Consider the following 72089-nt stretch of genomic DNA (forward strand, 5'->3'; position numbering starts at 1 on the left):
AGTGTAATTAAGAAGGCTTATGTCATGCTGGTCTTCATTAGTTAGGGGAATGTGTTCAAGAACCATGGGATAATATTTTAGTTCTATAAAACTCTGGTGAAACCAGACTTGGAAATTTTGTTCGGTTTTAGTCACCTCATTACAGGAAGGAAGTGGTAGCTTTGGAGAGGGTGGAGAGGAAATTTACCAGGATGTTGCCTGGATGGAGAACGTGCTAACAGAGCTGGACATTTTCCCAGGGTGACAACAAATACCAGAAGACATTGGTATAAGGTGAGGGGAGGAAAATTTAGGGGAGAAATCAGGGGTGTTTTTTTTTACACAGAGTATAATGGGTGCCTGGAATACACTGCCAGGTGTGGTAGTGGAGGCTGGTACAACTGGGATATTTAAAAGACTCTTAGACAGGCATATGGGTACAAGAAAAATAGGAAATTATGGGAGTTGAGGTAGGAAAGGTTGTTTGTTGAGTCGGTTTATTTAGGTCAGGTCATTATGGGCTGAAGAGCCTGTACTGTGGTGTAATGTTCTGTTTTTTGCATCAAGAAGCCTCTTGTACACTGCAACTGTATCTCCTTCCAACACTACTGACATCCACCACTCTTTGTGCAAAATACTTGCCACACACTTTGCATTTAAACTTTGCCCTCACCTCTCTTTAAACACATATCTGACTGTCTTCTCTATCTATTGTAATTTTATAAACTATCCTCAGCTTCCATTCTTTGAAGATATGGGAACTATTCCTGAATTTTTTGTGACTTTATTTAGCAACATGGAGAGATTTGTGGGTGGAAATTGTGATAACCAAGCGAAACAACAGGTGACCTGAAGGGTTTCAGCTATTCTCCCACCCACATATGAAATGAGCTTCCTGCGAGGCTGAAACACCAAGCTGCAAACTTCCACCAAAATCAGGAAACCATGTAGTGGAGAGACCACGTTCTGCACCAGCCACATGAAAATCAAGATAAAGTAGATGAAAGAGACTAGGTATCATGGTCGGAAAACTGAAATAGACCCTTCAGCCCAACTTCCCTATGCCGACCAGATTGTCTGCCCAATCCAGTCCCATTTGCCTGCTTTAAACCTTTCCTCTCCATTTACCACACCAAATGCCATTTAAACAATATAATTGTACCTATCTCTACCAGTTCTTCCGGCACCTCTTTCCACACACATACCAACCTGCACTGGGTATACATCCTGGGCCGAATATCTTGCCTCCTGTCTTCCCAAAGCCTTTCTACCACCCACAAATCAGAAATGTCAAAAAATCTCTCCCCCTTCCTTCCCCCGCCAAAAAAATAGTCTTCCCTCCTGTCTCCTCTAGCTTTGCCTCTATTTCTTTCCTTTTCTCTCTGACTTCTTTCACAGAGCCGAAATCAATTCTCACCTTTCCTCTTATCATATCTTATTAACACCTTGTGCCTGTTGGCCTGTTCTTCTCTCTCCCCAATTCTTCTCCCTTTCTTTCCCCAGCCTTCAATTCAGATGCCTGTCTTTTTTCACTCATACCTTGAGAAGGGCTCAGGCCCACAACATCAGGAATATATGTTTATCTCCAGTGGATGCTATAGCCTTGTTGCTTCGCTTCATCCTGACCCACCTGGAAAACGACGCCTCATATGCTAGGCTGCAGTTCATCGACTTCAGCTTGGAGGTTAATATGATTCCTCAGAGGCTGGAGGAGAAGCTGTCCTCACTGGGATTCAACACCCCTTTCTATAACTGGATCCTGGTCTTCCTAATGGAAAGACCACAGTCTATCCGTGTTGGTAGAAGAATATCATGCACCATCACTGTGAGCACTGGCGCACCTCAGGGCTGTGTGCTTAGCCCGCTCCTGTTCACCTACTGACTCAACTACATGGCCAGATCCAGCTCCAACAGTGTCATAGAAACATAGAAACATAGAAGATAGGAGCAGGAGTAGGTCATTCGACCCTTCGAGCCTGCTCCGCCATTCAACGAGATCATGGCTGATCTTAAAGTTCAGTACCCCATCCCCGCCTTCTCTCCGTGACCTTTAATACCCTTATACTGAAGAAATATATCTAATTCCCTCTTAAATATATTTAATGAACCTGCCTCTACTGCCCTCTGTGGCAATGAATTCCACAGATTCACCACCCTCTGGGTAAAGAAATTCCTCCTCATCTCGGTCCTAAATGGTTTGCCTATTATCCTCAAACCATGGCCCCGGGTTCTGGATTTTCCCATCATTGGAAACATCCCATCTGCATTCATTCTGTCCAGTCCTGCCAGAATTTTATATGTCTCTATGAGATCCCCTCTCAATCTTCTAAACTCCAGGGAGTACAATCCCAATTTGCGCAATCTTTCCTCATAAGTCATTCCTGCAATTCCAGGTATCAGCCTGGTGAATCGCCTCTGCACTCCCTCCATTGCAAGAACATCCTTCCTTAGATAAGGTGACCAAAACTGCACACAATACTCCAGGTGTGGTCTCACCAAGGCCCTGTACAGCTGCAGTAAGGTATCCTTGTTCCTATACTCAAACCCTCTTGATATGAAGGCCAATATATCATTTGCCTTTTTAACCGCCTGCTGTACCTGCATGCTCGCCTTCAGAGAATGATGTACAAGTACCACTAAGTTTCTCTGCACTTCCCCATCTCTTAATCGATTGCCATTCAAATAGTAATCTGCTCTCCGGTTTGTATTACCAAAGTGGATAACCTCACATTTATCCACATTGTAGTGCATTTGCCATGTATCTGCCCAGTCTCTCAATTTATCCAAATCACACTGGAGCTTCCTAACCCCCTCTTCCGTGCACACAACCCCTCCTAGCTTAGTGTCATCTGCAAATTTGGAGATATTACATCCAATCCCCTCATCCAGATCATTAATGTAAATTGTGAACAGCTGGGGTCCCAGTACAGATCCCTGTGGTACCCCACTGGTCACCGCCTGCCACTCAGAAAACGAGCCATTTATCCCAACTCTCTGTCTTCTACCTGCCAGCCAGTTCTCGATCCACATCAATACTTTGCCCCCAATCCCATGAGCCTTGAGTTTGGAAGCCAGTTGTTTATGCGGGACCTTATCAAAAGCCTTTTGGAAGTCCAGGTACACCACATCCACTGGCTCTCCCCCATCTATTTTACCTGTCACCATCTCAAAGAATTCCAATAGATTTGTCAAGCACAATTTACCTTTTGTAAATCCATGTTCACTCTGTCCGATCCCTTCTCTGCTAGTCATATGCTCCGCTATTACATCCTTAATAATGGATTCCATCATTTTGCCCACTACTGATGTAAGGCTCACCGGCCGATAATTCCCCGCTTTTTCTCTACCCCCCTTTTTAAATAGTGGGGTAACATTAGCTACCCTCCAATCCATGGGTACTGATCCTGAGTCTATCAAGTTCTGGAAAATAATTCTTAAAGCATCTGCTATCTGAATGGCCACTTCCTTGAGTACCCTAGGATGTAGATTATCAGGCCCTTGGGATTTATCTGCCTTCAATCCCATCAATTTCCCCAAGACCATGTCCTTAGAGATACTGATTTCTTTCAGTTCCTCCCTTGCATTAGTCTCTATGTTTCCCAACATCCTTGGGAGGTTATTTGTATCCTCTCTTGTAAAAACAGAACTAATGTAAGAATTTAATTGGTCTGCCATTTCCTTATTCCCCATTATATATTCCCCTGATTCCGACTGCAAAGGACCTACTCTGGATTTCACCAATCTTTTCCTCTTGACATATTTATAAAAGCTTTTGCAGTCGGTTTTTATATTTGCCGCAAGCTTACTTTCGTAATTTATTTTTGCTCTCTTGATTAATCCCTTTGTCCTCCTTTGCTGCATCTTGAACTGCTCCCAGTCTTCGGTTGCGGTACTTTTTTTGGCCAATTGATATGCTCTCTCTTTGGACCCAATGCTGTCTCTAATTTCCCTTGTTATCCATGGTTGAGTCACCTTTTTTGGTTTATTTTTATGCCAAACTGGTATAAACGATTTTTTCAATTTCTCCATTAGATCTGTGAATGCTTTCCATTGTCTATCCACAGTCAACTCCCCCATAAACACCACCCAATCAATCTTACTCAACTCACGTCTCATACCATCATAATTCCCTTTATTTAAATTCAGGACCTTAGTCTCGGTTTTAATTTCTTCATTCTCCATGTCGAGTGAGAATTCGATCATATTGTGATCGCTCCTACCCAAAGGGCCTCGCACAACAAGATTGCTGATTAGCCCCTTATCATTGCATAATACCCAATCTAAAATGGCCTGCTCCCGAGTTGGTTCCTCGACATATTGGTCTAGATAACCGTCCCGTAAATATTCAAGGAATTCCTCCTCCTCTGTATTTTTACCAATTTGACTAGTCCAATCTATATGCAAATTAAAGTCTCCCATGATGACAGCTGTTCCCTTATTGCACGCTTTTCTAATTTCTCTTTTAATTCCATCAAGTTTGCAGATGACACAGCAGTAGTTGGGCCTCATCAGTTCACTAGGCTGATACCGGGGATGGAGGGACTCGCATATGAAGAAAGGTTGGATAGATTAGGCTTGTATTCTCTAGAATTTAAAAGATTGAGGGGGGATCTTATAGAAATTTATAAAATTCTTAAGGGTTTGGACAGACTAGATGCAGGAAAGTTGTTTCCAATACTGGGGAAAACCAGAACCAGGGGCCATAGTTTAAGGATAAGGGGGAAGTTTTTTAGGACTGAGATGAGGAAAAATTTCTTCTCTCAGAGAGTGGTAAATGTGTGGAATTCTTTGCCACAGGAAGTAGTTGAGGCCTGTTCCCTGTCAATATTTAAGTGTAGGTTAGATTTGGCCCTTGTGGCCAAGGGGGTTAGTGGGTATGGAGAGAAGGCAGGAACCGGGTACTGATCAGCCATGATCAAAATGAATGGCGGTGTAGGCTTGAAGGGCCAAATGGCCTACTCCTACACCTATTTTCTATGTTTCTATGCAACAACAATGAATCGCACAACAGAGAAGAGGTGGAAAATCTCATGAAATGGTGCAAGAGTAACAACCTGAGTCTCAACGTGGAGAAAACAAAAGAGATGATTGTGGACTTCAGGAGGTCCAGGAATGACCACCCTCCACTACACATCAACAACTCTGTAGCAGAGAGAGTGGAGAGCACCAAGTTTCTTGGAGTTCACATAATTATCGTGGACACTCAACATCTCCTCACTTTTCAGGAAGGCACAACAGTGACTGCACTTCCTGAGAATCATTGAGGACTCCTTCCACCCTACACCCAGCATCTTTCAGCTATTTCCACTGGGGAAGTGACACAGGAGTATCAGAGCTAACACCACCGGGCTGAGGAACAGTTTCTTCCCATGGGCAATGAGAATGCTGAATGATTAAAGGAACTGCTCACAGTAAACATGCGAGACTATAATTTGAACAAAACAATATTTATTTATTTTTATAGATATAATATTTGTCCAGCATATGTATTATTTATCTGTATGTATGTTATGTTTGGTTGTGTGTCTACATGTTTTGCACCGAGGACCGGAGAATGTTGTTTTGTTGGGATGTACTTGTACAATCAGATGACAATAAACTTAACTTGATGCTGCTTGACTGGTTGAGTTCCTCCAGCATTTCTGTGTTTTGAACACTCTCCACTTGCCAGGATGAGTGTGTTCCAACATCTCAATTAGCTCAACACCATCCAGGACTAAACAGCATGCTAGATTGACATCTCTTTAGTCATCTGAAACATTTGCTCATACCACCACTGATACACATCATCTGCAATGTGTACCATTCATAAAAAACATTGCAGTTACTCACTAATGTTCTTCCAAAGCATCCCCCAATCCAGTAACAACTACAATTCAAGAAAGGTAGCATACAGTAGAAACCACAACACCAAAACCGTTCCCATCCAAGTCACACATGATACATTACCAATCCCTTGTCATTGCTTTGTCCAAAACCTGCAACTCTCTTCCTAATTTTCACACCTTCTGATGAGGTATCATGAGAAGCTGGAAACCTGACTTCATTTTTACTCCAAGAACATTAAAGAATATCGACCTTCCACTGGGTGGAGCATCAATCTCTATGTATATCAACCCCATTCTTAATGCTTTCAGAGCAAACAAAAAGAGGACTCCTGCATATTTTATGTTCACGCATTCTATATTGACGTTTCAAAAATAAACTTGCTCTAGAGATGGTGGCGCAGTTTGTGTAGTAGTTAGGATATCGCTATTACAGCATCAGTGACCTGGCTTCGAATCTGGCACTGTCTTTTTAAGGACTTTGTACGCTCTTCCCGTGACCTGCATAGGTTTTCTCCAGGTGCTCCGGTTTCCGCTCACCCTTGAAAGAAATATACAGGATTGGTAGGTTCATTGGGTGTAATTGGGCAGCATGTGTTCCATGGGCCGAAAGGACATTTTTTTTTAAGACATACAGCAGGATAACTGGCCATTTTAGCCTCTGAGCCATGCCACCCAATTACATCCAATTAACCGAGAATCCCCGCTACGTTTTGAATGATGGGAGGAAACCAGAGCTCCTGGGGAAAATCCGCACAGACACAGTGAGAATGTATCAACTCCTTACAGACAGGATGGGATTCAAACTGCAGTCCCAATTGCTGGCGCTGTAAGAGTGTTGTGCTAACTGTTGTTTAAAAATTGTGAAAATAATGCGTTTTTGCCCAGAATTATTGTTGAGGAGACTACATTTTTCTTTCTTTGATTAATTAATCAGCACACATTTCTTAATGGAGAATTGCCCAGAAACATATGAGCGAAAGGAGTTATGGTTCTTGCGTTCTGTATCTGACCAAGAGGCTCAGACCTTATTGAAAGTTTTGATTCCTTCTCTTTCTGCCAGAACTGTCTGGGAAATTATGAAAGGACTAGATAGACTAGACATAAATAGACTCTTTCCCCTGAGGGCAGGGGAGGTTGGAACAAGAGGCCATGAGTTAAGGTTAAGGGGGCAACACTTTAGGAGAAATATTAGAGGTGGCTTTTTCATTCAGCGAGTGGTGGCAGAATGGAATGAACTTCCGAATGAAGAAGTTGCGTCAGGATCCCTTCCGTCATTTAAGAGAAGGTTGGATGGCAGTCTCTTCAATCTGAGGCGCCTGCAAGCTCACACCAAGACACAAGAGAAACTTGTCCGTGAACTACTCTTTGCAGACGATGCCGCTTTAGTTGCCCATTCAGAGCCAGCTCTTCAGCGTCCTGTTTTGCGGAAACTGTCAAAATGTTTGGCCTGGAAGTCAGCCTGAAGAAAACTGAGGTCCTCCATCAGCCAGCTCCCCACCATGACTACCAGCCCCCTCACATCTCCATCGGGCACACAAAACTCAAAACGGTCAACCAGTTTACCTATCTCGGCTGCACCATTTCATCAGATGCAAGGATCGACAATGAGATAGACAACAGACTCGCCAAGGCAAATAGCGCCTTTGGAAGACTACACAAAAGAGTCTGGAAAAACAACCAACTGAAAAACCTCACAAAGATAAGCGTATACAGAGCCGTTGTCATACCCACACTCCTGTTCGGCTCCGAATCATGGACCTCTACCGGCACCACCTACGGCTCCTAGAACGCTTCCACCAGCGTTGTCTCCGCTCCATCCTCAACATTCATTGGAGCGCTTTCATCCCTAACGTCGAAGTACTCGAGATGGCAGAGGTCGACAGCATCGAGTCCACGCTGCTGAAGATCCAGCTGCGCTGGGTGGGTCACGTCTCCAGAATGGAGGACCATCGCCTTCCCAAGATCATGTTATATGGTGAGCTCTCCACTGGCCACCGTGACAGAGGTGCACCAAAGAAGAGGTACAAGGACTGCCTAAAGAAATCTCTTGGTGCCTGCCACATTGACCACCGCCAGTGGGCTGATATCGCCTCAAACCGTGCATCTTGGCGCCTCACAGTTTGGCGGGCAGCAACCTCCTTTGAAGAAGACCGCAGAGCCCACCTCACTGACAAAATGCAAAGGAGGAAAAACCCAACACCCAACCCCAACCAACCAATTTTCCCCTGCAGCCGCTGCAACCATGTCTGCCTGTCCCGCATCGGACTTGTCAGCCACAAACGAGCCTGCAGCTGACGTGGACATTTACCCCCTCCATAAATCTTCGTCCGCGAAGCCAAGCCAAAGAATGGTTCATAAAACAATTAGAAGATCAAAGTGGGACTAGTGTGGGGATGACATTGTACATTAAACAGTGCATTGCCCATAACACTGAACTTGATTGGAACGTATTAGCTGTGTTACACAAGGAATGTCTGTATACTATTGAGGTTGGGCATAGACAAGTTGGGCTGAAGGGCCTGGTTCCTCACTCTAATGCTATGAGTTGATTTGATCAATTCAGTATCTGAAAGAAATAGGGAAGTAGCGGTACAATTCCTAAAAGATTCACGAGGCAGGCTTGATTTATAGGGAGAAGCTTGATAGGCTGGGATTTTTTTGTTACCCTGGAGTGGAGGAGGCTGAGGGGTGACATCAGAGTATATATTTTTTAAAAATCTTCTTGGGCATAGACAATAGGTTAGATGATAAAGGCAGAGATAGTCATTTCCCCAGAGTAAAGAGAGTTTAAAACTAGAGGACATAGATTCAAGGTGAGAGGAGGAAAATTTAAAAGGACACAGAGGACAGTAGGTTCAGACTGAACCGTTTAAAATAATAATAGGAATGAACAAAGTCAAGTCATACTCCACATCAATGCCAACTTTTTTGTCTATTTACATCAAACCCTTTTGTCTACATCAGAATAGTATTCCTTCAGGACTTGTCTTCCATTACCTCCTCTGGCAGAGAGTTTCAGATAAAAGCATCCTTTGTATAAAAATATAAACCTAACCTATCCCCATATCTAAGTCCTCTGATCCAGGCAGCATTCTGGTCAATCTCCTCTGCACTCTCTCTAGGGTAATCACACCTTCTTATAGCGTGGTGACAATTGCTGTGCTCAATGCTTCAAATGCAGTCAAACCAATGTGATGCAAGGTTAATAATAGTGCCATATACAATGTACAATGTATATATACACTGAAATTCTTACTTGCTGTAAAGAAAAAGCCCTACCTCAATAGTATACAGGCATACCTTGTATAACACGGTTAATACGTTCCAAACAAGTTCAGTGTTATGGGCAACGCACTGTTCAAAGCAGTATTACAAAGTATTTTAATGTAATACGTTCCAATCCTATAATTATTTATCCTTTTACCTAGAATTCTTACACAAACATATGGATAAAATATTTAAAAGGGATATATAAAATTGAAAAATGATGATCTTTATTGGCAATAAGTGAACATTGTTTATTTAAGAAAATATTTGTCTAATATACAGTCGTTTGCACTACTTTAGTTCCAGTTCCTCCTGCCTGTCTCCGGCAAACTCAGCCCGCAATACTCATTGTGCATGATTCGTCAGGTGAAGAGGGGTGGTGGTGAAGGCGGTCTCAGGGCTGCAGAGATGCAGACCCTGGTGATCGTTGGATGCCTGCCTTCAGCTTGGGACAGTGACTGTCCGCCGAGGATGGGGACTGACTGCCCAGGGCAGGGACTGCTTGCTCAGGATGGGGATCGAGCGTGTTGTATCAAAACCTGCACTATCCAAAACTGTGTAATACAGGGTATGCCTGTACATTAAAACAAATTCAAAGGAGACAATAAAAACAGGAGTTAAGTAGATAACATAAATTCCCAATGTTTATATTTTGAAGGCAAACATGTTATATACAGCACTGTTATATGTGGATTATGGAGAAACACGTGGTCTCCCTGCCTGTGTCGAATATTATGTATTATGGATGGTCACGTATCCTCCTTGCATGAAACTTATTTGGTAGCAACATCGCCTGTCAGTCAAGGCTCGACACCCATTAGTGTACACCTTGCTGTTGGCTAATTTAAATCACCTAGGGTCATTATTGGCTAAAAGCCCAGATCAGAATTGTAGAAAACATTGATGTATAGCACATTCTTCCTCTCTGCCCCAGACATTGCTCCATGCCAGGTTGTTACTGTGGACATCACTGGAAGTTTTGTGGGTAAGGTGTGCACTACACTGAAGCTGAATCGTAGTATTGTGAGGGATCAGTGCTTGCAGAGAGCTGCACCCCATTGGTACAGGGACCTGAGAATCTGTGTGTGTGAAAGTCCCTGTCTGTAGAATGTATAATCAAGTATGTGAGTGTGTAAAGTATAGGTGGCCACTGGTATTGGAGTCTAACCTAGGTCAGATGAGAATGTCCATATCATTATTTAAGTAATATAGTAACTGAGTACCATTTAACATTCTCCCCATTTGTCTCCTGTGTATTAATTAAAGTTACATGTGATTATAACACTTGTGTCCAGACAAGTGAACCCACCAAACCTGATACCCTTCCCAAAATGACAGTTAGCACTGCGAACAGGGTTCAAAAGGTTTCAGCCTGACACATGTGGAGTCTTAACCATGTAGGAGATCAAACTAACAAGTGTGTGTGTGGGCGTCCTGTCGGGTGCATGTGTAATTGTATACCTGCTCACCAAAGGCAAAGAGGAGGTGACCCAAAGATTGGAAAGGGACCCTAGGGTCTAAATATAAAATCCCCAGGTGGACTAACGACCATCAGGGGTCCATCCATGCCAGTTGACTGGATCAACAGGCTGGACCCCCACTGAGAGAAGATAGGGTACCACGTAGTCTCCCTCCTGGAGGAATTGGGCTCCTGAAGCTAGAGGGAGCCCTATGGTTACCGATATCCCTATTTAGGCGCCAGTGGAGTATCACATTCAATTTAAGTAATTGGAGTGCCCAAAAAGATGGGGAGATAGAAACCCTGGAGCATCACTGTTGTGCACTGCAGGAGTCCATGCACACTGCCCAAGTGCGAGTGATCAACCTGGAAATGAAAGTTATGGAGGCAGCTTTCAATCTGATTGAAATGCAGCAGCTGCAAGTAGCTCGCTGGTCTGGCTGGCAGCCTGACCCAGGTAAAGTTCAATGTCCAGCGGGGGGGACAATGTGTTTGGGTGGATGGATATGGTGACCATGAGCAAACTGAGTCCTCTGACATGTGTCCTTCCCCCTGTGTGCCTGAGCCTTTGCAAGCCCTAGAAATGATGACACGGTCACAGGTCTGCCATGAAGGCACACCTCCGACCCTCCAAAACAAGGAGGTAGCTGAAAATGGGGGGCCTTGGGTGGGCCCATATGTGGTCGCAGGACTACTTCATCAAGGATCTAACTGGGCAAGGGGACCAGCGGCTGGGTGAACACCTAGCCATGCTGCTGCCATGGCTGTGGGATGAGGGGACCCCCAATGTCCGCCTCTCTCAATGGAAAGAGAGCTTCCTGGGTGGTCTGCCTGATCAACAGATGATTGGCAATGCTTTTCAGATGCCCCCAGAAAGTGTCAATGATGGCACCACCCTATGGGAACAGGTGGAGACTATGGTCTGAAACAGATTCCCTGGCCTCCTAGTATGAAGCCTACACGGCTGGCCACAGTGGAACACCATTGGTGTGGGGGACATGGGTTGTTAGGGACTGAGCATTGATCATGGGTATCTATGGGGGGATCTGAAGGTGACTGGTACCTTGGTGGGTTATTTAGTCACCACTGCACACCTTGACTTTAGAGAGGTGGTCTTGCCTCTCATGAGATTGGTGACCAGGATAACAGTCCAGGAAATCATTACCCTCCTGGAGGGATTGGAGTACATGGAGCGGGGAGCACCCATTCAAGTTTTCAGGGCTGAGGTGAAGTTCAGCAACATCACCCTGCTGTTGACTCACAGAGACATTAAAATCCTCTGGAGAGAGGATTGCGGGAGGAAGCCCTTTGGGGGTTGAGCTTCTCGTGTGCCGCTCACTCCAACCTGGACCAGCCTCCCCTCTGGTCCTCCCCCTCCAGAGATGGCTCCTGACTAATCTATATTTTGACTTCTGCTAAACACCCCTCCAACTCTTCTCTTTCCCCCCAGCCCCCCAGGAGAAGGCTACCCTTCAAGCTGTCCCTCTCCTCAATGTGAGGGTCATCAATACTGACTGCTGTGGTCCACTTGCTGATTTAAGCCACCACATCAGCTCATTTAATCAGCAATGAGCGGTTGTCACTTATTATACACAGACTTTCAAGTAAGACTGACCAGAGCTGTTGCCATGGAAATGTCATAATTGGACACTTCCCTTGGCTAATAATGACCATACCTTTTATTATGCACATTCCGATTGCAGCTTTTGTAATGGACTTTTTGCTTTTTTTCTCTCTCTCTTTTTAATCACACCCTGAGCTATAATAATCTCTAAGCATATTCAGGGAATTGGAGGTACAGTTCACTGTTTCAAAGTTACAATTTATAAGTAAGAGTGTCACAGATCAAATAGCACCAAAGAAACAATATATACTTTGTTCCACTTCACAATGACAACATTCTCCATTCCTCACCCCACCCAGCCCTCCCATTAACAGAAATAAATACAACTCCGATTATCCGAAATGGTCAGGACCAGGCCCATGTCGGATAAACTTTTTTTAAAAACTGGTCATCTTTTTAAAAATAGCCCAGTAGGAACAGCAAATCACTTGTAACAGTGTTTATACAGGAACAAACAACAAGGTGAGGCTTTTTAAGCATTAAAATAAAGTTTAGTTCTCACCAAAAAAATCCTGGCCACCGCCGATCAAAGACCCTTCCCCACTGAGGCCCTGCTCACTGGCCTGTCAGTACCTGGACTTATTCCTGCTGCTCTTCTTAAATAGAGGAAAAATATCAACTGTTCTCCAGGTGTCTGTTTCCTTATCTGTGGTTAACAAAGATGCCAAAATCTCTGTCAGGGCTCCAGCCATAACCTGTAATTCACAAACATGCTGGAGAAACTCAATAGGTCATGCAGCATCCATAGAAAGTAAAGAGTAACTAATGTTTCCGGCCTATGCTCTTCCTACCCACCACATCTTTTTCCTTATTAAATATCATCGAGAGAATTAATTTTGGGACACCACCAACATTTCCTGGTTCCTCAGATTGTCCTTTGGGTCTCAAGGGGACCCATGCTTTCCCAGCCAACTTTTACTTCTGATCTACTTTCAGAATGACAGTTGTTTTACCTGTCAGAATATCTCATGATCTCTTTTTGCCCAACTAAATTCTTTAAATACTCTCCTCATAGAACAGGACAGGAACAGGCCTTTTGGTGTATGAATATGTTGCCAAATTAAGCCAGGTGACATACTGGTAAACTTCTTCTGTACCTTTTCCAAAGCTTCCACATCCTTCCTGTAATGGGGCAACCAGAATTGCACACAATATCCTGAGAGTGGCCAAACCAACGTTTTGTATAGGTGCAGCATAGCCTCCTTACTTTTGTACTCAATGCCCTACCTATTGAAGGCAAACATACCATGTGCCTCCTTTACCCTTTCTGCCTGTGTGGTCACTTTCAATGAGCTACGGATCATCCCTCTGCGCATCATGCCATTCACTGTGAATTTCCTTTGACCTCCCAAGGTTCAACACCTTGCTCTTGCCCATCTGACATGTCTCTGCCTATATCTGAGGCATGTTGTGTTCTTTGATAATCGTCTACATTTTCCACATCTCAATCAATCTTTGTATCATCTGCAAACTCACTAAACTACCCACCTACATTTCCATCCAAGTCATTTATATATTATCACAAACAACAATTCCTGCAGGACATGGACCTCCAGCCAGTCTAGCAGCCTTCCACCACCACCATCACCTTTTGCCTTCTGTGGGCCAGTCAATTCTGTATTTAAACTATCAATTCACTGGGGATCACTTACATCAGCACCTTCTGGATCAGCGGAGTTAAGGGTGATGGGGATAAGGCTGGAAAGGGGTACTGATGGTAGTGATCAGCCATGATCTGTAAAATGGCGGTGCTGGCTCGACGGGCCGAAGGGCCTACTCCAGCTCCTATTGTCTATTGTCTATTGTCTATTGTCTATTGTCTATTGAGTTCCTGAAGGGGTGTATTTGACTCTACCCATTATGAGATTCCACTTTTCTGATCAAAGCTTCAATAACTTTTGTCATCCCAGGTTACATAATTTTACCATTTTTTACCTTTCACTCTTACCAAAATATATTGTTCCTGAACTTTCGCTAATTCTCATTTATAAGACTCCCACTCATCAGATGTTGTTTTACCCACAAGCATCTGCTCCTAATCTATTTTTGTCATTTCCTCATTTGTGATATCAAAATCAGCCCCACCCTCCCCATTTAACACCTTTATTTGAGGACTAGTCTTAACCCCTTTCCTTGACTACCTGAAAGTGGAAGGAATTATGGTCAATTTGCACAGTGTTCCCCCACCAACAATTCCACCACCTTTCTGAAGACATGGTCAAATGTTTCTGTCTCTCTGTCACATCTGTTCCCAAGATTAGGTCTTCCAATCTAGAGCTTCAGAAATGTCTGCCTTCTTCCACAAATGTGGCTTCCCCTTCACCACTATCAACTCAGCTCTCACCCATTTCCTGCTCATCTGTCCTTGCCCCCTCTACCCCCAGATGCAACAAACATAGAATCCCCCTCATCCTCACCTATCACCCCACCAGCCTTTGCATCCAACACATTATCCGTCGGAATTTCCAGCATTTACAACAGTATCCCACCACCAGACACATTTTCCCCTCTCCTCCATTGTTGGCCTTCTTCAGGGACCGCCCCCTCTGCGATTCCCTCGTGCACTCATCCCAACCCACCATCGTACCCCTGGCACTTTACCCTGTGCCCACAGGAGGTGCAACACTTGCTCCCACACCTCTTCCCCCACTACAGTCTGGGGCCCCCAAATAGGCCTTTCACGTGAAGCAGCATTTCACTTGTACATCCAGAGGACTTGTTCACTGCATCCAATCCACCCTCTGTGGCATTCTCTACATTGGAGGGACCGGTCGCAGACTGGGAGATCACTTCCCTCGGCATCTCAACACTGTTTGCAACCACAGCAACCTTCCCAGTGGCCAACCATTTCAAGTCTAGGTCACACTCTTACGTTCACATGTCAGTCCATGGCCTTATGTAACGTCCCACCTTGACCACCACAGATTGGAGGAACAACTCCTTATTTACCAAATGGGCGCTCTGCAGCCACATGGCATGAACATTGACTTTACTACTTTCCATTAAACCTGCTTGCCTTTTATTTCCCCTCCCCTTTTCTCTTTTTTGGTTCTTTCAACCCCACAACCCAACCATCCCCCCCCCCTTCCCCTCATTGCTGCTGTCCCCCCCCTCCACTTTTGCCACTCACATCCTACTCTTTTATTCAGATGCCTCCTGGCATTGTTGCAATCATTGATGAAGGGCTCAACCCCGAAACGTCGGTTCTGTATCTTTGTCTTTGCTCCATTACGGACACGGTTCGACCTGCTGAGCTTCTCCAGCATTTTGTGCTTCTACTTCAACCACAGTGTCTACAGATTTTTGTGATTTACTTCTGGTCAAATGTTTCCCCTTCTCTGGTAGGAATTTTGTCTCAAAAGACTATCTTGGACATAACAAATTTTGCCCAATCTAAGCCCTTGCACTAAGGCAATCCCTGTCAATATTAGGAAAGTTAAAATTCCCCACTACTATAAACTTCTTGCTTCTAAACCTTTCTGTAATGTACTTGCATATCTGTTCCTGTAATTGCTTGTGAACATTGGGAGAGCTATAGTATAACCTCCACAAAGTAATCTCTTATTCCAATGTTCTAATCTTTCCAGACTCCTGTGATATTCTACTGTTTCAGAAATGCAGCTCCTCTCCTCACACCTGAAACCTCGACACCCTGAAACATTAAGCAGCCCGTCTTGAGATGAAGAGTGGGATTTTCAATTGAAAGAGAAAGCTTTTCCACACAAAGTGTGAAGAAGGACATTGTTACAGAATACATTAACCTATGTAATTTTGTTTCAAAAATTAAGTGTAAGGATTATGCAGAAAGAAACGTGCCAAATCTGGACTCCCAGTGGTGAGAAGAGATTGCAGGAAAAAAACTGACATCATTGAAATGCCCCAATGGGGAAATGCAGTAATTGGAATTAAAGAGATTGTGTTGCCAGAATGGAAGAACAACCTCGTTTAGTCAAACGACTTACTCCTGTTTCTAAGATGCGATAAAAGTAAATCAAACTAAAAGGTGACAGTGAAAAAGGCTGGTGATTTTTACTTCTGATTTGCATATTGATTCTTGTCCAAAAATGGATTTATGAACATGAAGGAAAGATTGAAGACCCAGTTGGTGTTTGTGAAGCTCTGGCTAAGCTCATTAATAATGAACTGGTGCAGAATAGTAAGTATATTACTCATGTCTGACCCCAGCATAGTTAGGTCAACGTTGTTGCTGCACAGCTGCAGAGACTCAGGTTAAATCCTCCTTGTTCATGTTTTCCCTCTGACCATGTGGGTTTTTTTTCCCAGATGCTTCAGCTTACTCCCAAATGCCAAAGACCTGCTGGTTGGTTAGTTAATGGGTCCCTGTAATGTCTTTCTTTGGCTTGGCTTCGCGGACGAAGATTTATGGAGGGGTAAATGTCCACGTCAGCTGCAGGCTCGTTTGTGGCTGACAAGTCCGATGCGGGACAGGCAGACCCTGTAATGTAGCGTGATGTCAAACTACACAGAACAACTCTTTGTCGACCAAACTGGCATTCCGCCCTCATCCTATTTGCCTGCATTGTGTCCATGTCCTTCCCAACAATGCATCGGTCCAACAACACTTCTGTAGCTTCCTCTGGCAGCTCACTGCTGGAGGAACTCAGCCAGTGTTCAGTGTCCATACAAGGTTAAGGTATAGTACTGACATTTTGGGCTTAAGCCCTTCTTCAAGGTATAGAAGAAGCAGGCAGGCTCTGAATAAAATAAATAACGGGGTAGGAGGACAGACAAAAGGTGATATTGGATATGGAGGAGAGAGGAAAGGTGAGTATTGATGGGGGGGGGGGTGTTGGCTCTGTGAATGCAGAGCTGATGTAAAGGAGATGATTGAAAAGGGAAGAGAGACAGAGACAGAGTTACAAGAAAGGAGACATGGGATAGGTGGGGGAGTGACTAACGGAAACCAGAAATGTCCAATGTAATGCCATCTAGATGGAGGTTATCCAAGAGGAATATGAGGTGTGAAGCAGGAGATTTGTTGGCAGGAGGAGGCAGCAAGGTACACATAGGCCGTCACTCAGGTAAGGCAAGGGCAATGGATGAGATGGAAAAGAGTGGAGAAAAGGAAGATCTCCTGGAAAGAGCAGTGAGAGATAGAGACATTGAGAGCAAGCTTCACCATCAGAACTGCGTATGATGTCTTGCCATCTGCCATGAATCTCAGTCAGTGGTACGGAGAGGACCCCACATGCTCCCTCTGCCTGACTTCAGCAACAATAAAGCATATTTTGGTGAGCTGCAAGACCAGCCTTATTCAAGGCTGATACATCTGGCGTCTCAACCAGTGTTACAGTGTCTTGCGGCAGTGTGGAAAATAGGTGGATGAATGTCAATGCCCTACCTCATCCTTCATCCCACTGGCTATTAACAGCATTTGTCCAGGAAGGTGAGGGTCCAGGAAGGTGAGGGTCAAGCCAGAATTACCACTCTGGGCAGTTAGGTGAGGCATGTGATTGGAAGATCGTGGCAGTGACTCTACTTACCAAATTAAATCGCGGAAACTAACCTAAGACCAAACCTTGTGCTGTGGTCGGTCACACTCCATCTTGTTTACATCATCGAGCTTACAGTGCCCTGGGAGGATGCAGTGGAGGAGGCCTATGAGCACAAGAAACTGAGGTACACTGAGCTTGCAGCTGATGTACAGCCACATGACTGGAAGGCAGGGGTCCGACCAGTTGAAGGACCTGCAGAGGATTTGTAGCCACATCGACATCAAGACTACTCCAGGAATGGGAGTGCAAAGAAAGATACAGTGACAAGCAGTCAAAGAACTCTCCGGAACTGCTGAAAAGGGTAGTCAGTAGCTCTGGATGAGGAGAAAGGATTCTATCTGGGCCCCCAAGTAAGTGAATGAGCCTGGGACATCGGGATTCACTGCTGAACCTTCCAGAGGTGTTGTGGGTCTTACTGTGAAACACTGAGGAAAGAGGGTAGCCACTTGATTACCCAGAAGATGCCACCTCTCACTTGGCTACCCCACAGAGGCAGCATGTCTAAGGAGTGCAATAAGGGGTATTAGCATCTAGTCCTTTTCTATTTATCTTTTTTCTCTCTCATGCTGCAGTTTATTAATTTAATTTATACTTGTTTATTAGAATGTTTTATGCATTTTGTTGCATTGGGACACTGATGACTATGATGACATAGTTTATTGTTACAATTACAATCAGCAGTGGACTGTGATTCACTTGCCCCTTTTACACAGAGATCCCAGTAAATTGGCATGTCAACGACCCATGTTTAAAGCCAGGTCGGGTCAGATTGGAATTTTTGCACTGAACCAAGAAAAGCCAGTTCAGTGCAACCTTTTACATAGGAACCCGGCATCCTGGTGCAGAAAGAGCCAGGACCTGCAGCATTACAGCGTTGAAGTCCCAACAAGGCAGGTAAGCCTTTTACCTTGGAGCCAAAGTGAAATGAATTGGCTCTGATACTACCTATCTTGGCGGGTAATTACCAGGATGAAAATGACCTCTCCCCCCCTCCCCCAATCCTGTGTTCACACAGATAAATGAAGCAGTAAAATGGTGGATAATTACCAGCTTTTAAGGGCAGTGTAAAAGGGCCTAAAATCTCACAGCATCAGTTGAAATATTCACAAGGTTTACACAAGAGAAACTCAGCAAGACGCAGTGTTCTTTATGTAGCAAAAATACATAACCAACGTTTTGGGCCTGAGCCCTTTATCAAGGTATGAACAAAAAGCAGGCAGACGCCTGAATTAAATGCTGGGGAGAATAGCAAAGGGACAAGCCCATAGGCAAGAGGTAATGATATGAGTGAGAAAGAGATAGAGAAGTTGATAATAATGCCATCCAGTTAGAGAGGACCCAGACAGAAAATTAAGTGTTGCTACTCCAATTTTCGGGTGGCCTCAATTTGGCAGTGCATGAGGCCATGGACAGATATGTCAGTATCGGAGTGGGGCGGGAAATAGAAATGGGAGATCCCCACGATTGCAGGGAACAGAGCCGAGGTGCTTAACAAAGTTATCTCCCGTTGTTCGTCCTATCTTTCTGATATAGATGAGACCACAATGGGAGCACTGGACACAGTAAATAACCACTGCTGATTCACAAGTGTTGCTTCACTTGAAGGGACTGTTTGGGGCCCAGAATGGTGAAAGAAGAGATGTGGACAAAAGTGTAGCACTTCCTGCAATCACAGCGGAAGGTACGTGGGAAGGGATGAGTGGACAAGGGAGTCATGGAAGAAGCAGTCCTTGCAGAATGTGGAGATAGAGGAGAGGGGAAGATGTGTCTGTTGGTGGAATTATGTTGTAGGAGAAGGAAATTATGGAGGATAATGCGTTGGATGCAGAGACTTGTGGGCAAGGGGAATCCAATCCTTGTTGCATCAAGGGGCAGAGGGGGGTCAAGACAGATATGCAGGTAATAGAGGTGATACGGGCAAGAGCTGAGTTGATGGTGGAAGAGGGGAAGTCACATTTTTGAAGAAGGAGGACATCTCGGATGATCTGGAATGGAAGACCTCATCCTGGGAGCAGATGGGGACGGAGGAATTGAGAGAAAGGAATAGAATCCTTACAGGGCCCAAGGTACGAAGGTGTCATTGAGAAAATTGTGGGAGTTGGTGGGTTTGTACAAAATGTCCATAGAACGTTTGTCTTCTGAGATAGAGCATAGAACACTACAGCACAGTACAGGCACTTCAGCCCTTGGTGTTATGCTGACCCATATATTCCTTAAAAAAAACTAAACCCTCCATACCTTTTAACGCTCTGTTTTTCTTCCATCCATATGCCTAAGAGACTCTTAAATGCCCCTAATGTTTCAGCCTCCACCACCATCCCTGACAAGGTATTCACAACTCTCTGCATAATAAACTTACCCCTGATGTCTCTCTTAAACTTTCCTCCCTTCACTTTGTACATTTTGTCCTCTGGTGTTTACTATTCCAACCCTGGGAAACAGGCGCTGAATTTCCACCCTATCTATGCCTCTCATAATCTTGTTGACCTCTAAGTCTCCTCTTATCCTTCTAAGCTCCAAAGGAAAAAGTCCCAGCTCTGCTAAACTTGCCTCTTATTTTCCATTCCAGGCAACATCCTGCTTCATCTCCTCTGCACCCTCTCCATAGCGTCCACATCCTGTAATGAGGTGACCAGAACTGAACACAATACTCTAAATGTGGTCTCACCAGAGAGTGGTAGAGTTTCAACATGACCTCTCTACTCTTGAACTCAATCCCCCTATTAATGAAGCCCAGCATCCCATAGGCCTTCTTAACTATCCTATCAACATGCGTGGCGACCATGAGAGATGTATGGATTGGGACCCCCAATGTCCCTCATCAGTCTATAATTCCCATGATTTTCCCTATTATCATTTTTAAACAAGGGGACTACATTTGCTATTCTCCAATACACCAGCACCTCCCCTGTTGCCAAAGAGGACTCAAAGATCATAGTTACTTCCCCAGCTCTGTCTTCCCTCACTTCCCACAGCAACCTGGAGTATATTCAACACTTCCTCTTCCTTAATCTCCACATTGTCCAGCACAGAGGCCTGTTCTATTCCAATCTCATCCTGATCAAGGTCCTTTTCTCTGAAGCAAAGTATTCATTTAGAACCTCCCTAACCTTCTCCGCTTCCAGACACATGTTGGCTCCTTTATCCCTTAGCAACCCCACTTTAATTCTTGTCATCCTTCTGATTTTCATGTGCATAGAATGCCTTGGGGTTCTCCTTAATCATACTTGCCAAGGCCTTCTGATGCCCCCTTCGAGTTCTCCTAAGCCCTTCCTTCCTGGCTACCACATATTTCTCATGAGCCCTTCCTGTTTCCTGCTTCCTATATCTAATGTGTGCTTCCTTCTTCCTCTTGACTAGCGGCCTCACCTGTTTGGTCAACCATGGTTCCCTTTTCCTAACATCTTTTCCTTGTCCCAGTGGGTCAAACCTATCCTGAATCCAGCACGAGTGGTCCCTAAACTTCCTCCACATTAGTTCTGTGCTTCCAATTTACTCTTGCTCATTCCTGCCTCATCCTATCATAATTATCCCTTCCCAAATTAAGCACTTTCCCATTTTGTCTTTTTCATAGCTATGCTGAAGCTGAGTTGTGGTCACACTCATCATAATGGTCCCCCACTGAGAGGTCCCCCACCTAACCAGGTTCATTACCCAGAATTAGATCCAGTATGATCTCTCCTCTTGTCAGCAGGTCCACATACTATGTCAGGAATCTTTCTTGGACATGCCTGACAAATTCAGCCCCATCCATCCCTCTTGCAGTCAGGATGTGGCCATCAATATTAGGGAAATTGAAATCACCTAAATGCATGGGTGGCTGTGGGAAAGGAAACAGAGGGGTGGGGGAGAGAGGAAGACAAGGGTGTAGCCAAATAAACACCGGAGAATTTGATGTTAATGTCATCCAGTTGGAGAGGGCCCAGACAGAATATTAGGTGACACTCCTCCAATTTACGGGTGGCCTCAGTTTGGAATCTGGAGGATTTTCCCGACTGTGCTCATTCCCTTGTGGCTGCCAAATGGCTGGAGCTGCTTTCTGCAAGTGTCAAAAGTCCAGATCCGAAACATTGACTGTTCATTTCCTCCCACAGATGCTGCCTGACCTGCTGGGTTCCTCCAGAAGTTTGTTCTTTGCTTCAGATTTCAGCATCTGCTCTGTCCTGTGACTCAGTACTGCTATTTGTTTTCTGCTAGTTCCTCTTCTACATCATTTAAACCACACCCCTTCCCATTCCATCTGCAAGCCCACCCTCCTCCCCTCACCCTAGCTCACGTCTTCTCCTCTGAAAGGGTTGTGAATAAGTTGTCCTAACCAGTGTGATGAGACAATTGGTCATGGTAATATTTCCTGAGAAACCCACAGAAGTACCTGCTTGTGATTCAGTTCACTCCAAGCCATATTTTCAGAGCCTGCCTTATCCAACTATATGCCTTTCTCAAAAAAGGATGCATACTCAGGAAATAAAATGTATCAAGTGTTGAAAACCACTGTTACCAAAAAATAACTGCACAGAAATGACTCATCTTTGTAATTCCCCAAACTTTTGTTCCTCTGTTCCTCTTCATCTGAAGAGCAGCAAATACTCAAGTTGGAGGTACAGGTACACAATTCTTTATCTGAAACCCTCGGAGGACAGTGTGTTCTGAATTTCGGACTTTTCCGGATTTCGGAAAGCCAGATTTAAGCCCACCTGAATTGTGCTGCCACATCCACCCCCGCCCCCTTCCAGTCGTGCTGCTGTCCCCCCCCTCGCCCCGACTTGCGCTGCTGGTCTCTTGCCCTCACCCACCCGACTTGCACTGCTGGTCTCTTGCCCTCAACCAACCGATTTGCGCTGCCTGTTTCTTGCCCTCACCCATCCGACTCGTGCTGCCGGTGTCTTGCCCTCCCCCACCCGACTCGTGCTGCTGGTCTCTCGCACTCGTCCTCCCGACTCACGCTGCCGGTCTCTTGCCCGCCCGACTCGCCCTGCCATCTCTCTCCCCACTTGTCGGATTTTGGAGCTTTATGGATTTTAGATGTCTGGATAAAGATGGTGTACCTGTACAAAGGAGAAGGAGAAGCCTGGGAAATTACCCTACAGGATGGTGACTACGGCAGCGGATCAGCAAGGGTTATGGGCTGTTGGAGACTGACTCATGGGAACCAGGTATCAGAATCAAGAGGGTGCTGAGGGCCTTAGGCGCTGAAAGCTTCCTGATTGGATTGGAGGTTTGGATCTGGAGCCTAGGTTGCCAATGGATTGAACAGGAGTTGGTGAGTCTGTAGGAGCACTGGAGGTGAATCTGTGGATAATCATTGTCTCCGAAGGGACTCTCATTTGCTTCTCTTTTTCTTATAATTGGGGGCGCTAGGCAATTCTTTGCTTCACTTCACAGCAGGCAAAAGCTGAAGAATATTATATATCCATCATACTCCATCAGTACTGGACCACCACAGGACTGCATTCTTAGCCCCCTTCTCTACTCACTTTACACCTATGGCTGTGTGGCTTGGTAAAATAATCCAGTAATCATAGGGGGATTAGAGGTGGAGAGAGTGAGCAAACTTAAGCTCTTTTGAGTCACCATCACGGAGGATATTTCCTGGACCCAACACACAAATGGCATCACGAAGAAAGCACATCAGCACCTCTCCTTCCTCAGGAGTTTGCAGAGGTTTGGTATGACATTGCAAACCCTGGCAAACTTCTATAGATGTTTAGTGGAAAGTGTGCTGACCAGCTGCATCACAGTCTCATATGGAACACCAATACCCCTGAGTGTAAAGCAATGAAAAAGGTAGTGGACACAGCCCAGGACATCACCGGCAAAACCCTCCCCACCATTGAGAACATCAGCAGGGACGCAGCCATCGGAGAACAGCTGCAATCATCAAGGGTCCACACCATCCAGCATGTGCTCTGTTCTCAATGCTACCATCAAGAAAGAAGTGTAGGTGCCACAGACACATAGCAGCAGGTTCAGGAACAGTCAGACCCCTCCACTGTCAGACTCCTCAGCAATCAATTCAATCAGGGACTCATTTAAGGACTTTTACTTACCTTTGCATTTATTGATTTTTTTCTCTCTCTATATTGCAGCTCCTTGTTTACATGCGTACATTGTGTACAGTTTATTTTTGCACTGTAGCCGCACGCAATTCAAAATAAAGATACACACACAAGTGTAGTCAGGTATAGCTCTGCTTTATTGGGGCTGAAAGCCTGACTTTTATATCATTCGTGTTCCCGCCGTTTGCCCCTGTTTGCAACGTTTCCACTTGCATAGGTACATTCTTACACTACTTCCCCACGTGCTTGTCCCTCTCTGTTGGCCAGTCCCATGTTGGGGATGCTGGCTCCGATGCTGCCTTAGACTCCCGACTGCTGGTTCACATGCTGGGGCCAGTGCCGCTGCGCAGTCTGCAGGCCCCTGGTTGCGTTCACCAGCCCGATTGTGGCGGTGTGCCGCTACATGACTCCCCCCAGAACTGGCGGTATTGTCGGGTGTCCACAGGCAATGTTTCTGTGGGCTTTGGTGGCCTGCCTCTCCTGCATGGTGCTGGCATCATGACTAGGCGTGCTGGGTCCAGGTGTGCTGGCTTTAACCTGTCCATAGTGAAGACCTCTGTCTTGTCTCCAACCTCAAGTTTGAACGTGGCGCTGTTGTTACGTATAACCCGGAATAGCCTCTGTAGTGGTGGGCGGTGTGGACCCCTGCGAATGAAAACAAACTCATAGCCCTTCAGGTCTTTGGATATGTTGGTCCTCACTTGTCCGAGCCTGGTAGGTGGAGTCGAGGCCAGGTTGCCAACTTGTTCCCGTAGTTTGCAGAGGAGGGCTGCTGTGTCGATTTGTTGCTTCTCTGGGGATGGTGCAAATTCCCCGGGAATCACCAGTGGGGTTCCATAGACGAGCTTGGCAGAGGAAGTGTGGAGGTCCTCTTTTGATATCATGTGGATTCCTAGCAGTGCCCATGATAGCTCGTCTACCTAGCTGGGTCCTTGTAGTCTGGCCATGAGTGCAGAATTGAGGTGACTGTGGAAGCGCTCCACCAGCCCATTTGATTGCGGGTGATAGGCTGTCGTGTGGTGTAGCTAAGCATCGGCCATAAGCTGGAGGTGAATTGAGCCCCTCTGTCTGATGTAATGTGGGAGGGTATGCCATGCCATCCAGGAGGAGATGAGGGCTCTGGCGCACGAGGTCATGGAGGTATCCACCATCAGGACTATTTCTGGCCACCTGGTGAAATGATTGACCATTATGAACAGGTAGCAGAACCCCTGGGATACTGGTATGGGGTCCCAGATGTTGATGTGGTCAAACATTCGCTCCGCGGGCTCAAAGTGTTATGGTGGGACTCTGGTATGTTGCTGCATCTTGGATGTTTTGTACTGTGTGCATGCCTTCGCCCACTCGCTGACCTGCTTCCAGAGACCATGCCATACGTATTTACCGGCTACCAGTCAGACCGTGGATTGGTAAGCCAGCCCGTAGATGGAATCAAAAACCTGTCATCTCCAAGCAGCTGGAACAATAAGTCTGACCTGTCTGGTGGCCACATCGCACAGGATGTGTCGACCGGGATGTCATATAGTTGTATTCCCAAGATGGCCGTCCTCTACTGGAGGATCTCCATCTCATCTTGCCGCACCTTTGCCAGCATCAGAAAGCTCACTCTCTTCGATAGTGTGTGGATGTTCTGTCTGGATAAGGCATCTGCCACCACGTTTTCTTTGCCCAAGACATATCGCACATCTATGGTATACTCAAGAGATGTATGATAGATTATGTTGTTGGTGAACTGACCAATGGTCCGAGATTTTGGCTAAGGTGAAGGTTAAGGGTTTGTGGTCGGTGAAGGCTGTGAATGTTCTGCCTTTGAGGAAGTACTGGAAGTGGCGAATGGCTAAGTACAGTGCCAGTAGCTCTCTCAAAAGCACTGTACTTCGGTTCCTGAGGCCAAAGATGTTTGCTGAAGAAAGCCAGTGGTCGGCAGCTCCCTTCAATCTGTTGCTCCAGAACACCACCGATCACTGTGCCTAAGGCGTCCACTATCAGGGCTGTTGGACGCTTGAAGGCTTCTGCTGACTCTTTGTTCCATGTTATATCCTTGGCCTTACCCACCATCTGGACGAACAAGGGTCTCAAGATTCCGGCAGCCAAGGGGATGAACTTGTGATAAAAATTGACCATCCCAATGAATTCTTGCAGTCCCCTGGTCATCCTGAGCCTAGGAAACTTTCAGATGGCCTCCACCTTGCTGGGTAGCGGTGTGGCCACTTCCTTGGTTATCCTATGGCCCAGGAAGTCAATGGTCTCCAACCTGAACTGGCATTTGGCTGGGTTGATCATCAGTCCAAACTCATTCAGTTGGGTGTAGAGGTTGCAGAGGTGCACCAAGGTTGATCTCTACCAGGATGTCATCCAGATAGACGAAGGTGTCGTTCAGGCCTCGGCCCACCGCGCCTATCAGCCGCTGGAAGATTTGCACGGCATGCTTCAGCCCGAATGGCATGTGCAAGAACTCGAACAGGCCGAACGGCATGATTATGGTGGTCTCGTGGATGTCATCAGGGTGTCCCCGTATGAGGTCCACTTTTGAGAAAATCTTTGCCCCATGCAAGTTAGCCACAAAGTCTTGGATGTGTGGCATGGGGTAATGATCTTGGATGTGTGGCATGGTGACCTCATTGCGACAGCCATAGTTGCCGCATGGTTTCCAACCCCCAGTGGCCTTGGGCACTATGTAAGCCCATGGGCTGTCTAACCGATGTATTATGCCAAGTTCTTCCATCTTCTTGAACTCCTCCTTTGCTAGTTGGAGTTTCTCTGGGGGGAGTTGTCTTGCTCATGTGTGGAACGGTGGGCCTTGGGTAAGGATGTGGTGCCGCATGCTGTGCTGGGGCATCTCTGTGGTGAACTGGGGGGTAATCACTGCCAGGAACTCTGCGAGGATCTTGGCGAATTTGTCCATGGATCGCTGCACCAAGCTGAGATGGAGAGCCAAGAGCCTGGCGCACTTTAAGGGGACAGTTTGGAAAGTCTGTTTGTGGACCGGTCTCTGACCTTTCAGGTCCACCAGCAGGCTGTGGGTGTGGAAGAATTCTGCCTTGAGGAGCGGCTGCTCCACTGCTGCCAACATGAACATCCACGAGAAGAGGCTGTCTCCCAACTGTAGCTGGGCCTTGCATGTGCTGTAGTTCCTGATCGTGCTGCTGTTGGCAGCCCTCAGCGTGAGGCCCACTTGACTGTTTCTAGTGTCCTGCCCCAACGGGCTAGGATGCTGACCTCTGTCCCTGTGTCCACGAGGAACTGCTGTCCAGATTGGTGGTCCTTCATGTACAGGAGGCTGTCTTGCTGGTCAACTGTCATGGACATCAGCAATGGCTGGCTCCGGCGTTTCCCTGGAACATGCATTGGGGTTGGCATTGGCGGGCTCCAGAGCCCCATCGCTAGTGGAAAAAGCACCACTGGTTGCTGGGCTCACCTCCCTTGTGGGATTGCTGTTCTCTCAGTGAGTCGATCCAGTTCTGGCCACATGGCTTGGCGATGAACCCCATGAATGCCGAGCACTCTCTTTTCTGTTACCAGAGGATGTCCGCTCATGCTGTGACCTTCCGGGGGTTATTGAAGACAGCAGGAGCAGTTGAATGTCTTCAGTTAGTTGCTCTAAGAATGTCTGCTCGAACATTATGCAGTGTTCATGCTTCCCAATTAGAGCCAGCATATCGTTCATCAGATTTGATGGGGGCCTATCCCCCAGCCCATCCAAGTGGAGCAGGCGTGCTCCTCTCTCGTGCCTTGACAGTCCAAAAGTTTCGATGAGCAGGGCCTTGAAAGTGGTGTCGGCACCTTCCGACAGGGGCTCCTGGATGAAATTGGCCACCCAGTTCCCCATGTCCTGGACCAGGTGGACTCTGCTGTGATCTGATGGATGTGAAAGTGTGCTTCAGCCTGGTCAATCGACATGCATGATTGATTTGTCCAGAAGGTCGGCAGCTTCAGGGCAACTGCGTTGACTGCAAGTTCACACATTGTTGCGGTTTCGATGCCATCTAAACCGTCAGGGTCATCAATTGTAGCCGTGAGCTACTTTAAGTAAAAAAACACACACACGAGTGCAGTCAAGTATAGCTCTGCTTTATTGGGGCTGAAAGTATGACTTTTATATCGTTCGTGTTCCCGCCGTTTGCCCATTTGCTAACGTCATTGCTCGCATAACAATAGCGGGTCTCCCGCGCACAGGTTCATTCTTACATGACAATGCCTTCTTCCCCGCGTGCTTGTCCCTCTCTATTGGCTGTGCAGTGCGGGCCAGTGCCATGTTGGGGATGTTGGCCCCTACGCTGCCTTAGCCTCCTGTCCGCCATTTCACTTGCTAGGGCCAGTTGCGCTGCGCGGTCTGCTGGCCCCTAGTTGCGTTTGCTGCCTGGAGCACCAGTCCAATTGCTGCAGCGGTGTGCTGCTACAGCACTACAATTAAGTGCCTCGCCCGCAGGAAAAAGAATCTCAGGATTGTATGTGATGTCATGTATATACTCTGACAATAAATCTGAAATCGAAAAATATTACATTTTTTTTGTAATATTACATGACAATAAAAGGAACCTTGAGATTCCAGATTCATTTAGGCATTGCTTTTCATAATATAACTTGGATATGCAACATACAACACAGGAACAGGCCCTTTTGCCAATAAACCTGATGCCCAAATTAAACAAAATCTCTGCTGCTTTAACATGACACATACCTCTCTATTCCCTACATATTCACGTATCTGTCTAAAAGTCTCTCAATCACTACTACTCTGTGCCCTCACCACTACTCTTGGCCAACCATTCCGGTCATCTACCTCTCAGTTGTAATAATCTTGTTCCACACATCTCCCCTAAACGTTTCCCCCAACCCCGTCCACCTTAAACTCTGGTTGCAGAATGTAAGCGAACTAAATAAAAGTGAAAAATCATGGTCAGTTTTGATCTTCACTTGCTGCATCACCGTGCTTGATCTATTTTTGGCCATACTCAACAACCTTCTTTACTTCCCTTTTGTGTTGTGCTTTACCTGTGTTTATTTACATCAACACAATGATCAAACTCTTATTATACTGAACTGGGGTCCATTTTGTTGATGGATTCATAAATTTATGTCAAAATTGCTGGAGAAACTCAGCAAGTCTCATAATGTCTGTAGGAGGTAAAGATATATTACCAACGTTTCAGGCCTTGGCCTTTTTCAAGGTACTACGTTCATAACATCTGCAGACTTTTGTGTTTCACTCCAGGACTTTACATTTTCTGACATTTTTCATACATGTTTTGCCTCTTATCAGCTTTACTTTCCCTTCAGTCATCCTTCTAAATATATTCCTTGCTTCTTAGGGTATATGGCCAGCTGGGACAATTTGGTTTGGTCTCTGAGCCTTATTGCTGTTTGTAAGAGCAGAGATCTGACAACGTATTGGTTATCCCTACTAATGAATCTTACAAAAGCAAACTCCAGTCTTTTCAGACCTATAATACAGTAATTAGGCAGATGAGTTGCTAGTACAGTGAAACCTCGTTAGATCGCGATTTGTTAATCTGCAGAATCGCTTATAGCGCAGGTGTCTGTGGACCCCAAACATCAATTTTAGGATGCCAGGCTAACAGTGGCTAACAGTCACAAACTCAAAAAGTGACTCTTATGACGGGCGAGGTGGGGGGAGGGGGGGAGACCGGCAGTGCGAGTCAGGCGGGCGAACGGGGAGAAGACTGGCAGCGCGAGTCAGACAGGCAAGGGAAGGGGAGACGGCAACGCGATTGGAAGGGGGTGGAGGTGGATACAGCAGCACAATTCGGGTGGGCTTAAATTCTGTTTTCCTGCTTCCTGAATCATGACATGTATGCATCTGTTGCACGACTCGGCTATAACACGGTATGAAATATTGGACCCCAACTACTGTATTCTAAACGAGGTTTTACTGTATTAGAAGTAAGCCCCTCAATGATCTGGTCTAGTGTTTTTTTTTATCTCTCTTGTTATTCTCCATCTCTTACACAACAAAAAATTCCTTTGCACTTCTCAAAATAAAATATAATCAACAATACTTGCATACTGATGGATGGAGATACCCTCAAATAATAAAAGTGATACAAGCACCCTTGAGCAACAAATATTTGTGAACAATGCACAAGAAAGATGACTTACTTCTGTTTCCAGTTGAATTAATATTTTATGCATGAAATTAGTGAGAGCAAGTTGTCATCAGATGCCCAACTTTTCTTTTCCAGACATTTAGATGTAATTCTAGGGATAAAAATTGATATGGATTTGATTGGATTCTTCTTCCTCTAACATAGTTGATGAGGATTCAATACTGGCAAATCAAAGATCCAGTTGTAATTTTGATCTGACCTAAACATAAAGTTGATTGTAAGTTAATTATGCAAAGTGGTGATTCAGTATACAGTGTGAAGTAAATATTCTCATCCTCATCCAAATTTAGCTCAATGAATTTGCTTTTCATGTGGCAAAACACATTTGACTTACAAATAATGCAAGTGTCAAGGAATTCCTTTTAATGATTTAACACATGATATCCTAATGATTCAGGTTCTGATACAATCTGCAATTTGTAATTAAATTACCTTATCTTGATTCTCAGGACAATGGAAGGAAATGCGATGGATTTTGCCTGTAGGTTTCCTTGTGCGGAGCTGCTGACTAGCTTTCCTTATCCTGGGTCGAGCATAGTTCAGGTAGGGGGGAATACAAAAAGTTGATTCTGATTGCTTAACTTCAGATTATTTGCATTCCAATTCAAGTTGGGGGTGGGGGGGGGGGGGGAGGGAGGAGGAGAGAAGGTGAGTGGGGGGTTTAATGAAAAGTTAAGAGGCAAGGTTTTACAGTGAGTGGAAGGTGCCTGAAATAACACTACCAGGGAAAGTGGTGGAAACAGATATGAATACTAAGAGGCAATTAGACAGAGATGCTGGCGACATCTGCAGTGCTGACATCAATGGAGTAAGCGGGTCGGCCATTTTCATTTTCAAATCGGCCATGGTGGAGACCTGGGTAAGTTTAACTGGGTTCCCTGACCACCTCTGAGGTATATCATGGACCCTGTTGAGTTCTGACCAGGTTGACCCAGTTGAACCCTTTCAAATTGCCACATAATGCTAACCGTGCAAATTGCCTGGTTAACCCCATTTTACAAGGCAGCTTGAAAGGTCTTCATGTGACCTTTTACAGGAACCCATCATCCCGATGCAAAAGGAGGTGGGACCTGCAGCATTACAACGTCAGCGTCCCGGGAAGGCGGCTAAGCCTTTTACACAGGTGCCAATGCAAAATGCATCAGCTCCGATACAACCTACCTTGGCGGGTAATTACTAGCTTGAAAATGACCTCTCATCCCGTGTTCATACAAATAAGTGAAGCGGTTAAAAGGCAGTTAAATTCATGTCTTTTAAGGGCAGTGTAAAAGGGCCATTATTAATCTGGGATAGAATACACTTGACAGAAACATTTCCTACTTATCTGTGTAAAAGACAACCCCTCAGCAGTTGTACAAGGTCATCCACTCTAAAATGCTAGAAGATGCATTGATTTGAATTGTCTTATTGTCACCTGTATCAAAATAATGAAAAGCTTTGTTTTGTGTGTTATCCAGGTAATCCAACTAATGGAGCAAGAACTTAAATAATAACAAATAAATAACTTAATAGACACATAAATAAGACAACAGTGTAGGGAGTAGTGTAACAGTGGTCAAATAGTGTCAGGTGTGGAGAAAAGAATAAAAGAGGGCATTGAAATGCACAGTTTCAAAAGCAGTCCAGGGACATCATCTTTTGCCAGCGCGAAATCCATTCAACTGTCTGATAATAGCAGGAAAGAAACTGTCCTTGAATCTGCCGCTTGATGTTTTCAAGCACATGTATTTTCTGCCAATTGGAAGGGGGAAGAAGAGTGTGTGTGATGCGCTATGGTGCAGCAAGCAAACACAAAGCACGAGAAAAGACTGTACTACAGGCTTTAATCACCTTAAACTCTGTACACACCAATTGTCATATCTTGATGGCTCCACATGTGCCTGACTGACCCAGGAGGGGCCAGCTTGAATCTATATACCAGTTGGTGATTGACAGCAGGCCAGGTGTGGCCAGCCTCCCAGGTTGCCTACCTGCAGGTACAGTTGCTTCCCCCCTGCAGTAGGCTGGTGGGAGCACGGCCAATGTTGTGGTTGTATCATCACATTCACCCCCTTCTGAAAATGAGTCGGTGGGGGGGGTGGTGTGGTATCTCGATGCCGGGTATATTTATGTTCAGGTGGTCCGGTAGCCATCTGTCCCTCTGAGATCGTCGCAGGGTCAGCTCCTGGCCACTGGTGAGCGAGGACGGGGTTGGCTGGGGCGGCCAGTGTTGTGGGCAGGGTGGATTCTGTGTGTGGCAGGTCCGCGAGGGGTGGAACCCTCTGGAGAGGTGGGGGGAGGGCGATGTCTTGTCTGATGTGGGTGAAGGCCGCTTGCGCCTGAGCAGGGAGGGGAAAGGTGGTGGCTTGGGCAGTGGGCGAACCTTGTCCGAGAAGGAGGGGACCCAATGGGAGTAGTAAGAGAAGAGCCTGAGGCACCTGTGGAGGACCTTGAGTGTTTTGGGGAGGGGAAATTCCATGAGGGGGTACATGTGTTCAGGATAGGGACCGATGACACCATGTTCCATGATGCACCCCAGGATGAAGAGGCGGGTGGTGCTGAACACGCACTCCTCCCTGTTGTAAGTGAGGTTCAGCTCCTCAGCCATCTGGAGAAATCTATCCAGGTTGGCATCGTGGTCCTGCTGGTCATGGCTGCAGATGGTGACATTTTCCAAGTATGGGAAGGTCGCTCTTAGATTGTGCCAGACTACCATGTGATCCATCTCCCGCTCAACATGGAGACCCCATTTGTGACCCAAAAGGGAACGTGGTGGAACTGGTAGAGGCACCCATCTGCCTCAAAGGCAGTATGTTTATCCTGGGCATGGATGGGGAGCTCGTGGTAGGCCAACTTCAGGTTAATCATAGAGAAAACCCTGTAGTAGGTTATCTCATTGACCATGTCGGCGATGTGGGGCAGAGGGTAGGTGTCCAGCTGGGTGTACTGGTTGATGGTCTGGCTATAGTTGATGACCATCCTCGGTTTGCTGCCCCCTTTTACAACCAGGACTTGGGCTCTCCACGGGCTGGGCTCTATGATTCCTTTCGCCAGGAGTCGTCTCACCTCTGCCTTAATAAAGGTCCTGCCGGCTGCAAAATAGCGCCTGCTCTTGGCAGTTATGGGATTGCAGTCTGGCGTCAGGTAGTTGAAGAGGGATGGAGGGGGGACCCGTAGTGTGGAAAGGCCACAAGTAGACTATGGGCGGTTGCTGGGCTTTGTGGTATGGATGGTGAATGAGGGGGGAGTGGGCCACCGAAGGCAATGGTGAGGCCATGGGGGTGGCACTGGAAGTCCAGTCCCAGGATGACAGGGGCACAGAGCTTGGGCAAGATCAGGAGCCTGAACCCTTGTTCCCCCCAAATGTCAGGTCTGCTGAGCAGTGCCCGAGTGCCGTGATAGAGTGGTCCTGGGCAGTGAAGGCATTAGAGAAGTTTGTGGGGTATACCTTTAATTTCAGCACGTGGGCCATATCCGGGTGCACAAAGCTCTCAGTACTGCCGCTGTCAAACAGGCATTTGGTTACATTCCCGTTGACAGCAATGTCCATCATCGAGCACCTGAGTCCATGGAGAATGTCCTTCATTAACATGATGGATGCTAGGACCGCCTCAGGGTCTGAGTCGTTTCTCCCCAATGGTTGAGGTGAATAGTGGCCAGCAGTTTCCCTCTGGACCATGGGGTACAGCAGGACCGCGGTTGAATATGCGGGCATGTCGACCACATTGTCCCATTGGCAAGGTGAGCGAGTTGAGGCAGTCGGGGGCTGGCTGGCCCATGATGGCGGTGCCCAGAGGACGCACGTGATGTCGGTGCAGTCTGGTGACCCAACCGGAAGTGAGGTTGGAGGTGACATCATCAGTGCAGGCGGAGTGACGTCTTTGGTGCGGGTGGAAGTCAAGTGACAGAAGATGGCGGTGCACATGGTGAGCACACAGCAGCAGTGTGGGTGGGTGGTCAGGCCGAAAGTGACATCAGCAGCGCGGGCAGAAGTGGCAGTCCGAGCATTCACACGTGGCGGTGTTTGGAACGGCTCCTGGCCGATCGTAGAGGGCCACAGCATTTCTGGTGGGTCTAGAGAAGCACCCCTTAGTGAAGTGGCCTTTGTTACCACATTGGGAGCAATGCGAGTTCCTCACCAAGAAGCTCTTTTGGGAGTGCCTGTCTGACCCACACTGGGACCCGGAGTACTTACAGTGGTGGGCTGCGTCAATGGTGGCAATTGTCTCTTCCACGTGGGGCCCCTCAGTGACTACAGCCTCAGCATTGGCCATGCTGGAGGTTGGGGGAGTTGAGCATTGAAGGCTTCTACGTGGTGGGCTGCAGCTTGCAGAGAGCAAACCACCTCCATGATTCTGGTAAAGGAGGCAGTATTTTCTTCCAGTAGTCTATGTCGAGTCACCCTTGACCGCAAACCTCGCACGCAGACATCTCGGACAAGCCATTTCACCTCCCCTTCAGTCACCTCAGTCTTGGTTCCCGCAGAACCCCCAGATAGGCTTTTGCCATCTCACCTGGCTGCTGCACCTTGATGCTGAGCAGATTCCGGGCATAGAGCACGTTCGACAGAGGCCTGTACATGCCCTCCAGGACAGCCGTTGCAGGTTCAAAGTACCATGCAGTCTTGGATAACCTGGAAAGCGCGAGGGCCCAGTTTGGTGTGAAGTGCCATGAATCTCTTATGGTTCATGTTGATAATTACAGCCTGCATCTGGGTGATCACTTCAGTTGCATGCTTCCAGATCTTGAAGTGGACCAGGATGTCTGGGTATTGAGGATTGATATCCAGCCCCTCAATGGTGAGGAACTTCTCCATGCTTTTTAAATTTTAAGTCGATTAAATTGTGATGTGCTGTGGCGCAGCAGGCAAACACAAAAACATGAGTAAAGACTGTACTACAGGCTTTAATCGAAACTCTGCACACACACCAGTTGTCATATCTTGATGGCTCCACGTGCCTGGCTGACCTCTGCTGGCTTCATGTGTCCGACTGACCAGGGAGGGGCCAATGGATTGACAGCCAACCAAGTGGGACCAGCCTCCCAGATTGCCTATCTGCAGGTACAGTGGTTGCCCTCTTCAGTAGGCTGGTGGGAACGCAGCCAGTGTTGTGGTTGTATCACCACAGTGTGTGATGAGGTGGGATGGATCTTTAACTTTTTAACACCTCTGCCAAGACAGGGGAGGTGTAGACTGAGCCGCTGTAGGGGAGGCTGGTGTGTGTGCTGGCCTGAGCTGCATTTACCATTCTCTGCAATTTCCTGCAAACTTGTTCAGAGCAGCCCACGTACCAGAGTGTGGGGCACCTGAATGGAATACTTTCTGTGATGCACCTGTAAAAGTTGGTAAGAAATCTCACAGACATGCTGAATTTCCACAGCTTCAAAGAAGATCAAGCCTTTGGTGTGCTTTCTTAGTTATAAGGTCAACATAATTGGACCAGGACAGGTTGCTGGGGTCATTTGAACTTGAACGTCCCCACCAATTTACCTCAACACCACCAATATGCACAAGGATGTGTGCTCCTCTCCGTTTCCTGAAATGCTTTGAGAGGTTGGTCATGGCCAGAATTAACTAATACCTAAGTAAAGATCTGTACCCTCTGCAATTCACCTTCCGTCACAATCGCTCCACAGCAGATACAATATCACTGGCTCTCCATTCAGCCCTGGATCACCTAGACAACAGCTACACATTCATCAGCCTACTCTTCATTGACTACAGCTCAGTCTTCCATACCATCATGCTGGTCAACAAGCTCCTGAACCTGGGCACCCTCCTCTGCAACAGGATCTTTGACTTCCTCTTCAGAAGACCACAGTCAGTACAAGTTGGAAACAATGTTTCCTCCTCACTGACAATCAACACAGGAGCACATTAAGGATGCCTGCTTAGCCCACTGCTAAACTCTCTCTGCACTCATGACTGTGTGGCTAGGTTCAATTCAAATGCTGTCTAAAAATTTGCCGAAAGCACCACAGTCGTTGACAGAATTGCAGACAGCAATGAGGAAGAGTACAGGAGGAAGACAATAACAACCTTGCACTCAATATTAGCAAAAACAAGGAGCTGATTGTGGAGTTCAGGAGAGGGAAATCTGGAGAACATGAACCAGTCCTCATTGAGGGGTCAGCAGTGGAAAAGGTTAAAGAACTTCAAGTTTCCGGGTGTCAACATCTCTCAAGATCTGTCCTGAGGCCTCCATGCTGATGCAATCATGTAGAAGGCCCAGCTGCTGTGATACATGAGGATTTGAGAAAATTTGATATGTCACCAAAGACTTTTTCAAATTTCTGCAGGTGTGCCATGGTGAGCATTCTCACAGGTTGCAGCACTCTCTGGTAGGGAGGTGCCAATACACAGGACAGGAAGAAAACTGTAGAGAGTTGTGAACTCAGCTAGTGCCATCATGGGCATCAGTCTTCATTCCGCTGAGGCCATTTACAAGAGATGTTATCTTAAGAAAGCAACCTCTATACTCGAGGTCCCTCACCACCCAGGCCATGCCCTCTTCATACTGCTATCAGGGGCCTGAAGATGAACACTCAGTGGCACAAGAACAGCTTCTTCCCCTCTGCCATCAGATTTCTGAATGGACAATGAACCACAGACACTACTTCATTTTCTCTTGTTTTGCACTAACTTATTTATTTTAAACATAATTTATTGCAAAATTTGCACATGATTCTGCCACAAAACAATGGATTTTGCAACATGTTCATGACAATAAATTCTGATTCTGATTCTGACCAGCTCTTTCATTTTGGCAACACTGGGTTGTTCCCCTGATATGCAAACTCTGCATCACTTTCCTGTACTCCATCTCATCATTGTTTGAAATCTGGCCAACAATGGTGACATCATCTGCAAACTTGTGTTTGGAGTTAGAGCAGAAATCCTTAAATCTTCAATTTAACCCCTGGTCAAAGATTTATCAAAAGTTTATGTCTCAGAGTAATATTCCAAAAGAGCTATTCAATATCTGCTAGTTTGTAATATGTCAGCACTTTTACCACCACGCTCCCTCATAATTCATGCAGTCAGACAAAGTTACAATTACTTATTATAGTCTGAAATCATAGGACAAGGAACATAAGAATCAAATGAAATAATTAAGTGGACAGGTTAATTAAAGGTCAGTTCAGGTACATCACAATAGTTCTGCAGCAACTGCTTGACGATTATAGATATACAACTGACATCACTATCAGACAATCGTATCAATTTAATGAGATTAGTGTAGCTTTTGTCTCCTTAGGCAGTTGACAAGATAATGATATTAGCTGGCCAGTTTTTTTGTAAAGATTGAAGTTTAGACACCATGTAGTTAATATTTTGAAAACTTATAGATCCTGGTTTCCTTGAGCTGAGGTGGGGAATCTCATTTCCTTGACATTCCCTCGCAAAATGGTGTCAGTCTTCTGGAAAACATTCAGCTCCTCACTGGAGACTTCCCATTTAGTCCTCCTGTATCTGAGTTCCTGGATAAATTCATCTTCCAAATGCCAACTTTTCCTGGGTTAGCTGATTTCTCTCAAGAAAGCTTGCACGTTTAAGTAAGACAATTACAACTGAGCCTATCTGGCAGGTGTATTCAATGCTGACTTTGATAACTAAGTGATTTACTTACTAATTTTATAGAGACTTCTCTGCATAAATCACCTTTCATCACTAAGGTTGCCAGAAGAACCAATGTAGAACAGACATCTAAGGTGTGAACAAGGCAAGAGATTATTTTATATGGTCCCAATTTCCAAAGTATTTTCCTCATTTCACTGAAAGGGACATACCTGAGAAGAATCTGGTTCTTCTGATATCAATCACACAAGCACCATGAGTCAGCTGATGATCTCCTGGTGAATGAAATATTGTCATACAGGCATGACACCTTGCATGATAATCTCCTAGGTTTTCAGCTCCTCTCTAACAAAGGCACGGTTAGCATAGCGGTTAGTTCTATGCCTTTACAGTGCCAGGGACCCGCAGTGTCTGTAAGAAATTTGTACGGTCTCTCTTAGCATTTTGCAAAGGCCAAATGCCTTTTAAATTTTGCTGTTGTACCAATCTCTGGCAGTGCATTTCAGAAACACTCCACCCTCTGTGTGTAAAAACAAATCACCCTTCAGGTCGTTGTTAAATCTTTTCCTTCTCGCCCTCAACCTATGCCCTATGGGAAAAAGACCATGACCATTCACCCTATCCATGCCCCTCATGATTTTATAAACCTCTGTAAAGATTGCCCTGACTGGGAAACAGCTCCAGCCTATCCAGTCTCTTTGTTTTCTTGGTTTTCTAATTGAAAGATCAATGTTAATTCAATTCTTATTTTTTTGGCAGTGACAATGCCTGTCATTTCTTCACTCCCAATGATTTTTTTTTACTCCAAATATGCCAAGGTCCTGAATTCCATATGACTTCAAAGTATGCACAAAGAAGATTGACACATTTCCAGGCTGTTCCTAAACCAGTTCTCTGCCTTTATTTTTTTTTATTTGAATTTTCAGGTAAATTTTGTAGTAATTGCCAGACTAGTGAATAGGAGTTGTCCCTGCTGGGGAGAGAGAGTGAGCAGCCGGATGTCGTGGTTCATGTAGGGATCAATGACGTGGGGTGGAAGTGAAATGAGGTCCTGCAAAGAGAGTTGAGGGATTTAGGCTCTCTGTTGAAAAATCAGATTTGTTATCTCAGAATTACTACCCATACCAAGTGCTAGAGCTTAAAATTGGAAGGCTGGGGGTGGGGGGCAGGGGGGCGGCATGGCCATGTGAAGGACTTAGACAGACGTGCTTTGATTGAGCTCTCTGTGAAGACTATTAAAAAAAACGGTTAAAATCTTAAGAATTTTTTCACTAAAAAATGGACAAAACGATATTACAAACTCACGTTTTAATAAAATGGGATGATCACTGTAAGGGATAATATAGACAGGAGGAACTGAATGGTCACAGTTAACATTTCACACAAGCACCATCACAACACAAGTCACAGCCCAGCGACAATTCAATACATTTGTAAAGACATTGTGATTTTGCAAAGGGAGAACCAGTCTGGCTGCTGAAGGGAAAACAGCTTGTTGAAGCAGCTCTTGTGACCAGCCATTTTGTAGAATTCAGAGCAAAGCCTGCTCTGTGAATGTCTGGGTCTGTTCGGTGAATTAATCTGTACCATGAGGATCTTTTGGGAAGCAAAGCGCTTCATTATGAGTGTGATTAACAGTGAAGGTCACTTGGAGAGACCGGTGCCAGGTTCTTGGAAGCTTCATGGAGACCGCCCAGTTCAAGTCTTGCCTCCAAAAGGACCAGGAATGTTGTGACCATACCTTGTGTGGATGGATATTTCTTCAAAGGAACACAAGGAGAATTCATGAGTCTGTAGCAGCGACAACTCCAGTTTTCAATCAGTTCAACATTAATTCTGGGCATCAAATTTCAAAGGCCTGCACTTCAACACTGAATTTGAAAGACTGAACTCTGGAAGTAACTTTGTAGATTTTGGCCTGGACTGTAATGGTTTGGGTATATATCACACGCACATCCACATGCACACGCACACGCACACACACACACTCTCACACACGCACACACACACACACACTTTAAGTGTTTTAAAGTTAAACACTGTCTGGTTCATTGTCTATTGCTGCTCGTTACATGCGGTTTGTAACAATGAACACTAAGAAACCAAAGCAGCTGAGAACAAAAATTGATTAAGTTTCTACTCAGCCAGGAATAATGAACGAAAGCCCGAAAGGGAGCGACGTATATGATGGCCTCAGGACTGGTGGACCCCGGCAGAGCTGAGGAGTCGGGACAAAAACTAAATATTATCCAAGAAAAAATGGAAAACTTAAGCAATCGATTTGCTGGCGTCGAAACTGTAATGAGAGACATGACTGAAAGGATGAGTGAAATTAAAGAAATTGTTGAAGATTTAATGGAAAGAATGAACCAAGCAGAAGTAGACTTGGTAAAAACACAAGATAAGCTAAAAACCTTTAGAAAAAGACGCAAAGAAATGAGAGTTAGACAGACAAGGTCCACATGGAGAATCTTAGCAGACAAAATAATGTTTGAATTATCAGACTGAAAGAAGGAATCAAGGGAAGAGATCCAGTGAATTTCTTTGAAACATGGATCCCACGAGTGCTGGGAGAAGACAAATTGAGAGAAAAATTACAAATTGAAAGGGCTAATTGGACCCTTGGACGCAGGAGAGCCAGTGATCAGTGACCACATCCAGTTCTGGTAAGACCTTTGAGTTACCTGGAGCAGGAGACAATTTTGGGAGAAGCGTATGAATACTCGAAGCAAAATAATGGTACAACTGAGAGTGACCATGAAAAATTGCTATTTTTCCAAGTTTTTAGTCCTACTTTGATTAAGCAAAGGAAGGAGTTTGATGATGTAAAAAGACACTTGTTTTCCAAAAACGCAAATTATTTGATGATATACCTCGTGACTTTTGGGGTTGAAATAGCAGATAGTAATAGACGATTTTTCAAGAGTAAGATCGAGGTAGAAGACTTCCTGTGAGGTTTATGAAAAGACCAAGGTTACCAAAGAAGACAGTGAAGAATGTTTACAATGGGACGAAGTAAAACTTGTACATTTTAAAAATCAATATGGATAGAAAGCTAAAATGTATTAGTCTTAATGTTAATGGGATAAACGGGCCAGTGAAGAAGAAACAGGTCTTTAAACCTATAAGGTTAAAAGCAGATATAGTCTTTCTACGAGAAACACATCTTAACAAATTGGAACATGCTAAATTTAAAAAATGACAAGTAATATCATTTTCATTTGGCTCAAAAGCAAGAGGAATAGTGATTTTAATTAATAAAAATATACCAATAATAAATTGAAGAGACATTGACTGACCAAGCTAAAAAATTTGTAATGGCACATTATAACATTTATGCAGAATCATGGAGTTTTATGAATATCTATGCACCAAATTATGACTATGAAGCCTTTATGAAGGATAACTTTTTAAAAACAGCAGAGGGAAGATAAAATATACTGGTTGGAGGAGACTTCAATTTCTGTTTAGATCCAATACTGGATAAATCAGCCAGAACAGTGACAAGGGCAAAAGCTGCAAAACTGACACTATCATTTATGAAGGATTTAAATTTGATTGATATATGGAGGCAGCTTAACCCCATAGAAAGAGACTATTCATTCTACTCAAAAGTACATAGTTATGCTCAGACAGGACAGACCAGATGGCACATCTACTGATGCAAAATAGATGGAGCTGAGGAATGGGAAAGGTATGACTACACTAATGGGATTGTACTATTAGACCGCCCAATAGTCAGTGGGAATTGGAGGAACAAATCTGTGGAGAGATAGTAGACTGCTGCAGGAAACTTAAAGTTGTGACAGTAGGAGATTTTAACTTTGCACATATTGACTGGGACTCCCATCCTGCAAAATGGCTGAATGATTTGAGTTTGTCAAATGTGTTCAGCAAAATTTTCCAAATCAATACATAGAGGTACCAACTAGAAAGAGACAGGACAGGTGACAGAAGTATGTGTAAGGGATCAATTTTGGGTCCAGTGATCAGAATGCCATTAGTTTGAAGTTAATTATGGACAAAGATAGGTCTGGTCCTCGCATTGAGATTCTAATCTGGAGAAATATTTTGAGGAAATGAGAAAGGATCTTGAAAGCGTGGATTGGGATAAGTTGTTTTCTCGAAAGGATGTTGTTTGTTATTGCATGCTGAATAACTAGTTGAGTTGGTAGATGAGGTGAACCAAACAATTTTACTGAACACAATCAAAGAGAGAGGGGGAGAAGAGAGCCCATAGCATAGCATCTGCTCCCTGCTAGTACGCAATTCAACTAACGTGGAGCTTGCACATCCGCAGTGCGCAGTTATGAGTACAGTGGCTGCAAAGTGAATGCAGAGGGTACAGAGCAGCTGATGGCAGCAGCTGTCTACAGATGTAGAAGGCCTTTAAAGGTGAAATTTTGACAGTACAGAGTTTGAATGTTCCTGTCAGGATTAAAGGCAAAGTTAACAAGTATATGGAACCTTGGTTTTTGAGGGATATTGGGGATCTGGTGAAGAAGAGAGAGGTGTATAACAGGTACAAGCAACAGGGAACAAATGAGATACTTGAGGAGTATTAGTGAGAATATTAGTGGGAACTTCTTTACACAGAGAATAGTGGAAGTGTGGAATGAGCTGGTAGCTGAAGTAGTGAATGCCAGCTCAATTTGAACATTTTAAGGAAAGTTTGGACAGGTACTTGGATAGGAGGAGTGTGCAGGAGAGTGGCATTAGGCAGAATCATTGTTCAGCACAGACTAGAAGGACCAAAGGTCCTATTTTCAGTGCTGTAATATTCTATGGTTCTGTAAGTTGGGCGGGATGGCAGCATGTCAACATCCAAAGCTCAGAATCTTGCACTGGAACTGGCAGAGAGTGGTTGTTCATGCAGCGACTGCAATGTACAATTTTACAAGGGACATGATGGATAAGTTGGGAAACAATTCCAACTGGACCTGCAGCCAGATGCCTCCACAGGTTCAGACCTCCTTGGGACAGCCATGAACTTCAGTTCGGAACCTCAGCTACACAAAATCATCAGTTCATAATTATGTAAATTATAAGATCCTCACTGTCTTCAGTAAACAAACTCATTGCTCTTCATTTGGGCACTGTTCACAGGATAAAGAAGTGGCATTGATGGAATGTCAGGGTTCCTTTGGTGCTTTTGCACTGACCCCGTGTGGTATTGGAGGCTTATTACACCCTCTAGGTTTTGTGCATTGTGTTTGCTCCCTCTCAGGTTGATGATCATTAACATTTTTGTAAGTGACCCAAGATGACTTCTGCAATCTGGAGTGAACCTCTTACTGCCAGAGATTTCATTAATTCACAGAATTGCTCAGTGACCATGATGCAGAACTCTTGATCAACCATAGAAGTCGAGCACATTGCTGTGCGCGGATTTATGGAAGAACAGAAGAACACATATTGACTGATTTCCCAGCCTCTGGATATTCCTGTACCAGTTTTAGTTGCTTAACAGACTTCTAGAGGAATTTCCTAGGATCTTAGCAAAACTCAAATTATCTTGAGTTTTTGAAATTTTTTTCAGTTCCTGGCTGTAATGGCTGTTCGGTGGGGTGCATATTCAGATGGACAGTTATGTTGAAGCATAATCAAATTTATTGACATGAAAATGTGTCATGAAATGTGTTGTTTTGCAGCTGCAATGTTTGTTGTTGTTCGTCCTTTATAGTCGAAGATGACCATGCCTTCAAAGTGTTGGGTTTGAAGTCAAGATTTGTGCTTGACTTGGATTAAAGTGAGGGAGAGTTGCTCACTCTCTCGCCCCAGCCTTGAGCAAGACATAGTTGAGATGGCTGGAGACAGGTCAGGATGCAGTGGATGGCCAGCAGTGTTCTGTGTGTGTCTCACTGTGCCCTCTTAGCGCTCCATGACACACTGCTGAGAATCGCCTTTCTGCTCGTTGAACCAGTGATAGTTTCTTCCGCACAGTCCGCCGAATGCAACAGCAATATCGTTCATTGCAAGTGCAAAATTGCTCTAAATTTCTTAAATACAATATTTTAAATAATTAGTGCAAAAAAGACAAAAAAGTGAGATGGTATCTGGGGTTCATTGTCCGTTCAGAAATCTGATGGCGGAGGGGAAGAAGCTACTTTTCCAACGTTGCATGTGTATCTTCAGGCACCTGTACCTCTTTCCTGATGGTAGCAGTGAGAAGAGGGCATGGCCTGGATGGTGAGAGCCCTTTATGATGGTGCGGGCCAAATTTACAACCCTCTGTAGCCTTTTCCTGTCCTGTGCATTTGCGCCTCCATGCCAGAGAACGATGAAACCAGACAAAATGCTCTCCACGGTACACCTGTAGAAATTTGCAGGAGTCTTTGGTGGCATACCAAATCTCCTCAAACTCCTAACGAAATATAGCTGCTGGTGGGCCTTCTTCATGAGTGAATCAACATGGTGGCCCAGAAGAGGTCTTCAGAGATGTTGACACCCAGGAATTTGAAGTTCTTTACACTGCTAACCCCTTGATGAGGACTGGTTAGTGTTCTCCTGGATTCCACCCCAAAATCCACAATCAATCCTTAGTTTTGCTAACATTCATCCAAATAAATCAAACTTTATAATTGCAGCTGAGCGATGAGTAAAACAAAGCAAATAATAACGATACTCAACTTCAAACAAATATAAACAATTTAAAATTATAATAAATGGTTAATAATGAATAATAATAATGACGAATAATAATAATGATGATGAATAATAATGAGGATGAATAATAATGTTGATGAATAATAATGGTGATGAATAATAATGAGGATGAATAATAATGTTGATGAATAATAATGTTGATGAATAATAATGATGATGAATAATAGAATGGCGACACTGCCAGAGCTGCTGTAACAGCAGCACTGCAGCTGGTGCAGACCCACAGAGAGCAGAGACATAGCGCTCTCCCACAAGGTTCAACCACCCAGTCCAACTGCAATCGGCTTTGTACGGGCTTTAAACAGCCTGTTAGAGGGGTCAACAGAAGTCAGTGAGGAGAAGGTTTTATTACAATCTGCACTGTGACCTTCCAATGAGGAATTGAAGGATCCAGTTACAGAGGAGGTGCAAAGACCCAGGTTTTGAAGCTTGCTGACCAGTACTGAGGGAATGATGATGTTGAAAGCTGAGCTGTCATCGATGAAAATCGGTCTAATGTATGTATTGCTGTTGTCCAGGTGGTCCAGAGCTGAGTGAAATGATTATGGTGGCAGACAAATTGCAGTGGGTCCAGTTCTTTTCTTAGGAGATTAGAATGACTGGGGCTCTTTTGCTGTCCCCATATTTTATATGCCCATACTGAGGCCACTTAAAAAAATGTTTTCTACACAATTACCTCAAACTGCTGTGTTTTGCTTGATTCCACAGTGCCCAAGGAACTTTCTGACTGAGCTAATATTTCAACATAAATAAATTTAGCTTTTATACAGTGTTTATAACTTGGTAAATATTCCTTTACTCCACTTTAGAATGACGAGGGAATTCTGATTTGGTGTATCGAATCTAATCTTAATCTAAACATCTGGTGGTGTGAATCAGTTTATCATTAGACTAGGTTTTGTTCAAACCCCTGAAGAACTTTTGCTGTATACTAGCCGATCTCTTGTTTCACAATAGAAGCAACCCTTCAGTACCATGTGGAGTTGGGTCTGAGCCAAAATCTAATGTGGAAGTTTAGCCCCGTGTTGTGCAAGTACAAAGAATCACATCTGCTAACTTAGGTTTTATTGTGACCAGCCGGCTGGGTTTAATGAAGCAAAATTAATAGAGAGACAAACTTGTTGTTGCATGTTAATTTACAAAGCATAATTAAGTACAATTAATAGACTTTCACTGAACAGTACTTTAAATTCAACTGCTCATTAAGCCCTTTGATGCAAAATAACTGCAGCTGCAGAAAAGTCAATACAAGCTGTGAGAACTCAACGAGTCAGGCAGCATCTATGGAGAGGGAAATAGAGCAGGCATTTCAGGTCAGGGGTCTTTTATCAGAACTGATGTAATGACAAAATAAGCATGAAGGTCCAGTGAAAGAAAGGGCCAGGGACACTGTCTGTGATAGGGTGCAGATCAAAGTAACAAATAGTTTTAAAATCAGCAAATGTCAAAAATTAAGTTGGACATCATTAACAAAGTGTAGGATACCAAAGGCAGAGAGCTCAGAACTGGAGTGTGGTGGAGGATTGAAGTGACAGGACATTGGGTTATTTTTGTCATCTCAATGGAGAAATTCTGCAAGTTGGTCAAGTTTTCCTATTATAGAATCGAGCACAGTGGGGGGAAAGAATCTAGCATGCCAAAGAGTGACATCATGGATTTGACAGGAGGAGAGGACCTCAGTGCAATCACTATCACTGAAGAGGTTGTGCTGAGCAAACTGGTAGCTCTAAAGGTAGATGCCCCCGGTCCTGATGGTACTGAAAAACGTAGCAGAATTATAATAGATGCATTTGTGGTACCAAAATTCCATGCACTCTTGACATTATTCCAGTCAATTGGAAGACAGTAAATGCCACTCCACTGTTTAAAAATGAATGTAGACAAGGCACGGGTAACTATAAGCCAGTTAGCTTAACACCTGTAATTGGGTGAATGCCTGAAGCTATCATTAATGAAAAAAAATAGCCAGATATCTGGATAGAAATTGTTCCATCAGTCAGAAGCAGCATGGATTCAGGCAAAAAAGTAGATTGGGTTATAATTTAAATAATTAAGGATTATTTCATGATGTTGTGCAGAGATTTAGGAGAGCTTGTCCATGAATTGCAAAAGGTTAGTTTGCAGGTGCAACAGGCTATCAAGAAGGCAAATGGAATGTTGGCTTCATTGCAAGAGGGATGAAATTTAAGAGCAAGGAGGTTCTGCTACAACTGTTCAGAGTACTGGCGAGGCCACACCTAGTGTATCATGTGCAGTCTGGTCGCCTTACTTGAGAAGGATATGGTTGCTTTGCAGGCAGTACAGCTTGATTCCAGAAGCGAGGAAGTTTCAAAGAATGAGAGAGGATCCTGTAGAAACAAATAAAATTATGAAAGGAATAGATAAGACTGAATCAGGAAAATTATTTCCACTAGTAGGTGAGACCAGAACTGGAGGAAATAGGTTCAAGGTTCAGGGGAATAAATTTGAGACAGAGATGAAGTGAAATTACTTCTCAGAGAGAAATGAATCTGTGGAATTATCTGCCCAAGGAAACAGTAGAGACTGTAATATTAAATATATTTAAGGCACAGGTAGATTTTTGTTCAGGAATTGAGGGTTATGAGGAAAAGGCAAGTAAGTGGAGCTGATCAACCATGATCTTGTTCAATGGTGGACAAGCTTAAGGGTCAGAGGGCTGAATCCTGCTCCTGTTTCTTCTGGTCTTGCATTGACATTCTGCTTCCTAGCCTTACTGTTTCCTAAGCTTTGGGCTTGCCATTGATCCACAGACAAAGGCTCTGACTTCCATAAGATCCTATTCTGAGTGAGAAATTACCTGATTTTGGGGATTAAACAGAAAATGTAGGACACACAGCAGGTCAGGCAGGTAGTATGACAAAACAGAGTTAATGTTTCAGGTCAAAGATCTGGGACAGAGAGAGTGTCATTGACCTGAAACATTATCTGATTTTCTCTCCACAGACGCCACTGAGACACTGAGCACTTCCAGCATTTTTGCTTTTATTTTAGATTTCAATCATCTGCAGTTTTTCTTTTGATTTTAATTAAAACAACATGGGGAATAGTTATGAAATGGGATTTAAAGCTCAGTCCAGGGATGAAAATGGAACCAAGATGATCGACATATAGTTTACTGCTGGAAATAGTCAAAAGATTTGGAAGGTAACGTGATTGACTTCACAATTCCCAATATTCAAAGAGGGGAAACTTTGCATTATCCAAACTTTGATTATAATTATCAAAGGGTTAAATGGTTCCTAAAATTGCTTCTTCCAGTATTGCTGTTTCATTGTAAAATGCTTTGAGACATTCTGTACCTAAATGCAAGTTCATGACTTCCATTTAAGGGGTTGATAAAAGTGCCAAGGATAATGGTAGGAAGGCAGATATAAATTGTATTGAACATAATACCAGGGAGAAGGTAAGTGTGGATGAAGGACAAAATGATGGGTTGCTCTTGAAGCAACAGTGTAGTACTGAGAGGAGGTGTAGTGGGAGGTGAGGACATACAGATGATATGGAGAAGCAGGACAAGGAGAGCACAGTGGTTTGGGGAAGAAGTTAGGAAGGAGAATGAAATAGAAAAAGAATTATTTTTCTGTTTCAGAAAAAAAACCATAGACCAGAAATGATAAGCCGACTCTCTTTGGTCTGATGAATGTTTCCATTTACTAATTTCAGATTTACAGTTTTATTTTTTCTCTTCAAAGCTGTTGGTTGTAGGAAAGTAAGAGATAGTTATAGTCTTAAGTACTAATACTGGTGTCTTTCACTAGGATGTCTTCAGTGTAGTCACCCATCCAAGCCAGAGAGTTTCAGATGGGGAACAGTCAGAAGAGTGATGAAAATTTTCAGAGAAGAGCAGTTTAAATATAGAGTGAACAGGTGCAGTACAAGGCAGCTCAGGGGATGGCATTTGGGTGAAGAAATTCCAAGGGTTTTCTGAACAATTATCAGCAAGTCAACGACAGTTGTCGATACCACGCTGTAAAACTCAAGAACTGTTAAGCAAGCAAGAAAGAAAGAGTGAAATACCATTCAACACAACTAGCATTGAAAATAAAGAATCTTTTCCAATGAAAGGACATTGACCAGAGACTTTAACCCTGCTTCTCCCTCCTCTGACCTTGTCCAAATCATTTCATGCATTTTCCTGTTTTAGATCCAGGCTGTTAACAGTTTTAATATGTTGTCTTTTAAAATTTGCTTAACTTTACAGATCACTAACCAAAATAATTATGAATAGTTATTGATAAAGCTGGGAAGGATTTGTTCTGAATTTCTTTAAATTCCTGCTCAGAGTGCAGTTAAATTATATAATTGAAGCAACCTTATATGTTCCATCAAGTTCCCTCTAACTTTGCAAAACTCATCTCTCCTTCTACCCTGTAAGTTTTTTTTAAAAAGCTGGGAAAAGCTAGCAAATCAGGCTACATCTGTGGACGCAGAATCAGAGTTAATGTTTCAATCCTCGCCATGTTCACTTCCACTCCACTCATAAAAATTCTGTTTGTTACACTTGAGATCTCTTCTCATTCACTGCACCCAGAGAATGCATGACGTATCTGCCCAGTCTCTCCCCATCACAGAAATCAATGCAGTGAAACTTTGCTGCATTGCCTCCACTGCAAGTTTGTCCTTCCTGAGGTAAGTGCATTCTGAGCAGGAGCCTGTGCTGTTCCACACACTCTTTACTTTTTAATCAAAACCTCTTGCACTAAAAGCTCATCATACATATCTATTGCTTAATTGCTTCCTGTACCTGCCAGGTAATTGTTCATGTTCAAGGACACCAAGGTGCATCCTTGATGATGCAGCTCATCCTGTATTTCTCTGCTCATTTCCTATTCACGTAGCTTTCCAAAACCCTTTTAAACATTATGAACCACCTCCTCTGTGTGATGCACAAACAACGAAAGGCTGTACTACAGGCTTTAATTAACTTAAAACTTACACACAAGGTTCTGTATCCCTTCTGGCCCCGGGTGCTCTGCTCCTGCCTAAGGGCCAGCGTAAGTCTATATATGGGGTTGGTGATTGGCAGGGACTAGCTGGAGCCAGTCACCCAGGTTACCTCCCTGAAGGTACAATGGGTTGCTCCCTGCAATAGGCAGTGAAGGAGTGCAGACAGGCACAGGCAGGCACGGACAGTCCAGCGGTTGTATCACCACACTCTGGCAGCTTGATCCAGATAACCACCACCCTTTGTGTGAAAAAATGCTGCTCACATTTCCTTTTAATGTTTCAGTTCTTACATTAAACTTGGTAATGTAAATAAGTTGCTGCAGCCAAGCAGGTGCTGAGTAAAAAAAAAACTACAATAATTGAATTAAAAAGAGAAATAAATGTCATTGCAGTCTATGATTAGGGTAACAAGAGGAGATTCAAGTTGGAAAGAAACTGTTCTTGAACCTAGAGATGCTGGACTTCTGTACCTTCTGCCTCATGTCAGCAGTGAGGTGAGGTTGTGACTTCATTGATGGGGGTCCTTTATGATGCTAGCTGTCTTCTTGAGGCAGCATCTCATATGGATGTCAAATGGATTGGAGGTCTGAGCCTGTGATGGACTTGACTATGTTTGCTATCTTCTATAATGTTCTGCATGCCTGGGCAGTCGAATTTCCAAACCAGGGTGTGATGCAACCAGTCCATGTACTTTCCACAGTACACCTGTAGAAGTTTGATGGACTTGGCTATGTTTGCTATGTTCTATAGTGTTCTGCATGCCTGGGCAGATGAATTCCCAAACCAGAGTGTGATGCAACCAGTCCATGTACTTTCCACAGTACATCTGTAGAAGTTTGACAAGAGTATTTGATGACATGCTGAATCTCCTCAGAGAGTAGATGCATTGTTGTGCCATCTTCAATGTACTGGCTTCAGGGAAGGACTTCTGAAACATGGACTTCCAGGAACTTGAAGGTTCTGACTCTCTTCGCCTCCATGTCATCAATGCGGACAGGTGTGTTCTCCCTCGGCCTGTCCTTCTAAAAATAAGCTCCTTTAAATTGAGAGCAGGACTGTTGTTCTGGCACCACCCAACCAGATTCTCCATCTCCATCCTGTATTCTGACTCACCATTTCCAGTTATTTAGGCAATAGCTGTCAGAAAATTTATAGGTTGAGTTGGAGCCAAACTTGTTATGCACTCATGAGTGAAGAGGGATTAGAGCAGGGGACTAAGCACATACCTGGGGTGCCCCAATGCTAACAGTCAGAGTGGAGGAGATGATGTGTGGATTTCCACTGCCAAATTAGAAGTTGAGGATCCAGTTGCAGAGGAATGAACAGAGTCCGAGATCCTTAAGTTTGGTTAAAAGTTGTGCTGCTATGACTGTTTTGAACTCTGAGCTTCAGTCAATGATCAACAATCTGATGCAGGTGTTTCTGTGGTGTAGATGATCTAACATGAGTGGAGAGTCAGTGAAATGCTATCTGCCATTGGCCTGTTGTGATAATAGGCAAACTAAAATGGTCTAGGACCTTCCTGAAACTTGAGTATATCTGCTCCGTAACCAACTTCTCAAAACATTTTATCATGGTAGACAGCAGAACCACCGGACATTACTGCCTTCCCAATGGGAACAAATGCTTCCGATCCAATATCTCTTTGTAACTAAAGCCCTTCCAAGAAACATCCTGGAGCGTCTCTTCTGCACTCCAATATGTTTCATTGCATACTGTCTTTCACCTCCTTACAAAATCTCAAAGGTTGTAATGTTGGGGAACCTGGCAACTAATTCACACAAAGCAGGGTTCCACAAAAGGCAAATGACCTCAAAATTAGTTTCTCGTACCAATAGAGAGAGAGAAGTGTTGGACAGGATACTGGAACAACTACTCAAAAAATGTCCAGGAATTCTTAATATTTACCCAGGAAGGAAAAGGAGGTCGCAGTACAGCTCATTCAAAAGCTCGCTTCTCTGTATGGATTACATAATCATCAGTATGGATTACTGTGTGTCTTCAATGTCATGGAGGGTAATTTATGATCTTCAAAATTAGAGGGTATTGTGTTGTCCGTGTGGATTGAGGATCCATTCCTGCTCATAATACATGAAAACACCAGCATGGAACAGCAACACTGTAGTTGAAAAATGTCTAAATATTTAATAATGTGGTTTTGTTGATAATGAATCAAAGACTAAACTCTATGAGAAGATAAACTGTATTCAGTCCCAAATCTATTTTTCCAGCATGCCCATAATTAAGATCATAGAATAATTAAAAATACAACTTAAATGTACATTAAAAAATCTGACCAGTTGGAAAGCATAAAGAAATTCCTGCAGTAATCATAAATATTGTGTTCCCTATAACTTCTGCTCAACATTTAAAAAAACTAGGCATTTCTTAACTGCAGCAATCAAACGTGACCTCACTTAATGTTTACTTAATAATACTTTGTAACTTACATGAACACAACTTCTTATTGTGCCATCATAATAACTGTCCATAAAACAAGTCTTTCGGAATACAACACAACTGGACTTTGGATTCATTGAGAAAACCAACTCACTTCTCAGTCTGGACTCGAGTTTCTAACAGGAGAATTCACCTGCCACCTCGTGGCTAATACAGAAATTACAATACTCTAAAATTGACAGGAGGTGCTAAACATACTTTTTTTTCACAAAACAACAGACCAGTTAACTCGTTTTGTTAATTATAACTAGTTTTTTTTTTCAAATGTTTTATTATTTATAGTGAATTATTTAAAATTAATACCTTTGTGTGGCTGACAGAGTAATAATTGTAAGTACTTCTCCATTTCGACTGGGAAGCTTCAAAGGGATATAAGCCAAATGCAAACAAATGGGATGAGCTTGGATATACAACTTGGTGATCATAAATGAGTTGGGCTGTATAGTTCTATGAGTGTAAGGCTAGTTTAAGATTAATTTGGTCGGCAAATATTCTGAAGGATAGGAAATGCATCTCTGTAACATCATTGTCAAACATATCCAGTGACAGAATGTTTCTTTATGGCCCACACTAAACCAGAGTAATCAGTCACACTCTGCAAAGTTCCATCCGAACACCAAATGACTCAGTGGTTGTGCCTGGTTCAGGAACAATAAACTCTAAAACCTAGGTTTTCTGCACTGCATGGTCAGTCCCTTATTTTGAGAATGTGATTCTTGGATCTAATCCTTTCAGAATGATGAAAGATCACATGAATCAGGTGAACGTACAAACACATGAATGATATACATGTGTCAATGGAGTAGGAGGCAGCGACTGCCAACCCCATTCCCTATTCCACCAAGCTTGGTTGAAAATTAGATGTTTATTTTTTCAGATGATGCCATGCTTTCCTCTAAGTTGTGCCTTAAAATGGCTTGTTTCCCTATCCATAAGGATCTCTGGAAAATCCAAGCACAATTTGGAAGATTCTGGTTCTTTGGATAGAAATGTCTTGATGCCATGACAGGGAAGACCTAGAAGACCAATATGAGCTAGTGTACATTTTTTGGAATATTTTATTTATAAATTTTCAAACTCACAATTTTGAGTAATCAATCACAAATTACAGTTATGAATTATATACAAAATTCGCTGTTGAGTCTAAGCCATTTTTCCCCTCTTCCCTCCCCCCTCAACAGACCACAGCTATGCACAACATTCAAGACACCCACAACAAAGGTAGAGAACCTATGAGGGATTTGTCATGGCCCAAAAGTTGCCACCTAGGCTGTTACATGTTTTTTTTGTCTTAACTTGATTGGGATGGTATGGAAGCCCCCCCCACCCCTCCCTCAGTAGAAGGATAGACGGGGAAGGCAGGGCGGCAAGACACGCAGGTCCACACTATAATTGTGCTCCTATGAAATTTAAATATAGTTACCAAATTTTTAGGAAGGTGTTATATTTTTTCCTTAAGTTATAGGTAATTTTCTCCAGAGGAAAACAGCTTTGCATTTTTATATTCCAGTGTGCAATCCCCAAGTAGGAGTCAGATTTCCAGGTAACCGCTACACACTTCCTGGTCACTGCCAATACAATCATTACAAATTGGATTTGGAATTTGGCAGGAACCCATCCTCCCCCAGAGATTTGTTAGTCTGTGGTAAATTCAATGCCTCTCCTATCTCTTCCTCTTTGAAGAGGAAATCTAACCCTCCCTGTTCTTTTAGGTCTAAATTTGGTAGTTTCAATTTTGACAGGAACTCATTGATTTTATCTGCCCCCTCCCCCCTCCAATTCTGTTTTATATAGATATCATAAAATTGACTAAAAGTCTCATTAACATTTTTTTACTTGTACGAGATCCTGTCATTCCCGGTTGGTATCGCATTGATCGTCCTTGAGGTCTGTTCTCTCCTCAATTGCCAAGAGAGGACTTTATTGACTCTCTCCCCCAATTTGTAATATTTTTGTTTTGACCTCATTATGACCTTTTCTATACTATATGCTTGAAGCATATTGTATTTCAATTTTTTGTTTGTAGAGCCCTATATTGTTCTTCAGAGCAGGAATTTTCAGGTAAAATTCCTTCTCTAAGCAGGTAATCTCCTGTTCCAATTTTTCCATCTCCCTCATGTATTCCTTTTTGACTGCTTTAGTGTATCAAATTATTTGACCTCTCAGATGTATTTTGAGGGTGTCCCAGAGGAGAAAGTTATTCAGAGTAGAGGTACAGTTGGTTTCACAGAACATCTGTTTTTACAAAGCAACATAACTCCAGCTTCAATGTATTAAGGTACCGGATAAACAAAGGCCACAATCCTTTGCTTATCTGGCATTTCCAAGATTAATGTCAAAGGTGAATGGCCTGACAGAAGCCTCACTGTGTATTCCATCTCCATGATCCTATTCTCTATATGGGCTAAAGCCAGAAATAAATCTATCCTTGAGTAGGAATCATGTTGCCTCAAGTAGAAGGAGTAATCCCACTCCCTTGGATGTTTTCACCTCCAGACATTTATCAAATTCAGCTCCTTCATATCCCTTGCTGCCTTTGTCTTTGCTATTGTTTTTCATTGTCCAGGTCAGGATCCAGACAAAAGTTAAAGTCCCCCACAACCAGATTATTTTTCTCTTCCCTCTGCCAGTTTCAAGAAAGTATCTTGTATGAATTTTTCATCATCAAGATTGGGGGAATAAACATTCACTATGGTCTAGGACTCTGAATATATCTGACAGTGCACCATAACAAATCTCCCTGCTCTGTCTGCGACCACATTTTCCACTCTCACCAGAGCACTTTCTCCTATCAAGATTGCCATACCCATTGCTCTAGAACCAAACAAGGAGGCTATTACCTGGCCCACCCATCCCCTTTTTAACTTTTGATGTTCCCACTCTGTTAAATGTGTTTCCTAGAGGAAAGCCAGATCCACCCCCATTTTCTTTATGTGCCAAGACTCTTTTCCTTTTCATTGTTTCATTCAGACCATTTATGTTAAAATGTATATATTTTATATTTTTGGCCATTGCCCCACAGACTCTTTCCTGTGCTTCCCCCATACCCCGACCACCCCATGTCCAACATCCACCCAATTTTTTTCCTTCGGCCAAGCACTCCAGTTCAGAGTCTGCGAAAAATCTTGGAAAGGAAAAATAAGACAAGAGACAAAAAGGGCAAAAAAGACAAAAAGAACAGCATAAAATACAAAAACAAACTATAAAATTCACGTATATCCCCCATCCATATCCTACTCCTTTTAATCTTCCCCCCCCCCCGCCCTTTGGTGACGTCACCCTCCGTATCATCACCATCCCCCTCCTCAGCACAGGCTATGCATTTTGCACCCATCTACCTCCCACACTACTCCATCCTCACCCCCACGAGCCCCCCATCCATTTTCCTTTATACAAATTCTCTCACAAATGTATTTATGAAACAAACAGTTAAACCTGCAATTATTATTATTATTATCTTATTGCTATTATTTAGAGTACATTTTTACATGCAACAAATTATTACCTATTTGGCACTTATTTTTTACAAATTGTTGGGCCTCTTTGACCTCCAACAGCAACTTTCTCTCCCCCATTGACATTACAATTTTTACAGTTGCCTGGTATCTGAGGACACATTCATACCCTTTCTGTGTAGCCATTTATTTCATTGCCTCAAAATCCTTTCTTTGTTTTAGGAGGGTGACACATATATCTGGGTAGAAGAGCACTTGCATTTCTCCACTCCATCACCACCCCCCAACCCCGGCCACTTTCACCCCAGCAGCCACCATACCTACAATTTTCTCTCGGTCATGGTGATACAAGGAGCTTCACTAGTAACGAGTGTGACCTTTGACCAGGATCCAGGTGTGGGAAGAAGGTGCGATGAACACTCTCAACTTCAACTGATTCTTCCAATCTCTCCCTTCCCAAAACCTCTAGTAGCCAGCATTGAAAGAACGCCACACGATCCCTCCCTTTTGTGCCTTCCTTCAACCCCACAAATTTTTTCATGTTCCTTCAGCTATGATTCTCCAGAGTATCAATTCTCTGCCAGAGGCGTTCCCCTTCTGCTGCCCACATAGTAACTTCCCTCTCCAATTTATTTATTCTGTCTTCATTATCCCCAGTTCTTTCCTCCACTTCAGTCACCCTTCCTGTAAGTCCAATTAGGGCATTTTCCCATCTGTCCATTTTATTATAAAGTTCCTCAGTTTTTTTTTGCTTAAACCTCTGGCCAGTCTCTCCTCCACCCTTCCATGGCCTTTAGGATGTTGTGTAATGAGGGCTCTGAGCCTTGTCTCCCTCTTGCCAACACCATCTTGCCTCCCAGTTCTTCCCTGCTCTCTCCTCCTGCTGTCACCTCCGACCTCCTCGTCACTTCCCTCCTCACTGGATTCACTGCTGGAGCCATCTGCCGCACAGAGCTGAGGTCTCCCGCAAGCCGCTCCTGCCACCCATTGCGTTCCACTCCTGGGTGCTCTTTTCTTGCTGTTTTTGGTGGGGGAGGAGTGGTGTGACACACCCTCTCCAAGGCTCAGATCTCTCTGCGGGCCCCTCACCTCCCGATGACTGGTTGGAAACCACGTTGCCTCTCATCCCCAGGTCGGCCTTACCTCTTTTTATCCTCCTGGGTGAGTGCTGGCCACATTCTGTGGGTTGTGCCTCCATCGTCAGGACCCCCCTGGTCTTCAGGCCTGGAATCAGCGTCGCCATCTTGGGCTCCACAAGGCAGGCTGGATTGGGTGCTGGCAGTTGCTCCTACCTTACTGATTGCTTTTGTTTGACTACCGTTTTTTCTCACCAGTTTTGTCAGGTAGGAACTTTTATCCATCTATTCTTGCTATTTTTAGTGTTCGTATTTTCTTTTTTTTTGTGTTTTTGGTTTTCTTGATCTGGGAGCTCTAGGGATCAACGTCCTACTGCTCCCTTCTCATCCCATGACCTCAACTAGTGTGCATTTTAGCAATATTTGTTTTGTAAAGTTCCATTGGTTCTCTGTTAATGTGAAGTGATTTTCACAGAATTACAGAATGGTCACAAAAAGAAATGTTAGAGCAGTGAAGTTAAATTCTGTTTTGTCTTCATTCCAAAATGTGTGCACTTCACAATTTTTTATCCAAGATTGGTTAATTGGCTATTGAAATATACCCTGATGTTGGTGGATGGCAGGAAAATGGGAGTAGAGTGAGTGGGAGGAAGTAGATGGGAATATGAAAGAGAATAGTACGGAGAAACTCTGCGTGGATTTTCCTCCGGGTGTTCCGGTTTCCTCCCACCCTTCAAAAATGTACCAGGTTGTCAGTCAATTGGATGTAAATGGGCACATGGGCTTGAGGGGTAGAAGGGTGTGACACTGTGCTGTAGGTCTAAAAAAGATCAAGTGGGAGAATGGGACTGCTGGGTTACTGCAAAGTCAGCAAGAACTCAATGGGTCAAATGGCCTTTATGCCCAAATGGAACTGTAGTGGGAGGGGGGGGGGGGGGGGAGAGAAAAGAGAAATGAAAACCCAAACCTACTGCCTCAGTGTTCTGTATGCCCTTCAAGTTTCTGCTTGGAGATTCTCCTTTTTCTTCTTTGACTTTCAATAAATACACGATTCTCTGTTTAACTAGGGGTGGCAACAAAGATTTTCTTAGAATCACAGAGAAAAGTACAAAACTGGAATTTAAAAGGGGGGCGTATTATAAAATTGATGTTAATGGTCCTTAAGTAGATCATAAGAAAATGTATGAAAAGTGTAGCCAAGAGCTAAAAAGGACCAAGAGAGATAGACAGATTAAAAAGTTAACAGAGAGCTGAAAAGAAAATAGTGTTTGCTCCTCGGAAACAGTGTTTTAAAAAAAAATTAAATCTAGACATATGAGTCTGTGCCAACCAATTTATGCCCCATTAACCTACACCCCTGTTATGTTTTGAATGGTGGAAGGAAACTGGAGCCCCTGGAGAAAACCCACACAGACATGGGGAGAGCGTACAAACTCCTTACAGGCAGTGTGGGATTCGAATCCTGGTCCAGTCTGGGTCTGATCGCTGGCGCTGTAAAGGCATTTGCGCTAACCACCACTATTGAGGATAACATTTTGGCAGGTATATTAAACAAATATTTTATATGAGGTTTGGAAAAAATTGTGAAATGTCTGCATACTTCAAGAATGAAAAATGTGTTCAAGTGATTGTCCAAAAGAGATGTTCTGAAAAATATGTAGTATTCAACAACTCCATTCCACAACCTGAAAATGCATACATTAGAAGTCAGTCTGGAAACCAGAGGCAATAAGATGTAGGAACAGACTTAGGCCATTTAGCCAATCAAGTCTACCATTCAAATCGTGGCAGTTGTAATTTTCCTTTCAACCTCATTCTCCTGTCTTCTTTCCATAACCTTCAACACTCTTACTAATCAATAATCTATCAACCTCCCTTTAAGTATATCCAATGACAGTCTTTGCAGCAGTCTGTGGCAACCAATTCCATAGATTCACCACCCTCTGGCTATAGAATCTTTTCCTCATCTCTAAAGCGATGTCCTTTTATTCTGAGGCTGTGCTCTCATCCATGGAACCATTATCATAAATCTCCAACTCACCAACTCACCACATAAAGAAACCTGAGGCAGGTCTTATAAATATTCAAACTTCTTAAAAATGCAAATTGTTTGGTGGGGCTAGAGAGAAACATTAAGTAACTGAAAGGGATGACAACCATGGTTCAGCCCTATCAAATAACATTAGCTTGTTAAAGGTACACATGCATATAATATTTGAATTTAATGCATCCTTCCTAATGCAGTCAAATTTAAATACTTGTAGTTACACTGATTGTAACCGTGTCTGCCTGTCCCGCATCGGACTTGTCAGCCACAAACGAGCCTGCAGTTGACGTGGACTTTTACCCCCTCCATAAATCTTCGTCCGCGAAGCCAAGCCAAAGAAGAAAGAACTAATTTAAAATGACCAAGCATCAAAACATTCACTGGGCTTTTAAAAAGAAAATGAACACTTGCAGACGACAAGTCATAATTTACAAATTCAATAGAATTTTGAAATCAAGTCGTTGCAAATGTATGAGACGCACTTCGTCGTGAGTAGCAGAGATCCAGACTGATTCACCCCTCCCTTCTCCTCATTCAAAACTAAATAAGACACACACCAGCACCACTACAAAGGTTAGATTAGTCAAGAAAGCAAAAGCCAATGAGATTTAAGGGAAGGAGGCATTTGATTGAAAACTGGTTAATGAGTATTGAGAGTTTATTTTCATATACATAAGTACAATGTGCAAATGCATTGATATTCTTACCTGCTGCAGCCAAGTGAGTACGTGTGACACCAACTACAATGGTATATATTAAATGACTACAAGATGCCATGACAGAAAAAGAGATAATAATCATAAAAGGATAAATGGATGCAGTTTGTGCAAGAAAAAAATGACATTTCAAAGTATGTGATTGACATCACAGTCACATACAACCCTGAAATTCTTTTTCTGCATGCCAGACAGAAATTCTAGTTATCGGTAGTGCAAGAATAAACAGTACTCAAGAAAGGATACATATATAAAAGAGAGACATGTAAATAAGAAGGGCAGTGCAAAAGAGTCGTTAAATGAATTCCTGATTGAGTTTGTTGTTGAGGAGTCTGATGGTGGAGGGGTAGCAACTGTTCCTGAACCTGGTGGTGCGAGTCTTGTGGCACCTATACCTCTTTCCTGATGGCAGCAGTGAAAACAGAGCATGTCGCAGGTTGTGTGGATCCTTGATGATTGCTGCTGCTCTCAGACCTCAGCATTCCATGTAGATGTTCCATGAAGATGTTCTTGATGGTGGGGAGAGTTTAGCCTGTGATGTGCTGGGGTGTGTCCATTCCCTTTTGCAGGGCTTTCCACTCAGATATTAATGCCCCTATGCCAGGCTGTGATGCAGACAGTCAGCACACTTTCCACTACACATCTGGAGAAATTTGCAAAACTCTGCAAACTCCCGAGAAAGTAAAGGTTCTGATGTGCTTTCTTCATGGTGAAGAAAGATCCTCCGATTTAGTGACTCTGAGAAATTTAAATTTGCTCACCCTCTGCACCTAAGATTTCCCAATGATCACTGAATTGTACACCTCTGGATCTCCCTTCCTCAAGTCTTAAACATCTCTTTGGTTTTAGTGACATTGAACGCAAGGTTGTTTTTAGTACACCATTTAGCCAAGTTTTCAATCTCCCTCCTTTATGCTGATTCATATTTATAGCCGGTGTTTTTGTTGTACTGAGCAACACAGTCATAGGTATAAAGTGAATAGAACAGGGAGCGTGGTGTTCCAGTACTGATAGAGATTGTGGAGGAGATGCTCTTGCCAGTCTTCACTGGTTGTGTTCTAGAGGTGAAGAAATTCAAGATCCACTTACACAGTGGGGTATTTAGGCCCAGGTCTGAGTTTGCTGATCAATTTTGAGGAGAAGATGATATTGAATGTCGAAATGTATTCCATAAAGAAGATCTTGATGTGTACAAAGTGCAGAAATGCTGGAGGAACTTAGCTGGTCTCGCAGCGTTCATAGAATGTAAAGATATATAACACAGACAGAATTCAAGGCTGGGGAAAGAAAGGGGGAATAATGAGAGGAGGTGAGAAAAGGTGAGAATTGATCTTGATTCTGTGAAAAAAGAGAGAGAGAAAGAGCAGGAGGAATGGGAACAGGGGAAGAAGATGGGGGGGGGGGGGTAGTGGTGTTTCGTAATGGAAACAAGAGAAATCGACATAAAAGTCATCTGGTTGGAGGATGCTCAGATGGAAGATGAGGTGCTGTTCCTCCAATTTGTGGATGATCTTAGCCTGGCAGTGCCAGAGACCATGGACAGACATTGATGACTACCTGCTGGATCTGTGGAGACTTGTCAAGAAGTGCAGGTACGAAGCAGCTACGAGCCACGTTCATGAGGAAGAACAGATCCATGACACTCTAATTGAGGGGGTCTGCTTGAGGCACATGAGGCAGCTACTGCACAAGTCAGGAAAGAAGGACCTGGCTAGCCACGTTGAACTAGCCAAATCACTGGAACAGGCCAAGGACGAGAATGACAGCCTCGAAGCCAGCGAGCTTGATCACCCAGGTAACCCTTTCCAAGGACCGGCAGCTTCCACTACTCCTACCCTAACAGCTGCTGCTTCCCATGCTAGAGAGTGCTTTTTCTGCGGCAAGAGCCAACATCCTTGATCTCGTTGCCCAGCAAAAGACTCAGTGTTTTCCAGCTGTGACAAGAAAGGGCATTGGATAAGGGGAAGCCCAGAGAAGTCTGTGGCTTGAACTGCTCCTGGATCCAATTCCAGCCCCAAGCTGTTGGCCCCGAATTCACCCAATTCCACTTGCTGTGCGACACGCCGACAGGGGTGGCAGTGATGAAACGGCACAAAAAGGCTTAGCGGCTATCTTGCTGCAGCCCAAATTCAAAATCGGCACCATCACCATGGGAGGAGGAAAGAGGGCAGCCATCTTGCTGCACCACAAGGTACACGCCACCTTACCCATGCAGGGCAGCCCAGGACAGTGGTGGTCACTCGAGTGAGGAGCATGGAATCACTGGGGACCTAGCCTTGATGGTCCTAGATCAGGATAGACCTCACCAGCTCAGCAACTCCATAGTGACTGTGAATGTAAACAGACATTCCACTAAATGCCTAATCGACACAGGCTCTACTGAAAGCTTCATAGACTCTCAGACTGTGCAAAAATACAACCTGAAGATGTATCCTTCCAATTATCGCATATTTCTTGCGTCTCATTCGCATTCTAGGTGTGTTCAACAACACTGTATAGTACAAAAGTTGTTTGAAGGGGGAGATTTCTGTAAATTTTGCTTGTATATTCTTGATGAATCAAGTGCTCTGGTGTTGTTGGGTGTGGACTTCCTGTGTCACCTTAAAAGCATTACCTTGGAGTATTTTGGTCCCCTCCCTACTGTAACAGTTCGGAACGGAAGCCCCTAAAATTAGAACCCACATGCAACCTCTCCACACTGAATATCGAACCCCCACCTCTCTTCCCGAATCTCTTCAGACTGCAAACCCATTGCTACCAAGAGCAGGAGGGACAGTACAGCAGACCGAGATTTCATATAGTCTGAGACACAATGTCTGCTCGATGAAGGTATCATCGAACCTAGCACCACCCTATGGAGAGTGCAAATAGTAGTGGTAAAAGGGGGAAACAAACCTAGGCTAATAATTTACTATAGTCAAACTATTAATCATTACACACCCCTGGATGCATAAGCCCTCCCTCGAATTTCGGACATGGTGAATGATATCGTGCAGTATCGGGTCTATTCAACCATTGACCTGAAAACTGCCTATCATCAGCTGCCAATCCTTTCCAAGGATCATCCATATACGGCAATTGAGGCTAATGGTCATCTCTATCAATTCCGGAGGGTACCTTTCAGGTATCACTAATGAGATTTCTATCTTCCAGAGACAGATGGACAGAATGGTGGATGAGTACGGGTTGAAGGCTACCTTCCCCTACCTCAATAATGTTAGAAGACCATGATGCCAATCTCCAGAGTTTTCTCCACGTGATGGAAGTCCTAAACCTCACTTTTTTCTTTGGCTTGGCTTTGCGGACAAAGATTTATGGAGGGGTAATGTCCATGTCAGCTGCAGGCTCGTTTGTGGCTGACAAGTCCGATGAGGGACAGGCAGACACGGTTGCAGCAGATGCAAGGGAAAATTGGTTGGTTGGGGTTGGGTGTTGGGTTTTTCCTCCTTTGTCTTTTGTCAGTGAGGTGGGCTCTGCGGTCTTCTTCAAAGGAGGTTGCTGCCCACCGAACTGTGAGGCGCCAAGATGCACAGTTTGAGGTGATATCAGCCCACTGGCGGTGGTCGGTGTGGCAGGCATCAGAACAAGGCACTAGTCCTTGTACCTCTTCTTTGGTGCACCTCTGTCACGGTGGCCAGTGGAGAGCTCTCCATATTACACGATCTTGGGAAGGCGATGGTCCTCCATTCTGGAGACATGACCTACCCAGCGCAGTTGGATCTTCAGCAGCGTGGATTCGATGCTGTCGGCCTCTGCCATCTTGAGTACTTCGATGTTGGAGATGAAGTCGCTCCAATGAATGTTGAGGATGGAGTGGAGACAACACTGGTGAAAGCGTTCTAGGAGCCGTAGGTGATGCCGGTAGAGGACCCATGATTCGGAGTCGAACAGGAGTGTGGGTATGACAACGGCTCTGTATACGCTAATCTTTGTGAGGTTTTTCAGTTGGTTGTTTTTCCAGACACTTTTGTGTAGTCTTCCAAAGGCGCTATTTGCCTTGGCGAGTCTGTTGTCTATCTCGTTGTCGATCCTTGCATCCGATGAAATGGTGCAGCCGAGATAGGTAAACTGGTTGACCGTTTTGAGTTTTGTGTGCCCGATGGAGATGTGGGGGTGCTGGTAGTTATGGTGGGGAGCTGGCTGATGGAGGACCTCAGTTTTCTTCAGGCTGACTTCCAGGCCAAACATTTTGGCAGTTTCCGCAAAACAGGACGACAAGCGCTGAAGAGCTGGCTCTGAATGGGCAACTAAAGCAGCATCGCTGTTTACATCCGGTACCGCACGGATGGCAGTCTCTTCAATCTGAGGCGCCTGCAAGCTCACACCAAGACACAAGAGCAACTTGTCCGTGAACTACTCTTTGCAGACGAAACCTCACTTATAACTCTGACAACTGCATGTTCAGGACTAAACGTCTGGCTATCCTGGGCTACGTGGTGGAGAATGGTAACATTGGCCCCGATCCTGATAGGATGCGCCCCCTGTTAGAACTCCCCATCCCCAGGTTCACAAAGGCTTTGAGGAGATGCCTAAGGTTTTTCTCATATTATGCCCAGTAGATCCCTCAATATGCTGATAAGCTTTGCCCTCTCTTAAAAGCCACTAATTTCTCCCTCTCAGCTGAAGCCCAATGGCTTTTAACTACCTTTGGAACCACATTGTGAAAACTGCTATGCACATGGTGGATGAGAATGTAACTTTCCAACTGGAAAGCGATGCTTCAGATGTAGCCCTGACCGCTACCCTCAGCCAGGTGGGCAGGCCGGTTGCATTGTTTTCACGGCCATTACAAGGCCACAAGTTCCGGACTCCATCGGTGGAAAAAAAAGGCTCAGGCTATTGTAGAAGCCGTAAGGCACTGGAGACACCACCTGGCTGGTAGAAGCTTTACCCTCCTCACTGACCAGCGCTCGGTTGCATTCAGGTTCAATAATATCAAGGGGGCAAAATCAAGAATGACAAGATTTCTAGGTGGAGGATCAAGCTCTTCACCTACAATTATGACATTGCCCATCAGCTAGGAGCCCTTAATGACCCTCCAGATGCCTTATCCAGAGGAAGCTGTGTCTCTGCACACACTGGCCAACTGCAGTCTCTGCATAATGAGCTCTGCCATCCATGGGTCATCCGCATGGCTCATTTTGTCAAGGCTTGCAATCTGCCCTACTCCATGGAAGATGTCAGGGAAATGACCAGATTTGCCAGGCATGTACGGAGGGCAAGCCACATTTCTACCTCCCCGCAAAGGCGCACCCAATCAAATCATCCAGGCCCTTCAAACGGCTCAGTGTCGATTTTAAGGGACCTCTCCCCTCCATGAACGGGAACACTTTCTATCATTGATGAGTACTCCTGCTTCCCATTCACCATCCCATGTCCAGGCACCTCCACTTGATCAGTCATAAAGGCCCGAGACTCCATTTTTGACCTGTTCAGATATCCCAGCTATATTCATAGCGACTGGGGCTCAGCCTTTATGAGTGATGAGCTACGTCAGTACCTGCTGGTGAATGGCATCATGTCCAGCAAGACTACTAGCTACAATCCCTGGGGGAATAGGCATGTTGAAAATGAGAACACCACGGTCTGGAAGGCTGTCAAACTAGCCCTAAAATCATAAGGCCTTCCAGACTCACGCTGGCAGGAAATCCTCCCTATGGTGCTCCATTCCATCTGGTCGCTACTATGTTCCACGACCAACGCTATCCTCATGAGCTCCTATTCACTTTCAAAAGAAGGTTGGCATTGGGAACTACACTCCCAATCTGAATCACCACTCCTGGTCCAGTCCTTCTCAGGAAGCACATGAGGAGAAGCAAGACCTGGTGGAAAGGGTGAAACTGTTCCACGGCAACCCCATGTATGCCTAAGTGGAGAACCCGGATGGCAGGGAGGACACCGTCTCCAGCAGGAACCTGGTACCCGCCGGAACATAGGGTCTGTTGCTTCAGGTGCCCTGCAAACCATGGAGCTCATTCTCATCACCCCCAATCTGAGCTTCAGGGGATCTGGTTCAGGAGAAAAGTGAATCCCCCTCCACCTTTGAGCCAGAGACCCAGCCTGCCTCTTCTCCCTTACAAGAGGACCAGGAGATCCAATGAGTCCAAGGCCCCAGTGCTAAGGCGCTCCACAAGGATCTCCAGATGCCCGGTCTGCTTAAATCTCTAAATTTGTAAATAACTGTATATTTTTCAGCCATTTTTTTCTGAACCTGTGTTCTCTGTCTTCATTCACAGACCCTAAATTCTACAGGAAGAGGTGAATGCAGTGAACTGGGATTCACTGGTAGTGTGTGGTGCTGATGGCTGGCTCAGCCCCCAAATGCTCACATATAACCCTGGTTTCCTGCCTCAACCCAGAACCCTTCTGAAGACTACAGTGAAACCCTACCCATTGTTATAACCTAATAAAAGCATTTGTTCTCCCTCCAGTCGTGTTACAGGCTAGACGGCCAAGAAACATGATCTCTCAATGGCATTGTTTTTGGCAAGAACCTCTGCCATAGCATCAACAAAAGCTATATTAACCAGCCATGGATTTGGCAATGATACATTATGTTGCAGCTGATAGCCTTTCCTTGACTGATGAATTTTCTCTTGTTAAAATGACTCTTGAATGTGACAATCTCCAGAGGGAATAATACATTGTCATGTGTCTTTCCACTGGTTGCCAGTTCCTATTGCAGCAATGTTTCCCTATAGGTATTGTATGTAAGGAGACAAATTATTTCACTTTGAGAAATGGAAATACATTTTATTTTAGTCATGGGACACTTGGATGCAACAATTTCTATATGTACCCACTCAAATGAATAATAAATATTAGTTCAGCTCTGGTAAGAGCAAGCAAAGTTACCAGGCGGATGTGGTGCATACAGTATGGGTCAGCACAGGAGTGCCTCTGCATTAGTATGTATGGTTTTGTTTGTTCTTTTTTATTATTAACAGGGCCACCAGGGATCTTATTTGCTTTTAAGTTTGCTTTGTGGGGGGCGTGGCAAGATGGCGAAAGTCTAGACATGCAATCTCGACCTCTCTGGCCAGACTTTTAAATACCTGTTTTTTAACCCTTTGTTTTCAAGTTTAAACTTTTTAAATTTTAATTTAAAATATTAAGGAATTATTATGGCCACTAATGGTAAAAAGACTAAACCTCACGTTCAAAAGAAGTTATATTTTCGAAGTGCTGAAGATTTGTGACCTAGACGACTTGATACAGCCCCAGGCTCAATCTCTTCATTGCCTAAATCCCAAAGATCGCCTGTGGGGGCTAAAAAAATACCTATGCTCACCAAATGAAGGATGGCGCTGGAATTACCCATTCTCCGGAAGAAGGTGCGTGTTCCCAAGAAGTGGACCCTGATTTGGAAAGCCTTTCGATTTCAATGGAGAGAGCACGCAGGAAGATGACTCCATTGTTGCAAATGCATCAGGTAGCATTTCAATCTGAAGAAATCATTTTTCTTCGCGAATTGATGAGAAAACAACGAGATACGGTGGGAGACCAGCGGCGACCCCCTGAGGAAGTTGGGGTGCCGTCGCTGGCAGGCAGTCCAGACCCACAGTAAAACTTTTAAAATGCCTTCTGTTGAGTTGCAGCAGGAGCTGCAGTTACCTTGTTTTGCCACTATGTCAGAGAGAGCAGAGCTGAGATTTACTGATTCACAGTGTATACAATTAAATGTAGTTATTCAAGCTGTTATAAAACTTTTGTTGACATCTTAAATGAATGAAATGGTTCAAATGAATGCTAGTATAAGTTCAGAATTAAATATGGTTAAGACACTTGTGGATGCATCTTATGAAGAATTTAAAAAAACTTCAGACTGCTTTTTTGGACTGTAAACAACAAATGACTTCTAACACAGAAAAAGTGTTGAAGGTGGAAAAATCAGTCATAGAATTGGGAGACCGTGAGAAGGAGCTAGAAAGAAAAATAGATTATTTGGAAAATCAAAGCAGAAGGAATAATGTGAAAATTGTTGGTTTGCCAGAAGGTATAGAAGGACAAGATCCTCTTTGTTTTTTTAAAGACTGGATTCGCAAATATTAGGGCAAGAATTTTTCTCTGGGGGATTATGATATTTTGATGTTACTGACTGTTTGCTGTGGAGGGAGAGATCTGCACTAAGTTCTTTACTAGTCATCAGCCACTGGTGGGTGACCCACACCCAATTTTTGTTCAGGGGATTACTACCTTTTGGTAGTTTTTTTTGGGGGGGATTTTCTTTTTTAATTTTTTTATTAATTTATGATTTTTTTTATTGGAGGGCCTATATACGTTGATTTGAGATTTTATATAAAGATATTATTGGTATTTAGTCTTCTTCTTCTTTGGCTTGGCTTCGCGGACGAAGATTTATGGAGGGGGTAAAAAGTCCACGTCAGCTGCAGGCTCGTTTGTGGCTGACCAGTCCGATGCGGGACAGGCAGACACGATTGCAGCGGTTGCAAGGGAAAATTGGTTGGTTGGGGTTGGGTGTTGGGTTTTTCCTCCTTTGCCTTTTGTCAGAGAGGTGGGCTCTGCGGTCTTCTTCAAAGGAGGCTGCTGCCCGCCAAACTGTGAGGCGCCAAGATGCACGGTTTGAGGCGTTATCAGCCCACTGGCGGTGGTCAATGGTATTTAGTAATAATAGTTGATATGTCAAAGTTGAGGTTTGCTACTTTTAATGTTCGAGGATTAGATAGCCTGATTAAGCGTAAGCGAGTCTTGGCAAATATTAAGAAAATGAAAATTGATATTGCCTTTTTACAAGAAACACATTTGAATGTGAAGGAAAGCGTGAAATTAAAAAGGGATTGGGTTGGGCATGTATATTCTTCTTCATTTAATTCTAGAGCTAAAGGTGTAGCAATTTTGATACATAACAATTTATCTTTTGAATTACAATCAATGGAGGAAAAGGCAGGATGTATTCTTAAATTGAATTGTAAGATTTTTAGTGAATTTTGGACTTTATGCTCCAAATGCAGATGATGAAGTATTTATTTCGGATACATTTTTATGTTTGGGTGAAGCTAAAGATAATATTTTAGTTGGTGGTGATTTTAATTGTGTTTTGGAACCTTTATTAGATAAATCTCTGAAGAAAGTTAAAAAATACAAGATGGCAATCCAGGTCCAAGCATTGATGAAAGATCTTAATTTAGTAGATATTTGGAGACATCTTAATCCGACAGAGAAAGATTTTTCCTTTTATTCATCTAGACATGAATCGTTTTCAAGGATTGACTTCTTTTTAGTATCGGCACACTTATAAGGGAAAATACAACAAGTGGAATATAAAAGTAGGGTGATTTCAGATCATTCTCTGTTATATTTTACATATGAAACTTCTGAGAAAATTCAAATAGCTTATCGTTGGAGATTTAATACAATGTTGTTAAAAAATATGGAATTTATTGATTTTTTGAAAAAACAAATTAATTTTTTTTTAAAGAAAATTCTAATTCTGTTCAAAGTAAGTTTGTATTATGGGATGCTATGAAAGCCTATTTGAGAGGACAAATAATTAGTTATACTTCTAAAATAAAAAAGAATCAATTAAATCAGAGTCTTGAATTAGAGAAACATCAATGAGTTAGAAAAGGAATTTCAGAAAGATGCTACGGAAGATCAGAAAATAAAATTATCTAGGCTGAAATTGAAATATAATACTTTGCAATCTTATCAATTTGAATGTGTGATTAATAGGACTAAACAACGGTATTATGAATGGGGAGAGAAAGCACATAAGGTATTGGCGTGGCAATTAAAGAAAGAACAGATATTGAGGACTTTTAATGCTGTTAGACAGAATTCTCTTATTACTTATAAACCTCGTGAGAGTAATGATGAATTTTATTCATTTTATAAAAAGTTATATACTCTGAAGGAAAACAGGAAACTGGATTGATTGATTTTTTAAATCACAGTTGAATTTACCAATATTAGAGGATGGAGATATACAGGAGTTAGATGAACCATTTACTGATTTGGAAATTAAAATGGCTATGCTGGAAATGTCAAATGGTAAATCGCCTGGTGATGATGGATTTTCAGTTGAATTTTATAACATTTTTTATGATGATTTATCTACAGTGTTTAGGGATGTATTACATCAAGTTGGAGAACATTATGATTTACCTGAGTCTTGTTCTAGTCCTTTAATTACAATAATTTCTAAAAAAAGATAGAGATCCTTTGAAAGTATTTTCATATAGACCAATTTCATTGTTAAATGTAGATTATAAAATAATAGCTAAAATATTAGCGAATAGATTGGCTAAATTTTTACCAAAGTTGATTCATATTGATCAAACAGGTTTTATAAAGAATAGATATGCTTCAGATAACATTTTGCACGTGATTAGTTTGATTAATAGATTTCGACAATCTTTAGATCATCTGATGGAGATATCTTTAGATGCAGAAGAAGCATTTGATAGAGTTGTATGGAATTTTTTGTTTAAAGTTTTGGAGAAATTTAAGTTTGGTCCTTCTTTTATTGGTTGGATTAGGGCTCTATATAGTAAACCAGTAGCTAGAGTATTGATGAATGGTTTGATTTCAAAATCTTTTAAGTTAACTCGATCAACTCTTCAAGGTTGTCCTTTATCACCAGCTTTGTTTGCGTTAGTGATTGAACCTTTAGCACAGATACAAGGTATGAAAGTTTTAGATGAGGAGTATAAAATTAATTTATTTGCTGATGATGTATTGGTGTATTTAATAAGCCCAGCTCAGACACTTTTGCATATGAAGGAATGTTTAATACAATATGGATGTCTTTCTGGATATAAAGTTAATTGGGAAAAAAGTGAAATATTACCGGTAAGTGAAAGAGATTATTCAATTTATAAGAATATTATTAATTTGAAGTGGACTGATTGAATTAAATATTTGGGTATAATTTTGAATGTTAATTTTGAATGTTAATTTTGAATCTTTATATAAAGTAAATTATTCTCCATTAATGAAAAAAATTAAAACTGATTTGATTAAATGGAAAGATTTACCTATTAATTTAATAGGAAGGATAAATACAATTAAGAATAATATCTTTCTGCATATACAATATTTGTTTCAATCAATTCCGTATTTACTTGATAAACTTTTTTTTCGAGATTTAAATAAAATGGTTAGGGAGTTTTTATGGAGGGGTAAATTTTCGAGAGTAGCTTTGAATAAATTAACTTGGAAATATGAGTTAGGGGGACTACGTTTACCAGATTTTCAAAATTATTATGAGGCAGCCCAACTTAAATTTATTAGTTCATTGATGGATTTGGTACGGCCTCCTAGTTGGGCTAAAATTGAGATGGCAAGTATTTCTGAATTTGAAATACATCAATTTTTGTTTAGGTGGAATATAAATTTGTTACAACAATATAATGTTCCTATACTAAAACAATTAATGAAGTTATGGATAAAGAAAAATAAAATGATAGGTTCAAGGCGTAAATTATTGGCTTTGACTGTTGTATAATGATCAACTTATTTCTTTTTCAATACATAATCAAAGTTTATTGCATTGGAGATTTAAAGGTGTGAAAAATTTGGGAGATTATTTTAAAGAGGGTAAGTTTTTATCTTTTAATCAGATGAGGGAAGATTTTGGTATTGATAAGAATTCTTTATTTCTTTATTATCAAATTCGATCTTTGGTAAAATGTATGTTTGGAAGAGATATGATTTTACCTAAAATGACTAAATTTGAGACTTCTCTTATGAAGGTACCAGAGAAGGGTTATATTTCATTTATGTGTCAATATTACAGGATGGTATGGATAAAAAGGGTTGGGATAGATCTAAAGTTAAATGGGAAGCGGATATTGGTTTTACTTTTTCTGAAGAGGATTGGTTAGATATCTGTTATGATAGTGTAACTAGATTGATAAATGCACATTATGCAATGATTAATTACAATTTTTTACATCAATTATATTTGACACCTCAAAAATTAAAAAAATATGGTTTTAATGAATCAGATTTGTGTTTTAGATGTGGTGATACAGTTGGAAGTTTTTTTTCATGCTGTTTGGTCATGTATACATATACAATTTTTTTGGAAGAAAATTCAATTGTTTTTAGAATATCTGTATAAGATTAAAATAGTTTTAGATCCAACAGTATTTTTATTGGGTAGTTTGCAACCTCTGAAAGGCTTGGGATTAGATAAGTTTCAGCTTGCTTTTGTGTATTTAACTTTATCTGTAGCGAAAAAATGTATTGCTAGTATATGGAAAGATACAAATATGATTGATATTAATAGATGGCATAATGAGATGAAATATTGCTTAATAATGGAAAAAATTATGTATGTTTTGCATGATAATTATAATTTTTTAATTAATAAGTGGCTATTATACTTGGAATATTTACATTTCAATTTATATTGATTAGATTTTAATATGTATATTTAACTTTTTTTAAAATATTCTTTATTTTTTCTTTCTCTATGGCTCTCCTTAGGAGAGTTGGCTGAAGGGGGGTGTTCTTTTCTTTTTTTTTCTTTTTTTTCTATATATATAAAACATGTTCATGTTCATGTTTAATTGCTGTATATGTCATATATTATTTGTTTTTTGAACGAAAAAATATAGTTAAAAAAATTTGCTTTGTTACTAAATAAAAAAAGTTTATGTTTTAAATATTTGTTGACTGCTGTGCATTACAATAAATGTTTAAGTTCAGGGTTACTGGTGCAGTATTGACAAGACCTTTAAACCATTAATTGTTCATTTAGCGCAACAAAACTTGACCCAAGGGAAGTTTATCCTTTTTTTATGTGCAAAAGTTTGGAGTAGAGTGGCGAAGATATTCCGTGGATAGCAAAGTACGACATGTCACATTAATGGGAGGGTTGGTTCCTCCACCTTTGCCCATGTGACCTACAACCTTGAGAGATTTCAGGGCAAAGCTTCCGACAAATTAAAGTTTCATTCCACTCTGTAGATCCCACCCAGAAAGACCTCCTGGTGTCAGCAGTAATTCAATGATATTGGTACTTTTCACTGATCATATCCTCCAGGAACATTAATGGCTCACTGTATTCTAAACAATATAACCTATAACCTCTAGAGTGTAATGCATCTGATATCTTGCAGAATGCTGCAATGCTCCAAAATGTTTCCAGTCTGACTTCAAAAATACTACACAAATGAGCCTCAGGGTCAGACACACCGAACAACTTTTTCTTTATTGGCCTTCAATATTACATTTTTTTTTCATGCACTGGAATAATATCTTGTGTTAGTACTTGCAATCCACTCTGTATTTTTGATACATTTATTCCACATAAAAGC

General features: G+C 43.3%; 2 long non-coding RNA genes across 2 annotated transcripts; one reads left to right on the plus strand and one right to left on the minus strand.

Annotated features, from left to right (window-relative positions):
* Positions 1–27844: 27844 nt before the first annotated feature.
* On the minus strand, positions 27845–37549 carry LOC138753569 (uncharacterized). The gene is made up of 4 exons (XR_011351261.1): positions 37468–37549; positions 30290–30380; positions 29850–30056; positions 27845–28212 (listed from the first exon to the last, which is right to left on the minus strand). It is a non-coding gene; the product is annotated as an uncharacterized lncRNA (long non-coding RNA).
* On the plus strand, positions 37062–48166 carry LOC138753565 (uncharacterized). The gene is made up of 2 exons (XR_011351259.1): positions 37062–37393; positions 47861–48166. It is a non-coding gene; the product is annotated as an uncharacterized lncRNA (long non-coding RNA).
* Positions 48167–72089: the final 23923 nt, after the last annotated feature.

The sequence above is a fragment of the Narcine bancroftii genome, chromosome 1 (assembly GCF_036971445.1).
Source record: "Narcine bancroftii isolate sNarBan1 chromosome 1, sNarBan1.hap1, whole genome shotgun sequence".
Taxonomy (NCBI): Eukaryota; Metazoa; Chordata; class Chondrichthyes; order Torpediniformes; family Narcinidae; genus Narcine; species Narcine bancroftii.